This window comes from Arvicola amphibius, chromosome 12 (assembly GCF_903992535.2).
Source record: "Arvicola amphibius chromosome 12, mArvAmp1.2, whole genome shotgun sequence".
Lineage (NCBI taxonomy): Eukaryota > Metazoa > Chordata > Mammalia > Rodentia > Cricetidae > Arvicola > Arvicola amphibius.
Window position 1 is genome coordinate 33,821,292 of NC_052058.2, and position 70,797 is coordinate 33,892,088.

General features: G+C 47.6%; 2 protein-coding genes across 2 annotated transcripts; both read left to right on the plus strand.

Annotated features, from left to right (window-relative positions):
• Nucleotides 1-4,178: 4,178 nt before the first annotated feature.
• On the plus strand, nucleotides 4,179-30,163 carry LOC119827090 (anthrax toxin receptor-like). Its single transcript, XM_042054013.1, has 18 exons — nucleotides 4,179-4,432; nucleotides 8,408-8,479; nucleotides 9,905-9,976; nucleotides 12,053-12,134; nucleotides 12,236-12,269; nucleotides 13,596-13,675; nucleotides 13,758-13,826; nucleotides 14,184-14,264; nucleotides 14,352-14,412; nucleotides 19,521-19,619; nucleotides 21,066-21,135; nucleotides 21,684-21,774; nucleotides 22,108-22,317; nucleotides 22,954-23,139; nucleotides 24,308-24,343; nucleotides 25,363-25,497; nucleotides 26,938-27,012; nucleotides 29,762-30,163. The coding sequence occupies exons 1-18, from the start codon at nucleotides 4,179-4,181 to the stop codon at nucleotides 30,161-30,163; spliced, it is 2,109 nt and encodes a 702-aa protein (XP_041909947.1).
• Nucleotides 30,164-40,775: 10,612 nt separating this feature from the next.
• LOC119827525 (annexin A8) lies at nucleotides 40,776-56,054 on the plus strand. Its single transcript, XM_038349279.1, has 12 exons — nucleotides 40,776-40,897; nucleotides 44,897-44,987; nucleotides 46,011-46,105; nucleotides 47,297-47,410; nucleotides 48,014-48,104; nucleotides 48,828-48,907; nucleotides 49,307-49,366; nucleotides 49,848-49,941; nucleotides 50,752-50,847; nucleotides 52,390-52,448; nucleotides 53,659-53,781; nucleotides 55,391-56,054. The coding sequence occupies exons 1-12, from the start codon at nucleotides 40,877-40,879 to the stop codon at nucleotides 55,448-55,450; spliced, it is 984 nt and encodes a 327-aa protein (XP_038205207.1). The 5' UTR covers nucleotides 40,776-40,876; the 3' UTR covers nucleotides 55,451-56,054.
• Nucleotides 56,055-70,797: the final 14,743 nt, after the last annotated feature.

Consider the following 70,797-nt stretch of genomic DNA (forward strand, 5'->3'; position numbering starts at 1 on the left):
TGGCAGGCCTAGCAATACCACTTTTTGGTATATACCCAAAGGATGCTCAATCATACCACAAGGACATGTGCTCAACTATGTTCATAGCAGCATTGTTTGTCATAGCCAGAACCTGGAAACAACCTAAATGTCCCTCGACCAAAGAATGGGGAAAGAAAGTTTAGTACATTACACAATGGAGTACTATAAAGCAGAAAAAAATAACAACATCTTGAATTTTGAGGGCAAATGTATGGATCTAGAAAACCTCATATTGAGTGAAGTAACCCAGACCTAGAAAGACAAATGTCATATGTTCTCACTCATAAATGGTTTTTAAACATAAAGCAAAGAAAACCAGCCTACAAATCACAACCCCAGAGAACCTAGACAACAATGAGGACCCTAAGAGAGACACACATGGATCTAATCTACATGGGAAGTAGAAAAAGACAAGATCTCCTGAGTAAATTGGGAGCATGGGGACCACGGGAGAGTGTTGAAGGGGAGGGGAGAGGGAGGAAGGAGAGCAGAGAAAAATGTAGAGCTCAATAAAAATCAATTAAAAAAAGAGTAGGGTACTTGTCTAGTTCTGTCACTGCTGCTAAAGGTTACCTCCTACCCTAGCCACTCACCACCCAAATCTACCCGTGCACTCCACCCCTCCACCCAACCCCTCCCCACCCCAACATCCGTGGCCCTCACACTCATACCGCCACCTCCTCCGCTAGCGCCACTCTGACCTCTGCTTTCGTAGGTTCCTGCCTTTTCTACAACAAACTCCTTGAAATCCTCCAGCATCCCCAAGGTCTTCATGGATGGATTCAGTCCAGCAGCCACCAGAGCTGGGTCTTCCAGGGCCTCCAAACTCTTCCTGGGTATTTGATGAAGCTTGCCACGGCCTCTTTGCCCCTCTGATCGTCTCCACACCGCTTCCCACTGCCTCCACGCCCCATGTGTAGAAAGACAGCCCTGTACCAGGCTAGGACACGTTCTGTGACACTGGAGAATCTGAAGGTGTTCAGGGACACAACTGCCTTGGGAGTAGTAAAAGGTGGAAAGCAGGAGTTAATCTGCGTGTTAGTCAGCTTTGAGATGCCATAGCAAAACACCTGAAGCAATTAACTATTTTAAAAGATGGGCTTATTTTTAGAACATATTTGTTCGGCTATAAAAAATAGTATATAACAATAGCACCTACTTCTATAATAGCAGCCAATTAAATCACATTTTAAATATTAGATTTCTAAAACTAAGCATAAAAAATTTAAACTGTAAGATTTTTTTTTCTCTTTGTAAACCACAGAGTCTAATTAGAACTGCAGGCGTGCATGGGTACAGGGCCAGCACAGAGTTTGGGCAGCACCCATCCAGAAACATTCTGTCCCCCAGCAATCACAGCTGCCAAGAGCTCCCAACTAGGAGAGGGGTTTTAGCAGCATCTCCTCCATCCAGGTTTCTGTTCACAGTTCTAAAAACTCCAAAATTAGGTGGTCTTATTTGATTGGGACTTTTTAGGAAGGTAGAACTTCCAGTCAGCATCTGGTGGGCTGGCATACCTCACAAGCCAGGAAAAGAAATGGAAGAGATTGCGGGCTCATCGCCCCTTAAAGGATGCCCCAGTAAGGAAAAAATTTTCATTAGGACACAGGTTGTTACCTTGGAAACCAGAATCTTTCATCTAACGCATAGCAATCTGCATCAAAACTAAGAAGTTGCGCATTGTTCTTTCAAAATTAACTGAAAAACAAGCCATGCGCTGGAAGAAGATATTGCCACACTTGACAAAGATCCTGGTGTGCAGAATACACAACATAAATGGGTGAAAGGAGAAGCACCCGAGATGGAGAAAGAACACATACAGGCTCTTCTGTAGCACAAATTCCAGCCAGCCAATAGAGAGACCTTTTACCTCTACCAGTGCTCAGACAGAAGGGACGATCTTGCCAGCAGACTGTCTCCTTGACTACATCCTCAGACTGCCTGTTTAGACTGCACTGAGCTCCTGTCTCCTCCCGCCTCATGTTCTTCTCTCCGGCCAACCATATCACTCCTGTCTCCACCTCCCTAGTGCTGGGATTAAAGGCATGGGATCCCAAGTGCTGGGGTCACCTTTGTTTGAGCTCTTTCTCTCTTAGACTGAAGTAAAGTCGTGTAGCCCAGGGTAGCCTTGAACTAACAAAGACACCTCTGCCTCTGTCTTCTCTGGAGTCCTGGGATTAAGGGCGTGTGCCTCCATTCCCTGGCCTGTAGTGGTTTAACACTACACTCTGATCTTCAGGCTTTATTTGTTAAAACACAAACAAAATATCACCACACTCTTCAAAGTATATAAGTGCCCAGGTCATGTGAACAGATGGGCTAGTCCACTTAGGAATGGATAAAAGGCAGATTAAGGTCACAGTCTAAGAGATACATATCCCATGAGAAAAACTATAAAACTATAACAAAAAGAATTGTCATGGAAGATGTGACGAGAACTCCAATGTGATAAAGCAAGTATCCTAAATTCGATAAATTTCCACATGTTACTTATTTGAGGTAGTCGCTAAAGACAACAACAAAAGAAAACACAAGATTTCTTTATGTTGTATGTATTGAAATCTATTTTAGAATTAGTTAGAGGAAAGGTTTCAATTCTTACTGTCTTTCATAAGCATACCGTCCTATAAAGAAAAGTGAGCATGGTATTTCGAAATGTGATTTCCCTCATGCTCTGGCTGGTTCTGAATTTCTTATGAAGGCAGTTGTCTGGTGCTGGCACCATCTCTCCACACCATGCCCCCTCTGCCACTCCAGCTACTTTAATACAGACGGGTTAAGAAGAGGGTGAGCCCACCCACACTCCTCTCTCAACCTGGGCAGGCTGGTGAAGCTCTGACCAGAAGACAGCATAAAATGGCACTGTGCTTGAGTGATGTCATAAAGGGCCCCACATCTCAAACTGCTCATGGCAGACACTGTCCCCTCAAGCTCTTGAGCCTCCATGAAGCAAGTTCATACCCACTGATGCTGTAAAGAGGCCCAAGTCACAAGAAAAGACCACAGGCTAAGGCTTCATGACAATCCCAATTGAGTCCCACCCTGGAATTCCTCAACCCTGGTGCCACAGGGGACAATGAGGAAGCTTCCAGACAATTCCAGTCTCTGCTAGTGCTTGGCACTTCCCAGGTTTCTTTTACTAGGGGCCTCCTACTCTACCTTTCCTGAGGGTCTGACCCACTTAACCCGAGATCACGATATAATGATTCTGTTAAGTCATCAGTTGGGCCGCTTGTCACATGGCAGTGGATGAGGGAACTCTCCCCACTCACAGGGGACACGGGCAGCAGTCCACAATCTCCATCTCTTGCCTGCTGATTTCAGGACCCACAACTAGCTCCCATTTTCCACACCCTATGAGATTATGGGGTCAATTACATTCAAACTACCACAAGGACCAAATGAAGTCCAGCTAGGAGACTTTGAAAACTATAAAGCACCCCAAGAAATTTGGATGAAGCCTGGGTGCATGGCACAGCAGACAGACATATTTCGTTCATGTCACCAAGCGCCCTCACGGGCATGTTATTCTCTGATTTGTTTATTCTAATGCTGGGCATCAAATCCAGGGCTTTGCACTTGCATACACAAGCACTGTATTTGTGAGTTACCTCTCTAGTTTCATAAGCACTTTAGTAGCCCAGATTGGCCATTGCTGTCTTGATCGCTTTATCCACGGTAACTAGTGAGCTCAGCCACCTTTTCAATTAACAAAACACCTGGGTTCCTTGAGGTATCCCCCTAAGGATGCCCTGTGAGGGGCTAGGGTTGGAGACAAGGAGCCCTCATCTGAGACTCCTGCAAAGGACCTATGACTGCTACTTGTCACTGTCAGCATAAAGGCTAAGAGGAGGGGCAGGTCACAAAGTAACCATGTCAACCTTTATGTCCATCACAATCCTAGGGTGTTTTTCTCCTGGTAGGGGAAGGGCTCTGCAGGTAGTTGGGGTAGGGATACCCCAGAGCAACTACCTTCTAGCCCGTGTCCTGAGTTTATCAGGTGCAGTGCTACTATTGGTGATAGAATACAAGCTGTGATCCTCGATCCCTGGCTTCAAGCAGAGGTGGTGGAGACAAAGGCCAAGAGTAGCTGTCATCCAGCTACTTGTGACCTTCCACAGCATCTCTAGAGCTAGAAAGGCCACGGGACAGACAGCATGGGTATTCATGGTCTCCACATGTCTTGCTTGGCATTCTTTCTGTTACTGTTCCTATTACCTCCTCCCATTTCTAAGGCTAAGAGCCTCCACTACCGTGGCCCTGGCTGGAAACTCTTCCGCTACCTGAGCGAGGGCTCCAAAAGTTCTCAGCAACGCCAGGTTCAACAGATGAGGCAAAACTGGAGCCAGGACAAGCGCCAAGTGTCGGGGGACTGCCTCGGTATTTTCGACCTCTACCTCATCCTGGACAAGTGAGTTGCCCTCCTGCACTGTCCCTAGAGAGTCCTTGGGAATCCACAGTAGGTCTGACTCTGTAGGACAGGCAAGATCATTGTGGGCAGACCCCGGGATGTAGACTGTCACTGACTTCCTGAATGCAAGGAGGCCAACACAGACCTTCTGGATGGCTCTGTCCCCAGCATCTTGACCCTGATCTGGTTACCATGCCCCTCAGGCCCAGAGGCTACTAGGAGCTACCCACAGAGGGACCTTGGAGATTGCCGTGGGCACTGTGGGCACTCTCTCAGCTTTGCTGCTCCAAGTAGCCTTTATTTTAGTGCCCTAAAGGTTCACCGTTTTTCTCCCAACACAAGAGCCAGGGACAGTTCCTACCCTGGGAAAAGCCTGTTTTTTTCTCAGTGTGGTAGGGAAGTTGGGCTGATCTTTAGAGCCCTCCTGGCTGCGAAGGGAGGGAATGGAGATGGGGTCAGAGACCCAGAGAGGCTCAGGGCTTCTCTGGTGGTGCCCCATCCAACTATCCAATTTCTTGGATTACAGAAATTTGCAGTGTGCGCTTAACTTCTAGATAATGGGAAATCTTAGCCGGGCAGTGGTGGCGCACGCCTTTAATCCCAGCACTCGGGAGGCAGAGGCAGGCGGATCTCTGTGAGTTCGAGGCCAGCCTGGTCTACAAGAGCTAGTTCCAGGACAGGCTCCAAAGCCACAGAAAAACTCTGTCTCGAAAAACCAAAAAAAAAAAAAGAAAATGGGAAATCTTGCTTACACTTCTATCTCTCGAGCTTAGTCATTTGACGTGTCTGTATTTTTCTCTTATTTTCATACATGTATGAAACGTATTTTACCATTTCATTGCCATTTACCTGCTCTCCTCCTTTCCCTGTTAATCCTTTGCTCTCTCTCTCCCTGTCTACTCTCGTGTTTGTTTTTTGATGACCCAGCGAGTTTCATTAGGTTGTTTACAGGTCCATCCTTTCCCAGTTTTTCCTTTTTTCCTTTTTTTAACCCAATCTTGGGTGATAGTCCCCTGACCTCAGAGGGTATGATATAAATGTCTCATTTTTACTTGAGTTTCAAGTCATTCAGCGTGGAAGGAATTACTTACTCTTTAGCCAGTTATGAGCCTCTGTGATTGCTGCTGCTCATGGCAAAATACAAACAAACAAAGTCGATGTTGGTTGTAATCACAGTTGTTTAGAAAGTTTAATGGGTACATTGTATGCTGTTAGCAAAACAATAGCACCAGCTTCCCCACTAAAGCCTATGATCTCGCTACAGGCTTTTGACTATGTTTTATAAGACCAGATAAGGAGACCCTTTTGTGGAGTAGGACTCAAATTAAACCAGAAAGCAACTGGTTATCAATAACAGATCTGCTTCAATTGCACCGGTGGGCACAAGGCTTGCTTGGACTCTTTCTCAATTCTTAGGATATGTGCACACTCCAACATAAATAGCACACATAAAAATTAGAAACTAGGATTCACATACCTCACTTGAAATCGTTCTTTCCCGTTCCATATATTTTCCTGCAAATATGAAAGGACAGGGGGAGGTCCTGGGAGCATCAAGTTTAAGCAGAAGTGGGCAAGGTGGGTAAAGGGAATGGAGCAGTAAGTGGGTTCGCCAAAGCTGAGGATATAGGGAAGCCTTATGAAGCCTGACTACTTTGTACACTAACTTAAAATATTTTAAAAGAAGTTGGAACACAGTACCCCACATTGGTGAACAATGCTGCTCACAAAAGGCATGGGTTATTACGTGAAAATCTCAGTGTGAGACACGGATACTTCTCCATACATTATTGGTTTGGGGATCCCCAGAGGTACCCAAAACAGCACACGTTATTGCCATTTCTCTTGGCTGTCCACCATAATTAGATGATAAGACCCGATTGCTTGATGTTTTTATATAGGACACAGAGAAATAAATCTTGAACTGACCAAGACTCACTCTCTCTCTCTCTCTCTCTCTCTCTCTCTCTCTCTCTCTCTCTCTCTCTCTCTCTCTCTCTCTCTCTCTGATGTATAGCTTTCATGGTCCTAGAAGGCCTAGAAGGTGCTATTTAGACTGTTGAGGGGGGAGAAATTAGTGGTCTTTATCTAGCACTGGGCACTACATGTCACGATACTGACCTGCCAGGCAAGATGTATTCACGGGTGCTATAGCAGCATGACTGTTTATGGGGCTAACATAATTTCATTCTTCTTTATGGTGGAGGAAAACATCATTGTATATATGTACCATGTTTTCATGGACTCCTTTTCTCTGCTGTTGAACAACAATAAACAAGGATAAGCAGGCATCTCTGTGGTAGGGTATAGAGTCCTTTGAGTGTATGCCCACAAGCATTTTTCTGGACTGCATAGTAGTTTTTGCTTTAGTCTTTGTTATTGTTGTTATTTTCTTCAGAAATATCCATGCTAATATCCATAACACTTACACCAGTTTGTACTCTCACCAACAGTGAATAAGGACTCCTTTCTCTACACCTGTGCGGGCACTTACTGTTGTTGGTTTTCTGGTCATAGCTATTCTGATAGGTTTGAGATCGATTCACAGAGTGATTTTAATTGCTATTTCCCTGACAACTAAAGGTGTTGAGCACTTTAAAAATGTATTAGTCATTTGATGTTGACAGAGTTTTCTGCTTCATTTCCTAATGTATGATCACTTTTAGAGAAGTTCCACAGGCTGCTGAGAAGAGCGTACATTCTGTAATGTTTGGGTGGAATGTTCTAAAACTGTCTGCTGGGTTCATTTGAACTACGAGATCATTTAACATTAATGTTTCTGGTTTTTTGTCAGGAAGACCAATTTATTGCTGACAATGGATGCTAAAGTCACCTTCTCTTACTGTGTTTGGGTTTAGTTGTGGTGTTATGTTTAGTAGTGTTGTTGTTGTTTGTTTTAGTTTGTTTAGGTTTTGTTTTCTCGAGACAGGGTTTTTTGTGTGGCCCTGGCTGCCCTAGAACACAGTCAGTAGACCAGGTTGGATTCAGTCTCACAGAGGTCCACCTGCCTCTGCCTCCTGAGGGCTGTGATGAAAGGCGTGTGCCGCCACCATTCCGCTTTAGTAGCGTTTTTTTTTAAATGAAACAAGGCGTGCCCATGCTCAGTGTGTATGTGTTTACAATTGCAATGTCCTCTTGATGGAGTCACCGTAATCAGAAGAAAGTGAGTTTCTTTATCTCCAGGTTAGTTTTGACTTGAAGTCCTTTCTGTCAGACCCTCAATGGTGTGACTCTTGGAACAGACAAGCAGGAAACAATGGAGAGCTTTGTTCTGGTTCATGAATGGCTCAGTGGACTAGGCTATCCTGGTAGGCAAGACATGACAGCTACAGCTGGTATGATTTGGGGGCCAACAAAGAGCTGGGAAGACCTAAAAATCCTCAGGACCCAACCTATGCCCCAAATGTTCCACAAGCTCCAGAGTAATCTCACCTGAGAAGGAGCTTTGATACTTAATAACCCAAGAGTTTAATAAGGGAGTTCAAAGCCAAGCCTGGGTCACCTTCTAGGCCTTTCCTAGTGTTCAAAAGCCTTCTGATAACAATAGTGCCAGTAGCCCTGACCCACACATTCATGGACAAGACTGAGAATTGGTAAGTTAAAAGTCAATAGAGTGGAAAGCCTCACACATTAAAACATAGGTAGATCTTCCAATCAAGACATCTTCCTTCATCATGAGACAACACAACCCTCACCTAGCATAATCAGGCACTGTGGTGAGCAGCTAAAGGCCATTTTGGGGACCTCACAGTCTCTATAGATGAAGCTGTTTGGCTACCTTCTGTTCACTACTGACCCTGAAGAAAATAACCTCTCGTGATGATCCACCATGGTCAGCACTGACACAGCAAAATGTTGCTAAAATAAAAATAAACAAACCAACAAATAAATAAAAACAATGAACACCTGGGAAGGCTGAAACTGCCCTTCCCTAAAACTTGCCCATACCTTGACATATGTCTCCTTTGTCTTCAGGTCAGGCAGTGTGGGCGTAAATTGGATCCATGTTTATTCATTTGCGGAGGATTTGGTGAAGAAATTTCAGAAGTATGGCTTCTTCTGGCTATAATTTCCTCTGTGCTTCAAGGGAGTAGTCCTCTTGTCTCTCAGATTTGATGAGCATGAGATTCCCTCATAGAGGGAGCATAGGCCCAGGCTGGTGTGCTAACATGGGGGACAGCATCTAGTTGGGGTACAGCAACACTGGCTGATCCTCCTTGGGGATTCGGTATAGTACAGTGACAGAGTCCACCCTCCAGGAACCCTCAGAGTGGGAAGGACATCACGATAGGTGGTAACCTATATTGAGCATAGAATGTTCAGGACCAGAGGAGTGAGCTGGGGAGCTTGTCATGGAAAGACAAAGGAAAAGGCAGCAGAGAAAAGTCTCAGGGTCCTAGAGAAACTGGAAACGTGAACTGAGTCCTCAAGGCAGGAGGACGAGCAGGGTCAAAGGGTGACATTACTGCAGCCACAGTGCTTATCAGGCACAACTTAAGAGAGGTATCTGTGGCTCACAGGTTCTGAGGGGTTCAGTCCCTCCCTCACAGGCATGGCAAGAGGAGTGTGTAGCCAAGGCTGTTCACACCCTGTAGACCATCAAGAAGAAAGTTAATGGCAGGGACAGACTCTAACTGTTGATGGTCTGACTTGATAATCTGCCTCAACCAGCTAGATACCACCTGAAGATTCTACAGCCCCCTGAAATAGTGTCACCAGATGGGAAACGAGTGCTCACAACCTGGGTTATAATGGATGGTTTCCAACTCAAACTATAACAGTGACCCCCCAGTAAGAGGGTAGCCCCTAAGACTAGGGGAGTGAAGGTTGCTCAGGAAAGGCTGGGAGAAGAGGAGGACCTCAGGTAGTTTGGGGACAAAGCCATAGTAGAGGTCATGCTAAGTCAAGGGAATCTGATTTCCTGCTGAGTTATAGGGAGAGAGGAGAGGGAGGCATGCATGTGAAGGGTTTCCCAGACAGAGAGTGACCTCCTTGAGTTGGAGGCAGGGAGGGTGAAGAAAGGTGGTTAGAGATGCAAAGAATCTGATAGCCGGGACCAGGGGTGATGATGTCCCTGTGGGGGAGTGTGAGAGCCTCTCTGCCTGTTCAGAATGGTTGACCTGAGTGTGTGCACATATGAAAGAGGAAAGGGTAGAAGGCAAAGGGAGAGAAAAGAGTGAGGGGAGACGGGAAGAGAGGGAGACTGAGGGAAAGAGAGACTGAGGGAGAGAAGAGAAGAGAGGCGAAGCATGGGATGGAGCAGGGGTTGTCCTGACACGTTCTCTCTCTTCCCCGGAGCTACATATCTCTGTGGGCTTCAGAATCCTTTGCCAATTTCACCTTAACCCCTCACCTCTGAATGTCCCCAGTGCATAGGAGCTGGGGTGGGAGCAGGGATTTTGTGAATGTCTGCTCCTTGACAGATTGATGATCTAGTGCCTTGGCTTCTCAGTACTTGTGCTTTGTCCCCAGCCCTAAAATGCGGATTTCCATCATTACCTTCTCAACAGAGGCTGACATTATCATACCACTCACCTCAGACAGGTAGGTATTGCCCAATGGCTGGGACACTGGCACCTCAAGGAGACTGAAGGCTTGTAGAGACTTCTGCATCTCCAGCATTGCCCATCCATAGGGGACCTATGGACCCAACTTGACCCTGAACCCCAGTTTACTAGCATCCTTGGGCCTGTACTTAAGCAGAACTCATAGGCTTAATACTTCTAGAAGTTCTCCACCCCTGAATCTTACCTAGGCTCTGCCTATGACAACATATGGGAACTGGTGAGGTACACATGTCAGTATCCTTAACACCCATAATATCAGGGAGTTGGTGAGACATGCATGTTCTCTGAGAATCCTGGCCTGTGTTGCTCTCTGCTTGGGTAAGTGAAATAGGGAGACATCTGGGAAAGCCCGAGGAGAGCCCTGGAGGATGGGGAGCATAGGTCCCCTGTGGTCATCAATCAATAAGGAAGCGTCAAGATGAGGTCATGGGTCACCTGTACTGAGTGCCACAGGAAGATATGGGGAACAGGTAGCCACAAAGTGGGGTGGGCCAACATCCCAGAGGTAAGAAGTTGGGGGTTTCTGACCGACGAGGAGGAAGATAAACTTTACATGCTCTTCCAAAGACTCCGTACAAAGTTAGAAAGCCAGAAAGAGGTGTGGGGACATGAAGGATTGAGCTGTTTGGAGGTGTGAAAGTCTCTGTCCTGTATCCTAGGGGAAAAGGCAGGAACAAGAGTGAAGGGACAACCTCAGGGAAGGGACAAGAGTCTCTGAGTCTATGGACATGGCACCCAAGGTCCATCTGGGAGGTGGGGCAGGAATGGGCTGACTCCCAAAAGTCCAGGCCAGGCCTGGTGCAGTGTACCCTAGTGGCTTGGTTTTGGGGAAACTTGATTAAATTTGAGTGGCAGAGAGAATTCCTGAGGGTGATTCTGACAAGGAGTGCAGAGAAGCCACGGGGCATAGGAGAAATAGAAGAAGGTGCTGGATGTCTCAGGGGTTATCCTGGGCTGAGTGGAGAGTAGAAATAGAAAAAGGATAGTGGGCTAGCTCAGGCAGAAAGATAGACTCTAAGGCCAGATAGAGGGGTAAGTGATGGGATGGCCGAAGGCTGGGGGTTGGCATAGAGTGGAGCTAAGCTGGCCAAAGGGGAGAGAACTGGATTGGGCTGCGCTGGCAAAGGGATGAGGGCAGAACTGTGGCTGGAACTCCCCAGCTTGGGCCCTGACCATCCCATCTTCTAGTAGGACGTATCTGGGCCAGGCATAGGGCTCTCAGAGCTCAGTCCCTGGTAAAGCCTCTCCTTTCCCCAGTAGAAAGCCACCTCAGAGTCTATTGCAGATCACATTTTTATGCCTGCTTAGCCTTGGCACATTAGATTACCCTGAACTACTCATACCCCTTTTCTTGTCCTAGAACAACCTTCAGACCCAGCCCTGTTTGCCTCCATGTGTTCTATCTGTTTTAACAGCACCTGACAGGCCATGTAGTTTCTAGCCCAGGGATCAATACAGATGCCCTGCGGACAGCCAGCCCTCAAGGCCTGAGTCCCAGGTTCAGGCTTCTCTGGTGGGAGCTACTGGAGTCCACAGTCAGGCTCATATCTAAGTAGACGGACTGCTGCCTTTAGCAGGCTGGAGGGAAGGGAGTCAGGCCAGGGTGCTGTGAGTCAGCAGGGTGGCATGGCCCCCTTTAGCCCTACACAGTGGATAATAGACCATTCAGAAGGAGGGTGACCGTGGCATTAGGTTATCCATTCAGAATGCAGAGACCCACTGTGAATTCCTAGTTTAAATCCCAGGATGTTCTCCAAGGACTTAAAGGGCAAGGACTCTGTCCAAATCTCCAAGGCCCTGGATGCCTAAAAATGTAAACAAACTCAAAGAAAACCAGACCTTCCTGTGAGGCCCAGTGAATTCCCTGCCTTATCCTGCCTTCATGCTCATGGATCAGAGGAAGACCTGGCTCAGAAGGGAGAGACAGTGTCCCTTGTCCAGTACCCTCTCTCAGCCGGGCGACCTGCAGGGTGGACAAGGCCATAGGACTGCTTAGAGATGTTTTGCCACTGCCAATATCTTTCATGCCACTTTTCTGTTTTATCCCTTTCAGAGAAGAAATCCACAAGGGCCTTCTCACTCTCCTCGAAGAGGTGCCTGAAGGATTCACACACATGCAGAAAGGATTTCACAAGGTACAGATGGCTGTAGCCCCCTCTGGGCACAGCTGCACTGGCTCGGCGTAGAGGGCCACATCTCCGCATCTTACCATTCCTTTTTCTTCTTTCCCTGGCAGGCCATAGAGCAGATCAAAAAGGCCAACTTGGAAGGTGAGTGGCCTGTGCCTTCAGTGGGGCGGGACCCACAGAGCTGGGCTCCCTACAGGGTCTGTGTGTAGATCCTGAGCCTCTTCAAGTCCAACTCTTGAAGCCTGTCACCCCCCACCCCCCACACACACGCATCTGGCCCCTCTGGAGCACAGCACCCCACTCAGGAGGCTCTGGAGAGGACCGGAAGCTGCACATGGTCACGTGTAGGCTTTGTTCTCACTAGGGTTCTTGGCATACCGATGGACTTGGAAATAGAAGAAAACACGGGGCCTGGGCTGACTGAGGACCCTGTGCTGGAAGTCAGGGTTTGGTTTCATCTCGGGTTGCTAAGTCTTCTCCTACCTCTTGCTTTGTTTGGTCAGCTTCTTAAGCCCATGAGTCAATCATGTTCAGCCAAGACCTGTGTCCCTCTGGACTATGGGCCTTGTGGAATCTAGTGGGTACATTTGATGAGGGGCCATTGGGTTCCCTGCCTAAGACCTTCTGACTTGGAGCCGTGAGGCCAGCAAGAAGGTAGTTAGTGTAACAAACGCTATATTTTATTATGCTGAGGGTCATCACAGAAGGTTCATGCTCTAAATCCCTAACTCCAGTCCTAAGTCTAGCTCCCCAAGGCTGCTCTCCTGTGCGTATCTTAGCTGTAGGTCAGGCCCAGCCTCTAACAGAAGTCTCCAGCCCCAAGGCAGATCAAGGTGGTGTCTCTCCCGATACACAGAGCAGAGCATTGCTCTTGGTCTCCGATGTATAAGTATATGATTTTAGAGTGTCCAGTGGTTGTCGAGGGGTTCTAGGACTGTGTCCCGTTATCTTTTGTGAGTGATGTCACTGGGTTCTGGTTATCAAGTGCAGCCTTGGGTGTAGTGGGGCTCCTGACTAAGCTATTTTTACATCTCTAAAAGGCATTTTTCACTATGCTCATCGCAGGTCTTGACTCACTGGGTCTACTGTTCCCAGTAAGATGTCCTTAACATAGTGCCTGAGGCTGACCCCAGGCTCCACCTGCCTCACTCTGGGCATCTTCATCAAGGAAGAATGTTTCCCCTCCTGTTTCCCCACCAGCCCAGGGAGAGGCTGGGCTTGTGGCACAACCCTTAGTTAAAGGAGAGTTTCCACAGCCAGGGAATAAGAAGCCAGGACTGCTGGGAGGGTATCAAGCCCCTCTGGCTCCTAATCTGTAGAACAAGAAGTACCCAAGTCTTTTCATTCTGTGAGACCAAGGACTTAGAAACAAAGAACCAACTTTATTGACCTGGATGGTGCTGGATCTGCCGCCTCACCCAGTAAGCCACGCCCACTAAGCCCACCCACTTCTTGCTTCTTCCGCAGGCAGCAATGTCAACAGTGTGATTATTGCTCTGACTGATGGGACACTGGTGGATAGGTCATTTCAGCAGACCATAGATGAGGTGAGTCCAGTCCACAAACATCAGTACTTTGCCTCTGATATTTAGGGCTGTATTTTTTTTTTAAGCAAATTCTTTCTTTTAGGCCACAAAAGCTCGAGAACTCGGAGCCATCATTTTCACCGTGGGTGTGCATATGTATGACAGAGTACAGGTACTTCAGACCGGGTGACCAAGTGTCCCTGTGTAACCTATCAGAGCAAGATTGTAAAGGCATCTTCACAGTGCCAAGAGAGTGGAGCTCTCACCTACCCAAAGTGCCCTGTCTAGAATTAGCCACTGCAAAAGGGTAGCTCACATAGTTGAGTAAGCCAACCCCCTCCATAGAGTGGGCAGGAGAGCTTCCCATTCCTGAAGTTAGGGCTTTGAATGAAAGTCAGGGTGTCCCTGACACCCTCCTGTCACCACAGCCTCAGGGCAACAGTAACTGCCCCCGGTCTGGGAACCTGTTGCATCACGCTTTTGGTTTCTGGCTCTGAGGTTCTAACCAGTGACTTTTCTCCTATCATAGATGGCGGAGATTGCAGACAGCCCAAGTCACAGTCTCGGGGTCCAAAAAGGGTTCGCTGCTCTGCAGAGCGTCGTTGACCAAGTGAGCAACTGGGATGTGGGACACTGGGGAACCCCGTCTGTATTCCCTAAGGCTTACTATCCTGCCCATTTCTCTCTCTCTCCTCAGATTGCTGCCAAGACATGTATTGAGGTGTTATCCGTGAAGCCTTCCCACGTGTGTATAAAAGGTAAGAGCTGAGAGGTCACAGACAAGGGCCAATGGTATAACTCAAGAGGGTGTGTGCATTTGCACAGGCACATGTGATGTATGTATTGTGGTAGTATTGATAGTGATCATCACCTTGAGATGATCTGGAATTACCTAGAAAACAAGCCCCTTAGCGTGACTGCAAGGGAGTTTCTCGACTGGGTTAACTGAAGTGGGAGACAGCATTCTAGACACAGGCAGCAGCATCCAAGGGCCTGCGGTCCCAAGCTGAGGAGTTAGAGAAGAATAGAATGAGCTGAGCACTGGCGTTTACGTTCTTCATGACTGTGAATACAATATGACCAAATGCCTCACGTTCCTGCCACCATGAACTTCCTCCCATACATGCTGGATTGTTTTCTTGAACTGTGAACTAAAACTGTAAACTTAAGCTTATTTGGTCTCGCATTTTGCTGTCACTGATACAGAAAACTGGTATCAGGAGTGATATTGTTGCTAAATTCTGACTGTGTACTTCTTAAGCCTTTGAAAACAGCTTGTAGGAGAAAATTGTCTGAAAGTTTGGAAAATTGACACAGAAAAACACAAGAATTCTCTAAGAAAAGCTTGGTGGATCATTCTGTTTGTTTTGTTTTGTTTTGTTTTGTTTTGTGTTTTGTTTTTCAAGACAGGGTTTCTGTGTGTAACAGCCTTAGCTGTCCTGGAACTAGCTCTTGTAGACCAGGCTGGCCTCAAACTCACAGAGATCCGCCTGCCTCTGCCTCCAGAGTGCTGGGATTAAAGGCGTGCGCCACCACTGTACAGCACAGTGGGTCTTTCTAATGGGAGTTTAAAAGACCAGTATGCCAAGAAAAACACAGACAGTGGAGGCCCTTAAAGACTCTGTTGGGAACCTGGATAGAGGCCATTCACGTCATAGTCTGGCTAGAAATTCGGCTGTTTTGTGTTTGTGTCCTAGAACTTGAGTGAAGCTGAATTCAAATTAAAGGGATTTTCATTTGACAGAAGAGATCTCAAAACATAATAACACTCAGGGTATGTCATGGTTACTGCTCATTGCTAGCCAGGTCTACAGTGAAGAGAGCCACAGAAGGAAAAAGATATGAAAAAATATGCTATTTGACTGGAGAAAAGGAGTGAATTTTAAGCTTGCAAACAAGGCTGGAACTGAGAAAGCACCGGTAGTTACTTAGCAGTCCTTAGCAGCATTCACGAGAAATCTGCTCAGAACAAGGACAGTCAGAAAAGTCCCTGAGGGCAAGACTCATACTTAGAAACTGGTCCATCCTAGGAAAATGCAAATTTATTTGAAAAGAAAGAGCCTGAACTCAGAAGGGATTTCCAGTTCAAAAGTAACATTCTAGGAAAGTGGTTTCTCAGAGTCAGAAACCAACACATATAATTACCACTATGGCTTTTTCGTACAGGGGACCCAGCGCCATCCCAAGCTAACAGCAGAACTTGGCAGTGTCATTCATGTGGTACTGATTTTGTGGACACACAAGATACAATACTGAGGGGGTAAAGGAGTCTTGAGAGAGCTCTTAGGGCCACCCAAAGTGTAGCAGAGTCAGAGAGAGCTCCTTAGAGACCTTTGCTTAAAGCTGGGGAATTGACGCCTATGTTGCAGTGGAGACCCCAGCGTGTTAGGGATTCTAGAACTATGGAGCATCCACTAAAAAAAAATTGCAGGCATGTTGTGGGGCTGGCCAAAGAGAGGCTATGTGTGCTGAAGGAATCAGAGCCAGAAGGGCAGGGCTACACAAGCCCTTTGAATCCAGTGGTTCCAATACAAGTTCCAACATGCTGGACTTCCAAGGGCTGTGCTCTTGAACTGTCAGTGAAAATAAGCCCTTCTTTCTTAAGTTGCTTTAATGAGACATTTTGCTACAATGAATAAAAAAGGTAATTAACTTGTGTACGGGTATGGTTTGTGCACATGTGTTCCTATGTAGAAATGTGTGTAGATAGGAAATTTGGTTTGTGTGTGTATGTGATATGGTTATGACATGTGGCATGCATGTGGGTGTATATGGTGGATTAATGTGTAGGTGTCATATTTTGTGTAGTATAAGTATGGAAAACTGAGCTGGAGTTTTTTGTATAAATTATATGTTCTATGTATGATTTGTATGTTTTGTAGGTAAGGCTTGTATGTATGTATGTATGTATGTATGTATGTATGTATGTATGAGTATATCTTGTCTCCTCTACATTGTGAAAATTTAGGAGAATGTTATGGGAAGGAGGGTACGTGTGTGGTTTGATATTTGGGGAAGTGAATATATATGGTATTTTTGTGGTATAGGTAGTGTCTGTAGTCTGTCTTGTAGAGATGTCTTGTGTGTGGTAAGTGCTTTTGATGGATGTGTATGAGCAGTGTGTATGTGTATGGCATTATGATATGGGTTGTAGAAGGGCTGTGGAGTGAGTGACTCAAATAGGCAGGGGTGGAGAAAGTGATAATTGTGCTATGTATGTTGGGATGTTCTGTGTTGTGATGCATTGTGGTGTGGAAGGGTGTATAATGTGTATGTACCACATGGTGTGGTTTTATGACATGTACTACATGTCTGAGTTTTATGTGGCATATGGTGTCTAGTATATATTTACGGGATCTATGGCATGCATTTATGTTGTCTGCTATATGAGAATAGTATATATGATATCTGTGGTGCATGTTTACAACTGTGAGTGTAGAATAAATCATGTGTGCTGTTTTATGTAGGACATGGAGCATGTCCATTTATGAGTATATGTGTGGTATTAAAGAGCTTGAAGTGTGTGTGTGTGTGTGTGTGTGTGTGTGTGTGTGTGGTATGATATTGGTGATTAAATATGTAGTATTTTGAAAGGCACATGATATTTGTGTGCTTGTGTTTTATGGCTGTAAATGCCATAGGAAGTATGCATGTGTATGCAGTATGTAATAATACATATTATAGTTAGTATGTGTGTTACCCAGTGTATAAAATAAGAGCATATGGTGTTTGTGTGCCTCTGAAGGCACTATGTGTATTGCAGTATATGTGGGGATGAACACGCATGAGGTGACTATGCTTTTGGTATAGTATGATCTACATTTGGAAGGTACATTCTGTGATTTGTACATACATCACATTACATTGTGATGTATGTGCGAATACTGCTTATTTATCTCAAAACAGAAAGTGTTATAAGGCTAAGAAGAAGGCATTTTTGAAATTCTCAAGGAAACCCTAGGAAGTGGGACAGAACCACCAACACATTCAGAACACTTTGGCTTTGCTAGAAAGACCATGAGCAGCCAAAGCAGAAATCCGTGTGCAGTTTTCCGTTTTTGCAAGATGGAGTCAGTAACAAGGTGATTGTATCGATGGGTGAACAAACCACTGGGCACAGTGGGCATCTACATTGCTCCTGGAAACGAGGAAACACGCAGTGCCTGGCAAAGACACCCACAAAGACAGGAATGCTTACCACACTCCGGCACCGCACTCCGGCACCGTCATGGCCAACACCTGACCTCCAGGACTAGAACTGACAAAGATGACCTCTGTCCATCCCCAGGTCCCTGCATCCGTGTACCAAGGACACACATGTGTTTGTTTCTGGAGGAAGGATGCCTTTCTTTGTCAGTACATGCATGCAGACTTGGCCCCATAGAGCTGGATCTTATGCCCTGCAGAAGAGAGAGAGGCAGGGAGCCCCAAGTCTCCTTTTACCACTGTGGGCAGCTCAGTTCTTCCTATGCCTTCTAGTTCAGGCAGCTGAGTCCTGACCTCCATATTCTTCAATGGGAGTCCAAGACTCCAGGCCTAAGAAAACAAGACTAAGCTTGCTTGGGGGCTGTGCCACCCTCAACACCAATGTAAGCCAGAGGGCCATGTATGTGGGCACTCCAGTACACAGAACTACGTTGTGAGATGTAGAGACAATGGAAGGTGTGAGGACAGGCAGCATCTGAAGGCTCATCGGTGTTAAAGACAGAAGCTGGCCCTGATGTTTCCATCCTAGTCACTGGCTCCGGGCTGTCCCTGCCCCTCCCCGTATTATGGAAAAGTGAAGAGTCTGCTATGCCATAAGATGAAGGGAGAAAAGACCTCTGCTTCTGGGATTGAAAATAAAAAGGCTTGCAGTATAGCCTGCCTCTGACTGTCCTGGAGCCCACAGGCCTTGGTGTCTGGAAAACTGTGACGATCCCCATGAAAGCATGAGTTTGTCATTCTTTCCTGCCTGAAGCTGAATAGCGGCAACAGGTGCTTCCAGATATTCATCCGCTCAGTCACCGATCTGCTAAAGTGTTGGCTATTTTGTGTCAAGCTCTCACATGAGAATACCCATTAATTTCAGGGAAACCCGAGGCAGAAGCCAGGACCCCGAATGCAACAGAATTGGTTATTTGCTTGAGGTGGTACTGGGTTATCCTGTGTGTTATGGAGCCTGAGGAGAGTCCTTGTAGAGGAAGGTCCTCGATCAACCACCCTGAGGCATCTGAAATACAGAGGACGTAGGCATGAGCTGGCCCTGGGCCCCAAAGCAGTTATGCAGGCAAATGAGGAAAAGTTAGAGGAATCCAGTCTGAGGAATCATCCAACCAGCCATCCTCACTGATGTTAGGAAGACCTTGCTAAAACCTCAGAGTGATTGGCAGGATGAGTGAAGATAAAGAAGGATGTGTTGGCCTCGGGACTTGTATCTGAGAGGTGCCACCTCCTATAAGGGACTCTCTTGGGTGTGTCAGGGACTGGACCCATTCCTTATGACCCAGCCCTTATTCTTGGGGTCTCTATTCATATACCATAAACATAGGGAAGAACTGATATTCTTCATGCTCAGTGGTACCTGAGTTAGCCTAGCTTGGAACAGGGCTGGGACTAACGCATGAACTTTGAATTTGTTGGTTGGGGATCCCAGAAAGACTCCTAATTTGGCAAGGCCCCTCCCTGTTACATTAGCATGGATGCTCAGTGACATCCAGATAAGGATTTGCCCTACAAGTCCCACAGATGACGGTTCAGACACTGTTCTCATTTTACAAGGGCTCCTGAGAATTCCCTCTTTGGGGTAGCCCTTCATGAAAGGTGAGACCAGAGAGAACGTGGCACCCAACTCCTCCACTCCAATGCTTAAATGTTCTTCTTGCAGGTGCCTACCAAGTAAACATTAGCGGACGTGGGTTTAATAATGCGAAAGACATGAGCCAAGTTATTTGTAGATTCACGTTCAGTGATTCCAGAATCGTTGGTAAGTAGTCCCTTGGCATCCCTGAGGTATACGTTACCATACAGAATCATTTCTCTAAGTCAGTCTTGCCTTCTGTTCTTGCTGACCATGTGCAATGGATACTGGAGAGCAGGAAACAATGGAAAAAGGACCAACTGGCATGCCTAGGCCCGTCTGCCTTCATACAAACGTAGGGAGAGAATAACCCCCCAGCTCCCAAAGGCGTCTGGAGGCTGGCACGACACTGGCCCATCCCCGACTACCACATCCGGTTAGCCTGTCTTCTGTTCCCCTTCCCGAAAGTCGAACACCAGAAGCTGGTGTCTACAGTTGGGATAGAACAGCAGCCTCCAGACTGACCCTGGAAGATGTCCAGGAAGTCTTTTTGGAAAACCATTCATTACAACACACAGAGGGGGAAACTAAGGATTGGGAAATTGGAAGCGTAGCCAGTGGGAATACAGCTCAGCCCTTGACTTTTGCCCCAGCTCAGTGGACCGGGAAAGGAATGTGTGTTAAAGATCAGTGGCTTCTGTCACAGTTACAGAATTCTTCTCAGGCTCACAAAGGAGGAAAAGAAGAATCTCTATTCCCTTATGAGCCTTCTCCAGTTCCGTAAACAGTACAACTATCCACCTACCTCCTGGGTCTAAGCCTGGTTGCCATTCTTGGTCCTTTTTTTCCTATCTCTGTACCAAGTCCACCAACACTTCATCTTGCCTTTATCCGGAGCCTCCACAGTCCCTGGCGGACCCATCTCCCTAGCAGTAAAGTCCAGACTTCTTCCCAGAGCCCACACTTCCAGCAACCTAGTAGTAGGTGCCTTACCATGTGCCTCTCACTTAGCCCAGAGCCCTCAGCCCTAAGATCATTTCCTGACTGCTCCTAGCTCAGACATCAGCAGTTCCCACAGAATCAGTGTCAGTGCATATGGTGCACCAAACACAAACATACCAAGAATTATTGTCCATGGTCTTGACACACCCATGGCCTACGCTCAGTAACGCACACCCCACCCAGTGCAGCTGCCTGACGGTCTCACCACTGGCTATCTTTAGCCAATCCCAGGCAAGGCATCATTGCATGTGTGTATGCTCATTTAAAAAAAAAAGAAATCATCTCTCTAAAAGAAGGAACACGTCGCCAGTGACTGAGCATCTGTCTTCTCCCCAGTGTGCCCCACCCATCTCTCTACCCACCCATGGTACAGCACGCTGCACTCTGTCTTTTGCGTCGTCCTGTGTGTGTGTCTTTTCTCTCTTCTGGGGTGTAGGAGCCCTTGGCTGTGTGTGCCTGCTGGGTATCAGAAGGTGGTTCATTAGTGGGCAGAGCTGGGACTCAGTGGGTGCCCTTGAACAAAGAGAGGCAGGGGAATGTAGGCAGTCATCAAGCAGTGTGAGCCTCAGACAGAGGGTGACAGTGGAGGAAGGACAGCCCTATTGATAATCTTGTGTCGTTCTCTTTTAGACGAAAGCCCCACTGATATGGATGACAAAAGCATATCCTGTCCTGGACCAAGGATACAGAGTGCTGGAGAGTAAGTGTCCCTTGCTGGAGGTCCAGGAGTTTGTGTTCATCAGAGTAAGTGCCCCTTGCCAGAGGCTTAGTCCAGAGTGCAGTGGTTGGTGTTTACCAGTTCGTGGGGAATCTGGTGTGTACCCTCTGCTGTGAATCACTTATCTGCTTATATGTGGGTTCCATTTCCCTTCCACAGGCCCCTGTTAGTGCCCCTGGTAGTATTCAGGAATACACAGTGACCAGGCACTGCTGAGGGCAGGATGGAGGAGGTGATGGGTCCGAGGGTTCAAACCCGTGTTTCAATACCTCCCTGATCCCTTAGCTCATGGCCAGTAAGTCCATCTGGCATAAAGTCTCTTCTGACCTCACCTGCAGCCTTCACCATCTCTGAAGAGGTTGACTTGTTATGCTTTGGGGATTAAAGTTCTCTACGTACCTACTCACTATCAGGGAACTCTACGCTAGAGTGTCAGCAACGTTACACTGAGGGTTGATGTGTGTGACCATTTCAGCAAACCAAGGCTCCAGGGCTCTTGCCATTATCTAACTCTCTTTTCTGTGCACTAGGGAAGTCTCTCTTCAGGTCAGTCTGAACAATGGCATCTCCTTCGTTGGGAACAAACTCATCATAACCGGTACCTACTGTGGGAGTACCAAGGTAAGAGCCCAGGGGTGTTACAGCTTCACCTAGAGGTCAAAAGATTAGTCACAAAAGGTCTGGAGGTGCACACAAGTCCCTTAGGTAGTCTGTGGCAGTTCCTCAAAGAGCCACCTGGGACAGGTACAAAGCTTTGTCAGACACTGTCTAAGACATGCAGGGCACACAACAGCACCACATGGATGTGCCAGGCTCAGGAATCCAGAGTTTCTGCCAGCAGCAGTCAAAGATGTGTGCCAGTGAATCAGAGTCCCAGTAGCTAATGTGGACCCAAACCTACTCAGGTCTCACCCACCAAGCACCTGCTGGCTTGGTGACTCCTGTCATTTACAGGGTCCTCAGTCGCCCCTCTCTTCTCCATCCTTAGCTGCCCCTCTGCAGGCTTACTATCACCTGCAGGGCATCCTCTCCCACCATGGTGGGGGAACTGTCTGGTCTGTGGACCCCACAGCTCATTCAGGGCCCCTGAGGGGAAAAGAGCTGCTCCTCAAGGACTGCCTTCCCAACTCCACATCTGTCTTCCAAGCACCTGAGACCAGTGCAGTGTGACTGAGGGGTATGCCCAAGAAAAAGAGCTTTGTGTCCACCTGTGACAACTCCTGAGTTTCTCTCAATACTCAGAGGAAGGAGGAGGGGTGAGCTTCTCAGACAGAACTGAGAAACACAGAGAGCAGCCAGGGAAGGGAGACTCACATCTCCCAGCCCTACACCTCTTTAGTGGTCCAGCAACCCAACCCTCTCCTTGAGATCTGATCACTGGTAGCCTAGTGCACTGTCCGCCAAGGCCCAGTAGTCCCATATGCAGGGTAATGCCTATCAGAACTGGTGTCCTCAGACCCTGGAAGATACTGAATCATCCTTTTCTGGGTTCAAGACTGGGAAAGATTGACTGCCTTCTGAGGACCAGCCTGGGCCACTAACTCAGCTGTAGCCCCTTTGAGTCTAGGCAAGCTGGGTGGGTGGAGAGAGAATGTACACAAATAAGAAGCAAGGGGTGGGCACATGGGAAGAAGCCACTGTTGTTATCAATCACAGGGGATTGCAGTAGGCAGCAGCAGTGACAGAAGCAGCCGCAGCAGCAGCGGCAGCAGCAGCGGCAGCAGCGGCAGCAGCGGCAGCAGAGGCAGCAGGAGCAGCAGCAGCAGCAGCAGCAGTGACCATAAACCCAACAAGTTACAGGAAGAAGAACCAGCTCCAGACCCAGACCCAGACCCAGTGGACACAACACAAGGCAAAGTCACCACTGTTCCCAGAAACCCACTAAGAGACAACCCTCTCGTTCACTGGAAATTTCTTATCTTCATACCAGTCTTGCTGGTGCCCCTCCTGTTCCTGTGCTGCTGTTGGAGGTTGTGCTGCAAAAAGGTTAAGTCCACTGCCCACCCCTCCCCCTTGCCCTGGCTCCCACACACATGTCCCTTCTCCAAGGAACAATGTCATAGTGCCGTATTATAAACCAGCCGGCTGGCAATTTCCCATCTGTTCCAAGATCCTCCTGTCAACCAGGAGAGACACAGACTCTTAAGTTTAAAGCCCCAAGCCCTAGAGCAGCCTGGGTTCTGAGAACTCTCCAGCCTTGCTGATGCAGGAGTTCCATTTGAGATGCCTGGGCTATGGGCTGAGGCTGGCCCTGGAGAGAGGCCACCCCAGCACCCTTAGACCCTAACCATCTTGTATTAGCTACACATCTACAGGCCTCATGTGGCCAAACCTCATAGGTGCCCTGTATGTCAGGACAGGATCCCTCATGTAGTCCCAGTGGTCCCATATGCAGGGTAATGCCTATCAGACACGATTAGGTAGGGCAGAGCTACCCTTGATACCAACTCCTTTCCGGATCCCGGTATAGCATATAGCCCCATACTGGGCTGCAGAAGTACAAAGAAGAAGCAGAGCCACCCTCCCCCACCGGGGACTGCACTTACTGTTCAGCTTCAGGGGGAGATGCACCCATTCAGAGACGTAAGCAGAACCAGATGCAAAGATGGCACTGGCATCCTGGGACAGGGTGTGAGAAGACAGAAGAGCTGGGGAGCTAGGACGGAAGGAACCCTCCAGAGAGCTGAAGAAAGAGGAGGAAGTAGCAGCCCTGGGGGACAGCATGCAACACAGCTGCCAAGGCCCACCTCCTCTTAAGGGCACAACGAACAGAGAAATCTGGGCACTAAACTCGAGAGTGAGGAGACCGCAGGATGAAAGGGGGTGGGGGGGCTGAAGGACAGTGAGCTTCTGCCAAGGGGAAGTGTGGGCTCCACTACAGTTGGGATGGGGCTGATGTGGGCCTCCAGGTGCGGGCCTCTCCAGGGACCAGAACCTTGATTCATGTGGCCTCCCCCTCTACCAGAGAGGAAGGAGGTCTGCCTTAAGCCAGGTAGAGCCTGCTGGACACAGCACCGCAGGGAGTGAACAACTACATCGGCACCCAGAGGCCTTGTTGTCTCCCTGTTCCAAGTCAGGGTCCCCACTGGCTGTAGGGCCAAGGCAAAGCCCACCCTTCCCACTCTAGCCCACATCTGTCTGTTTTACATTCCAGCGTAAGGAACAGCCGCCACCATCAGAACCAGAGAAGGTGAGTTGGGTATGGGAAGAGGGTGACACTGTCACATGACATCATGAAGTCTTCATGAGGCATCATGAAGTCTGAGCCCAGAATTGCTCACTACTTTGGCAGTGAATGGGTGGAATGCAGATCAATGGGAAAGTCACGGGACTCAAAACAATGTCACCCAGACAACACCATTACCAGACTCCCTGTATTTTACAATTATTAGGGATTTGGCGACCTGCTCCACTGTGTGCAGCTATCCATTGATGAATTAGTACCTTTCAGTGGATCCCATAGGATTCCCTATAGAATGCCAAGGACACAAACAAGTTCTTAGTATAGAAGCTGCACACGTCAGACCCAGGTCTCCATCTCCAGGCTCAGAGCCTTTGGGCTTCTCTACTCCTTGTCCATCACCTGCTGAAAGGGCTTCACTGAGGTCCGCCTAGGACGTCCAGAACTGGGGAAAACAGAGGATATCCTATTTGACCATGAGATATGAGAGATGTTCCCAGCTGAGGAGAGGGACCAGATGGGGAAGCAACTGTGCCTTCTTTGGGGGTGGGAACCAGAAGAGGTAACGAAAGGCCAGAGCAAGCAGAACCTGGGCCTGGGCCTGGGCCTGGGCCTGGGCTTGGGCCGGAGTTAGAGGGGCTTTCTTATCCATGTGGGACAGTGCTGGCTGAAGAGTTGCCCTGGGAGCTTGCCCCTGTAAAGGCCAGTATCTAATGGAGGAGAATGCCACCTGGCATTGCCCACCCTCTACACAGCCTCCAGTCTAAGCTTCTGCCAGCAAGAGTGGCCCCAGGAAAACCAAGAGCACAGCAATGGGCTCTTTGCATTTGAGGAAGCTCAATATCTGCAAACCAGAGGGGCTTTCTTGGCTGTTCTTCTCATGAATGACCTCCCTGGGTGTGGGTTACAGTCTTCCATTGGCTCCACAACACTAGCTGACTGACTCCCCAGTGCAGGGGTATGCAAGGCACAGTGTGCTCCTTCCTGTTCAAGAAGGCAAGACACACACCAACCCTTTTCACTTCCAGAATCCAGAAGAGAACCTGTCCCCTCCTCCTACATCACCACCGGCTCCTCCCATCCCTCCTTCAACTCCATCACCTGTCAACCCAAGCCCTACTGTGATTGTTGCCTGCTGTGGCTGTGGAAGCAGAGGCATCCAGGTGCCTGGGGGATGGGCATGCTGTGACCCTAGGCTCAGCTCAGGGGGGATGGGCACAGCCAATCATCACTACAGAGGTCTGACTGTGGACAGGATGCAGGACATGTAACACTTTACATCTGAGGACACCGGGCTCCCCGTCTTTCTCCCAAGGCTAGAGGGGAGCAGCACACAGGAGGGTCTTCCAAGTGCTTGCATCCCTATTTTTGCAGGTTCCCTGGACATGGCCACTGTGTCCTGTCTTGCCAGTCTCTGGTTCCCATGTCATTGTCTCTGCCCCAACAATGTCTTTGCTGTCCCCTTAGTTTGTGGACGGAAGAATCAAGATATATTGGGTATATCTTGCAAAGTCTGATACAGTAAAAACAAAAAAAAGACCAGTCATGAGTTACCGTCTGTCCACCAAGAACTGGCCAAACGCCAGTGGCCCTGGCCAGCCAGGATGAAGGCTCTTCCTGTACGAGCAGAAGAGCTGATTGAGTGGTGTTAACGGCCACTGAGGTGGACAAAGAGAGACAAGATGGAGGTAGATGACATGGAGTTCTGAAGGGGCATCACAGGCTTCCTGTGTGGAACTGAGCTCCAGGAGGCAAACAGCCTTTCATCTGAAGCCCCTCCTTCCAGGAGGTCCAGGCCACCTCAGGAAAGGGGGAAGACAGACAGCAGCCCCAGGTCCCAATATGGAGACCCTACAAGAATAGTGCTAAGGAACAAAAAGCCCCAGTCCCCTTGTGGCTTTGTAGTCTTCCTCCCTGCCCTGCCTCTATCTGTGGTGGGCCCATTGCTCCCTCCAGAGAGCTTCGAAGTCTTCGGCCATCGCCAAGGACATCTGAGAGCCATGCCAGCCCATTCCCTGCCTGTGAGCTCCAATGAAACCAACACAGGTCTCCTAAGAGGAAAACGGCCACTGCCAGTGGCCTGGCCTTCCTGGCTCGGCCCCACCCACTCCATAGGACCCAAGGACTCTGAGCTATAGGGCTGAGACCATGAGGTTCTCCACAGTTAGGCCCGGGGTTCCTCCAGCCTCCCCACCTTCCTTTACCTGGGCCCATCCATGGGCCAGCAGACCCTGATTGAGACCTGGACCTCTTGCCAGCCTGACCTATGTGGCCCAAGTTCTGGCTTTTTCCCTCTTCCCAGGCCTTCTACCCAGACACTTCACAAAACCCATAGTTCTCCTGGAGGCCTCTGCTTGCCACCACATACCCCTCAAGCCAACTTCTCCAAAGTACCTTTTGTTCCAGATTGTTCCAACTTCTATGTCCTCCAGTGCCCACTTCAGACACCCAAGTCTTTAGACTGGTCCCTCTTAGGAGAGGATAGGATTTGATTTCTTGCGCCCATGTTGACAGAGTTCTAGTGACTGTGGAACCCATTGTCTTTGGGGGGGGGGGCAGCTCCCATGAGCTTCTGCTTGCTCATGGTCCTGGATGCTTTTCAGGGAAACCTGGATCCATGCTGCAGCTGCTTTCACCCAGGTTACCACCAGATGCCGTTGATGTGGTGTCATCCCAAGGTGAGCCAGACAAAGGAAAACTCCAGGGCACAGAACGGCCATTGCTTTTGTATTTTGAACTTGCAGTATTCTGGATCCACGGTTTCACGTGAGCCTTGCACTGAAAAGTGTGGGTTTTAGCTGAGATGGCTTCCTTCAGGGTTTACTGTGAATAAGTGGCCGGAGGGGCCTGAAGTCCCCTGCAAGGTACAAAGTTAAGTGAGTGTCAACCAGCACCTGTTGCTCCCTTCGAGGCACAAAGTCAGATGCCCACTGCTGTGCCCTCTGCAGGGACAAATAAAGGGATAAATAAAGCTGGGAACTGTCTAGGGAAGGGATTCAGTAGGGGTTGATCTGAATCCTAATGCCTCTTGCAGGACAGTCAGCTTGCAGCACTGGGCTAAGTAGAAGCAAACACTAATGCAGCTCACTTGGCAAGTTCAGACAGGTTCCTGCATGAAGGCATTCTGGGATGCTCCACCAGGCTGGTCTTCTGCCTGAGCAAGGAAGTACTGTCTAAATGAGACCCACTTAAGAACATTATGGAGGCTTTAACCCTAGTCTAGCAGCAGGGAGCGGAGGTTTTGGTCAGGGACCCTGATCACACACCATCTCCCACTATAGGCCACTTGAGTGTCCCACGCCACCCTTCCCGAAGGCGCCTTCAGGCACAGCCTCACCTAGACAAAAGCAACAGGAATAAGATCCTGGTGGGACTGGGTGTGCCTCTCCTCCTGCTCTGTGTCACCCAGTGGGAAGGCTGTCCCTAAGCTCCCGATCCTGGGTGGGAGTGGCACGCAAGCTTGAGGACTTGAAAGGTGTCTGCTTGTTCCAGTCACCTCATAAGCTTTCGTGTCTCAGCTAATCACAACCCAGGGAATTCCTTACAAGGTTCAGTTTACCGCAAACCTGGGCATTTAAGGTAGAAGTAAGTGGCTTTTCTGCCTTGAACTTTGACAGAATAAATGTCTGCCCCAGACATTCCGGAAGGAATTTGTCTAGTTGGTGCCATCTCCTTCGTAAATACGCACAAAACGCAGTTGAGTTTGTGAGTCACATCCGCTGAGGTCTGGGTTCTCTTTAGTTCATGCTTTATCTCTCTGCCTGTTAAACTGATGGAAATCTGGCTCGGTATATATGTAAAACTGCGAAACCTCCCCCTGCCCTGAACAGAGTATCTACCATAATGATGGGGCATTCCCAACCCCACTCATCTTTCTATGCCTACCCACTCTACCCAGGAGCTGCTTGGAGCCTGGAAACTCATTCCTTTCTCACGACTGCCTCAGAGAAACTGTAACTTCCATGTAGAGAGCCATGGTCTAAGGACTTCCCATAAGCTAATGATGAACCAAACCAATAACTCTCTTGTTGGGAGGAAACTAGAAACCTTGCAAAGTCAAGAAACTTTTCATCAGTCATGGTCAGGAGCCAACCAGACCAGCACACCCCAGGCATTGTGTGTGTGCTTCCTTCTCTGTCCTGCTGTCTTCACAGCTGTGGAAACTGAGGCACTGGCATTTAGTTTGGGGCTCATCATGGTGAGGCTGTTGAGTGGTACAAGCAGGTTGTGAACTGACCCTTTCATCCAGGCTTTGTCCCAGGAGTCAGGGTATCAGGGTGACCAAGAGAAACATGTGGACCACACATCTTCTAATATAAAGTGTGATGTACGAAGTGTTTATGAATATTCCTATCTCATGGGTCTTAAAGTGACTATTTAATGCCCAGCATCCAGAATGTTCCTTTTTGTTCTTGAAGTTTACAAATAAACAAGATAGAAAAGAGCAGAGTTATTTACAGACACACATAAACAAACTAACATGGAGATAAGAATTTCCACAGCATCTTAACTGTGCAGAGGAAGCAAAATTATTAGAACCATAAAGCCAAGCATGAATTCACCAAAAACAATCATGAGGTCCTTTGAAGTCTTTGCAGACATATTTTACATTCACAGAAACCAGATCTAGAAACAGTTTGTAGAAAACTACTCACAGTCCTGAGGTAGAGGCCAGATTCTTGAAGGCAGCTTACTTAAAACAGCCGAGGAAGAGGGGACTTTTCTGATACCAGCCTAATCAACAGTCAGAGAAATTCTCCAAAAATAATGATTTACTTGGGAAATGTAATATGGCATTGCGAGATGCTTCCACATTCCAGAGTGGGCCGTACGCATATAAAGAATAAAGGGAAACTTTAAAGGCCAAATTGGAAGGTTCACACAAGTTACTCTGAGCCAATAACCTTTAGTCACAAGGAATCGTAAAAGAACAATAAAGGATCAAGAACAAAGGGGGCAATGGCACCAGTCCTCACCTTTGAACTGGTCACTCATGGGCAGAGTTCCTTGAAGACTATGTTTGTGTGCAAGGGATTTAAAAGGCAACGTATCTCTAGGCATATGGGCCACAGGTTGCTATGGAGTTACTGTGTGTATACAGCCATTGATGTGAAAACTTTATAAAGATCTTTGGGCAGCGTGGTCCTAGCAGTGTTTTGTGACAGTTTTTCTATATGAATGAAATTTCCTCCTTCATAAATAATCAATCAGCTTTCCCTATTTTAATTTCTGTTTCTATTAGGACTTGACACACGTGACTCCATGTTGATTATGATTTGTTTTGATTCAAAGGAGCATTGACAAGGCCAGCACTGCCAGCCGAATCCTGATAAGTCCTCACCCTACCACCTTAAGTTAGGCAACTTCAGCTTTCTGCCTCAATTCCAGCAACCTCTCTGTGACCTTCTGTTTTTGTCCTTCCTCCAGGGGAGATGCGCCAACTTTACTGTCGTGAATCCCAGCTGCACACACGCCTCCTGCAGCCCAAAGCTTTGCCTTCCTTCCAATAGAGACTATCTCCATCTCACGAAACCATACACCTCAAGGATTGTTCTTCAACCCAACGGGGAGTGCTTTGGCATCTCACAGGCATCCTGCAGCCCCAAGATCTGCCTTAAGGCAGGCCAAGAATGCCTCCCTGTGGCTCCGACCCTGTGCTCAAAGGTGTGCTCACCGAATCAGAAGTGCTACGCTCTCGATTGCTCACAGTCCTCATACCCAAACAGGTGTACCCCATCTCCCTCCAGGATGCTGCCTCTGCTCCCTCCGCGTACCCGCCAATCTGTAGAATCCCTTAGTCGTCCCTGCTCTAAAGAACCAAAATTCTAAGTATAAGAGGCGTTTGTTTCTTATATTGGACACAAGTGCCAGGTTTTAGATTGTAGCGAGAAAGCTACAATTGGCTGCGGATTCGCAGGCTCCGTATCTAGGGAGATGCTCACCGTCTGAGGTGAGATTATGCTGCATGTACCAGGCAATGCCCTCTTGTCTCACTTCCTATAAGTCTATCTTCATCTGTCTGCAAAAGCTGGGAAAATGGGATCTTCCTCGAAGGTCTCTGTGAAACTGCTCCTCCCAGTCTTTAAATACTCTTCTGAGTTTCCTTTCCCTCAGTTTTTTTTTTTTTTTTTTTTTTTTTTTTTTTTTTTTTTTTTTTTTTTGCAAAGAGACGTACTTGAATTTTTCAACCTGATTGCATGTTCCTGGTTTCCATTTTCTTTTTTTTTTCATGGTTTATTTTTTTATATTTAAAAATTTCCATCTCCTCCCCTTCTCCTCCCCCTTCCCTCCCCTCCTTCTCCCCCTTCCCTCCCCTCCCCTCCACCCATACCTCCCCTCCCTCCCTCTCAAGGCCAAGGAGCCATCAGGGTTCCCTACTCTATGCTAAGACCAAGGTCCTCCCAACTCCCCCAAGGTCCAGGAAGGTGATCGACCAAGCTGAGAAGGCTCCCACAGAGCCCGTCCATGCAGAAGAATCAGAGCCCAGCGCCATTGTCCTTTGCTTCTCAGTCAGCCCCCACTGTTGGCCACATTCAGAGAGACGGGTTTGGTCGCATGATCCATCAGTCCCATTCCAACTGGAGTTGGTGATCTCCCATTAGTTCTGTCCCACCGTCTCCATGAGTGAACGCACCCCTCACGTTCCTGACTTTCTTTCTCATGTTCTCTCTCCTTCTGCTCCTCATCAGGACCTTGGGAGCTCAGTCCAGTGCTCCAATGTGGGGCTCAGTCATTTTCTTCATCTATCGCCAGGTGGAGGTTCTATGGTGATATGCAAGAAATTCATCAGTATGGCTATAGGAACTGGCCTTTTGAGGCTCCCTCTCCTCAGCTGCCCAAGGAACTAACTGGGGGGCGTCTCCCTGGAAACCTGGGAACTCCTCTAGGGTCAAGTCTCTTGACAACCCTCAGAATGGGGGGAGCTCGGAGGAATGGGATGCTTGGGATACAGGAATGGTTTCCATTTTCTAAATCCTTGAATTTTGAATGTATCCTAGGAGGAAAGAAAGCCCCTCCTGAAAGCAAGACTTCTTTTTCTAGATATGCCATATACTCCCAACACCCAAGAGAGCCTCCCAACTGCCACATTAGGCAAACTTCACCTAAGTGTCCTTAGAATCAGGCTTCAATGGGGCTGAGTGTTCCAGTTTTCAGCCACCCAGCCTGTGCCCCGTGCCTATGTGATCCAGCAGGGACCAGATACATCAGCATGAGGACCCAACAAGGGGCCCCAGGGTCCTCTGGAGACTCCCCAGGAAGGCCATGACACAGGCTATTCAGTAGTCCCAAATCTTGATCACGAAGTGGCCACTTCTACCCTCTCCATTTCCCTGAAGGTTATACTCAGGCATTGTGCTTGAATTTCTCTAATGCGAATCCAGGTGGAAATATGCCACACCTTGGCTTGTAACTGGTTTCGACTGAGTCGGTGGCGAACACTGGTTCTACCATTCTCCATGTTTCCACAATGACAGCCATGCTGGAATGCCTTATGTTGTGTGAAGGGATTTTTGTGGGCTTTTTCTCTCCATTGCATAGTGTTGACCTCCAAAGCACTCATTCAAGGGATTCCTGTTACTGCCCCAACTTCCCTGTTTGGTACTACCCTTGATGTCATCACAACTTGGGCTGCGTACTTGAGTCCTGTCTTTTACCTGGATAGGACCTGAGCTTCTCCCATCCTTCCAGTCCTCTCCGGCTTCTGTCAATCAAACATCTCCTCTGGGAGAAGAATGGGCAAATTGAAACAGAGGTTGCTGGTGACAAAGTGCGAGCTCAGATACCCATGATTCTCTCCTATTGCCAAAGACCTGTGATGCATCAAGACTGTGACAGGCACAGGTGGATCACAGCAGACTGAGTTGGGCCTCAGGGGGCAGGCCTACTGTCTTGGTAGCCCAGGGTTCTGTCACTACCCAGCAGGCCCTGCCCTTAGCAGTCAGAGGCTGTCACTTTTATCAAAGTGGTACAGCTAGAACCTCCAGAGTGCAGATGTGGTCTTGGTTTGTAGGATGCCCTTTCTCAACTCTTGACCCTCGGCCTGGAAGCTAGGAGATGTCATAGCAGGGCCTAGGGGTATCTGCCCACCTAACTTTGTGCTTAGTCTGCCTATGTGGCTAAGGCACCACCAGAGTCATGGTGTCCCCACCAGTGTTCTGTGAGGCTGGTGGTTGCCTCCCTCTCCGCAGAGGAAAGGATGCTCTGCTCTGAGCATTTATGAGTGCTTTCCTGAGGTCTCACAGTCTTTCAGTGGAGGGACCAGGGTCAGTGCAAAGAAGCTGCCCCTAAGTGCATCCTGGGGACTTTGCCCTTATAGCCAAGGTAGAGGATTCTTCCTGGCTATAATGCTCTGGACTCCTCGCTGCTTTGCATAATCTCTCATCCTGGACTCCCGTTTGGGCTTTTTGAAGCCAGGAGTGTCCGTCACACCCTTAACAGTGACAGTGCAGTGTCCCTCTACAAGCACATGGCACAAGCCTACCTTCACACTCAACAGGAACTCATGTTCCCACAAAGCTAAGGTCTCAGTGCTATGACTCCATCCCTTTGTTTCTGTACCACGATTGGCCCAGCATGTAGACGTCTGGATAGCAGAAGAGAACTCACAAGGTATTTATTAAAAGACCCCCCTATCTTCCTCCTCCCATTCTCCTCCCTCTTCTTCCTCCTCTCCTCTCTCTCCCTCTCTCCCCCTCCTCCCCTCCCTATCTCTCTCCCTCTCCTTCTGCTTCCTTCCCTCCTTTTTTTCCTCCTTCCATTTAATCCCATAACTTCTTCTTTTTCTACCCTTTCATTCTGTTCTCAACTTCACCTTCCCAGCAGGCAAGTAGTGAGGGGTTTGTCATGTTTATTGGTCAGGATTCTCCAGAGCAGCAGAAGTAATGGATCAGCATGGGGTATGGAAAGCAGGTAACAACACTATGTCCACTGGCTCATGAAGTTACAGAGAAAGAGAAGTCCTGTGTCTGCCCTGGGGAGGAGAGAGGGAGCAGAAAGTCCAGCCAACTTACAGTGAGACCACAATGTGTCCTATCCTCCTGAAATACCTGCGTGGAAACCCCTACCCTCCCAGCATGACGTGAGGCCATAGAGGGTGACTAAGTCACGAGAGCAGAATCCCCTCAGCGGGATCCATCTGTCCTATGAGAACACAGCCAGTGTCCCCACAAAGAGCTACAAGACTGACTGGCCAGGCACGAGTCTCCTCAGCCTTAGACTACACCCTCCTGAGCGGTGAGCAGTAAATTCCTATGGAAGCCACACCATTTATGGTAGTTTATCACAGCTGCCAGAATGATCAGACCCAGGGGAAACCGATGGGCTTGGGGACCTTCTGCCATCTTTCAGGACAGAAGCTTCTAAAAGGTGGCAGAGTCTCTGAATAGTGAGGTGGTACAGAGAGTAGGGGGGCAGAAGTCAAGGGTCACAGAGAGGTCATCTTCATTGTCACAATACCATAGGGTGGCTAAGTAGTGACCAGGCCCAGAGACCTAGCCCCACCTGACCTGTCTGGCTGAAGCTGAACTGAAATATCCATGAAGGCTGGGCACTTGGTGACATGAGGGTAGCCATGACAGCTGGTTGGTGCCTTCTGGTCATAAGACTTTTGTCCAACACCAGAGGAAGAAGGTCCCCAGATAAAATGTATCTCCAATTATAAAAGAACTCTTTCTTGAATCTCTTAGATATAACAGGAAGCTTGCTAAAACGCCACAGGGCACTTCAAAATGCCCCCCCCCCCAGATTGCAAGTGTATATCTCCTTTGTCAGCTGAACGCCCTTGGGAATAGGGGTTGACTTTAAGGACGTGGCCACAGACTGAGCAGGTGTCTCCAAAATGATCTTCAAGGCATTGAGGAACCTGGCCCACAGTCTCCCCATGTGTGAGCCTGCTGCTCCCCCTCCCACCTTTCTCAAGATCTCCAGGAAGCAGAGAGCTGTGTGGGCAGAGAAGAGTCCATCAGCCTGCACCCACCCAAGGAGGGCCTCTCTTGCCAGAGAGAACCCCAGTCATGCCTGCCCCCTCCATCCTACAAACTGGCTTACGTGGACAACGCATGGCCCAGGCAGTGGGGAGCCTGAGAGTCCCACCAACTGTGTTCAAGAATCAGGGGCTGTGTGTGAGCTCATCTCACAGACGCTGTAGCAGAATGAGCAAGACTGGTACAAGTTCCAGCCAGACAGAGTCCAGCACTGGAAGGGGGAATGGACACAGACTCCCACCTCTGACTAAGATGATATCTGTAACCGATACCCACTGACAAAGGGAAAAATCATTCTTCTCCAACGGGGTGTCACTATGTGAATTAACACACTTTGAGTCAGGCCACGCTCCCAGGAGTAACTGGGCAAACACAAACATGCTCAAACATGTACCTGGTATGCGTATGGTATCATTTTGTTTCGTTTGGCATATTTTTCACCTTATCGGTCTTTTGCTTGTTTATTTTTATTTCCGTTTTTGTGGGTGGGGGTATGGGTTTCTTGGGTTTTTGTTTTGTTTGTTTGAGGAAAGATGGAAAAAGAAACATGAGGTTGAGTGTATAAGGGAATGAGGAGGATCTGGTAAGAACTGGAAAGGAGAAAACACAGTAAAAATACATTGTGTGAAAAACTTCAGTTAAGAAAAAGGAAAAGAAACATGGGTGTGTGGTGTCAACAGCATCATTGCTGCATTGGTTTTCCTGAGGTGCCTTGACCAAGCACCTAGACTAGGACCAAGACAGCAGATCTTTCTCTGGAGGCCGGATAGCTGCTCAAGCTGCACCCACCAGCTTCCTGTCACATGTCAAACATATGTCCTCACGGTGACTTGGGACCCAGCCGCTCAGGCCAGGCTGCAAGGTTGTGAAGGAAGGCACATCATCCCTTGGACAGATGAAGGAGAGGTGACCCCGCACTCACCATCCCTGTGACAGTTTGGGGAGGTCAAGGACACCAAGGCTAGAAGGTCAAGGTTCAGCTTAGGAGCCTGGAATTAACTCAGGAGTCTCAAACTCAGAGGTGTAATTCCTGTGACTAAAATTCCTGCAACTTTTTTCCCTGTTTATTGTGGTCTGAAGGTCTCAGGAAAGGGAACCCAGAGAGCCATGGGCCTGGTGGGACTCTCCAGGCAAGGAGGAGGCCAGGGCTCAGTTAGGAGGCCGATGCAGGCTACATTTGTGGCAGCTGTGTCCTGAGGATAGAGAGGTCTGAGAATAAACACACTCCTGCCTAGGCAACCTCACATCTTCTTCATTCTGTGCCCAGAAATCCCAGGCGTCATTCTGAAATCTGGGGAATGAGGGCGAGGGAGCCGGTGTTAATGCTATTACTCCAGAAGGTGGCGCTCAGAGCTTACGTTTGCCCAGTAAACCGCTCTCCAAATTCCACAAACCAACTACCACGCAGACTTTTGTTCCATCTTTTAGCTGGCTTTGTGCTACATTTCTAATTGTTGGAACTACTTTGCCCTTTCTAGAGATATCTCTTGAAAGAGTTGAGAGTCTGGAGGCACCTGGAGCGGCACACGGGGCATCCCCAAAGCCACACATTTCCCAACCAAACACACAGAACCGCAACTAGGGCCCATCAGCCCCGAGCCAGTCAGTCAGCTGATAAATTGGAGGTCTGTACCCTACACAAGTGCCCATCAAAGAGCCCTGCCCCTCCCAAAATCTTCCATCTTTCTGTTCTGGGAAACTTGGGCACTTGGCTCACAAACCTTGCATCCCGATGCCAAGCGGCATTCAGGGCACCTCAACACCATCTGGTGTGGTGGTCTGGAACCATTCCTTATGTTATCATCCTCCCCCACTCTCAGCTAGTTCTTGAACCTGGCCATCTGCTAAACACACAGCTCAGATATGCTCTTATCAGCTCCATGGAACCTTCCAGTGTGTACATTCTTTAGATACATACTCCCATGCCATAATTAAAGTTTATTTTAGCCCTCAACCACACCTGCATTTTCTCTCCAGTGCCACCCCTGAGTCAAGCTCATAGCCCACTCTTACTACAACATGCTACGTATGTGTCCCTGATTCCCCCCTCCACCAACTTCCCCTTCTTCATCTTCTTTTAAAACAATCTCATTCTATAGCCTAGGCTGACCTGGAACTCACTACATAGGCCAGGCTACCTCAGTCCCATGAGAACCCTCCGGTTTCCACTTTCTCAGAGTTGAGTTTATAGGACTGAGCCACCGCACCTGTCTCTGACTTTTCTCTCTGTGTCCTGTTCAGGTTAGCACTCTGAATCCTGGTGGACGGAAGCACCTGTTTGCCCTCTCTGTGCCTGTGCTGGGCCACCGAGGGCTACTAGCAGAAAACAAACACCAGACATGTTTGCCTACCAACCCCTCACATAGGCTCATGCTCACCAACTTAGCCAAGGCCTCTGTGCTGAGCACAACTCACCAATGCAAAATTTAGCTAAAAGGAAGAGATAAGAAAATTTGTAAGGAATGTCATAATGAAAAAAAGAAGCCAAATTATTGAATGATTGTTTAAGGAAATAAGGACAAGCTACGTGTTGTGGCACACACCTTTAATCCTAGCACCCAGGAAGCAGAGGCAGGCAGATCTCTCTGAGTTTCAGGCCATCCTTGTCTACATAGTGAGTTCCAGGACAGGGCTATGTAGAGAGACCCTGACTCAAAAAATAAAAATAGAAAGGTCAGGGCTTCTGCCTAAAGGGTTAAAATGCTTCTTGCAAGACTTTAGAGTTGGAATCTGCACCCTTACAAGCCAAAGTTAGGGAGGGATTATGCTATCCCAATCCCAGCTTCCTAAAACAGAACCAAAAACCTCATCCCCTGCCCAGACATAGCTCAGAGGCCTCCTGCCATGGACTTCGCGGGAGATCAGTGCTCCAAGTCTGCAGAGAAAAATGAACATTACAGCCCATCACTGCTGAAAGAGTTTGATGGGTTTCAGATAATTCCCCCTGGAGAAACCTTGCCCACCCAGCATACTAGGGCTTTCTGGGAAAATCTTCAAGGAGCAGGGGAGTCCTCTGCATCCAAATAAGGAGAGTCAAGAAACAAAATACAAGAAGCCAAGAGGTTAAAATCTAGTGCCAGTCATGTGTTAGTTTCGTGTTCAGATTTTTTCCTGCCTATAGCTATACATGCAGATTACAGAATTGCCAGCTCCAGTGAACAGATTTTAAAATGTTTTAAAAAGTGATGAGAACCATGAGGAAAAAAAAAAAAAAAAGTGATGAGAAGCCGGGCGGTGGTGGCGCACGCCTTTAATCCCAGCACTCGGGAGGCAGAGGCAGGCGGATCTCTGTAAGTTCGACGCCAGCCTGGTCTACAAGAGCTAGTTCCAGGCCATGCTCTAAAAAAGCTGCAGAGAAACCCTGTCTCGAAAAACCAAAAAAGAAAAAAAAAAAAGAAAAAGAAAGTGATGAGATGAGAAGCCACGAAAAGAGCGAACAGAAAAGCCTGGAAAAGGCGGGTTTTGAAAAGAATAAAAAGCAACGTTTTGAAAGCAAATTCACTTAGAAACTTAACATGGCTAGACGGAGCCGGGAAGGGGATTGGTTGACTGCCATGGTGAAGCCCTGGAAACTGGAGGAATGTGGCCTCTGAGGAGCCGATGAGAGACTTGGGTGTGTGGCAGCTCTCCACTCTCAGTGGTCAAAGGTGACAGGGAGATGCCTGAGCAGAACACACAAACCCACAAGCTGGGTGTGCTGCCTTGCCGAGCAAACAGTGGAAAACTCCATAAAGGGGTCTGCTATGATGAGGGGATGCAGGAGGTTCAGATCGCAGAAGACCTGAGATGGGCGGATGCTAAAAGACAGACTGAGCAGAGGTGGAAACCTGCCCTGTTCACACGGCAAACGCCATTGCTGGGCTTTTATATGGGTCTATGTTCTGGGACCACCACATAGGTGTTTCCTCAAATCTGATAGACTGGATCACTCATCTCTAACCAACACCAGGGCTGGGCAGCTTCGCTTACACCACATGACTATTCTAATCTCTGCCATTTAACCCTCTTTCTTCCTTATCTCATTTAAACCACAGTCATACTGAGTTTGGCAAGCCATCTAAGCACCCTGAGCCAGGCCCTCCCAGAAGAACACATTGTATCATGCACTTCCCACCAGTAGGGTGGGGCCCTTGCTGCACCTTACTGTGTTCACAGCGTCTCAGATAGCCTTGCTCAGTTTGTGAGCCTCAGCCGGTCCCAAACTCCACCTGCTCATTTCTTCGGCACGGCTCATTATCAACTGCAGCAGGCCACGCCCTTCCAAACTACAAGCTCGTGCATGCCTCTGCCTGACGTTTCTGTGATGACAGTGAGCTCCGAGGCACAAGCCACATCTCTACGCCCACACATGCTCTGGCCCCCTGCACGCATGCTCCATCCGTACACAAGCTCTATGCTCAGGCCTCCTTTGACCCCCTCCAAACAGCTAGCCCCGATGACACTGATGACCCAGTGGAAAATCTTTTTTTTTTTTTTCTGAACCGTCTTTCCCAACACTTCAGGGCCCAGGCTAAACAGACTTCCTGCCCTGCGCTCAAGCTAAATCCTATGCTTTCCGCTATGTCAGCGGTTCTTGACCCGTGGCTCACGATCTCTTTGGCAAACCTCTATCTCCAGAAATATTTACATTATGATTCATAGCAGCAGCAAAATTATAGTTAGGATGTAGCAACACAATTAATTTTATGGCCAGGGGTCACAGCAATATGAAGAACTGTATTAAAAGGTCACAGCACTAGGAAGGTTGAGAACCATGGCTCTGTGCTTTCGCCCCTAATGTGTGGGGCTACTTAAATGCTCCTTCCAGGGCTAGAGGTGCACAAGCCGGTACCATGTACTCAGGTCAGTGTCTAGGATGCAACCAAAAGCCTCATTCTGAACTTTGAGACATGGATAGCACACAGAGTAGAATCTGGGGGCCCAGAGCACTCAGTGGGATTAGGTCTGGGTGCTGAGCACCCCAAATCCCAGGCAAGTTTCTCCCATTGTTTTCTTGTGTGGTCCTCCCAGAAGGAGGAGACAGAGGGAACAGTGAATTCCTCTGTGAGGACCCTTTCTAGTGCACTTAATCTCTCAGGTTCTGTATGACTCTGATGCTCAGTGAGGGAAGAATGTGGGTACACGTTGGGTAGATAAGGGGGTGCTGTATCACCCCAGAGGCACATGGTGACATGAAGCTTAATAGGTGGTGCGTAGATGGGATGGTTGAGCCCAGATGTCCCTAAAGAGGCTGGCATTTAATCCAAGGACGCTCTACCTATCTCAGTCACCTGTCCTGCCAGACTTTGGCCAGACCCTCTGGTTCCAGAAACTCACGTGAATGTACCTGGATAGAAGCATCTCAATGCACACAAGCATGAGTATACATCAACCCTAAAAATGCAGGGGAGTCCAAGCTTCCAAGGCCTGGAATGCATCCTTCTTCCGTTGGAGGCATTTCACAGCATGGTTGCTCAGTGGCTCTCTGGTTTTCCCGGTAGCTGCCTTCTCAGGGCATAGCTGCCCCCTCCCCTTTGCTTGCCAGCCCGGGTCTACCCTTACCCACCACAGCCCATGCCGCAAGAAGGAGCAGGCTGAAGACTCTGTGTGTAGAGCAAAGAGCACTGGAGTCGGGGTGGGGACCTTGATCGTTTCATGCGGGGGTCATTCTTAAAAGGCCATTCTGCAAGGTTTTCTTAGATTTGAAAAGTCACCATGGAACTGGAACTAGGTGATGCTCCCAGAGGCAGCGACTTCACGCAGACAGGTAGGTAGGAGTTAGCTAAGTTAAGGGGTGGTGTAGGGACAGCTGTGCTGAGGAACGTTCTAAGAAGAGTAGACAAATCCCCCAGATGAGCATTTTGTGGAAGTAGCCCTTCTCCTTGGCAACTAGCATATCCTAGGCCCCCAGTGGGAGGCAACAGCCTCCTAGTCTATGAGGGCTGGCAGACAGTGACTCTGCTCTCATGGGACTTGTCATTTGAGCAAATTATCTAGGTGCTTGAGATGCTTCCCCCTCTAGCACCTCATATCTGCTTCCTAGGACTGTGACGATGTTTTGAGGGGACAGCACTACAGGGGGGTTGGAGAGCGATTTAGGCACAGTGCACCCCAGTGAATGGGGAGGTGACTGTCTTCTTGTCCTTTGCTGAGCTCATTGCAGTTAATTATATAGAGATGGCAACAATCCGAAGGGCTGCGTGTGGGATTCCATTCTTCTGTGACTGAGGTCTACCCAACCTAGAAGAAGAAGAAGCTTGTTTTGTTTTGTTTACCAAGTTGCCTTTCAAAGGCTACCTCAGAGTTTCCGAGCTGTGTGAGGGCCACAACCCAAACATTTGCAGCAAATGATGTGATCCTCAGGGCAGGCCTGGGCAGTGCCTGGGTGGGGCCTGGGAGCCACAGGAGGGGCCCAGAGCCAAACCAAGCCTGAGGTGGCAGGGAGGGAGTGCTGGGTGGGGCCTGGGCCTGTGTGCACAACCACACCTACTAGCCCGGGAGTAGCTGTGTCCAGTCACTGAGTAGAGCCCAACTGGTGAATCTTCATCTCCCTGGGAAACGTGGCTGTGAGGCGAACAGGATGGCCTGGTGGAAAGCCTGGGTGAGTAGGGATAACCTGGGGAGGTGGGTCCTTGTTCCGTGTTGGGTGATGAACACTCAGTGAGGACAGAAAGAGTTAAGGTTGAACCTGCTAGGCCACGTCCTGGTGAGGAAGCTGGAAAAAAATGCCCATGCTTAGAAAAATTACTACAGGAATGCAAAAAGTAAGACAGTTTAAAATAAAACAAAACAAAATTTTTTTAAAAAAAATCTTGAAATGTAAGAGGAAGCTGAAGGATAAGAGAGTCTAGAGGGAAGCTTCTGAGGACAAAGGCCACTTAAGAGAAGGGCTTCTGTGGATGTGTGCAGGGCGTGCATTTGTGCGTGGAGAGACTCCGGGGGTGGGGGTGGGGGGTGGCGGCTGCACCTTGCAGAGGTAGCAGCATGTGAAGCTCTGGAGAAAAATCGCCCTCTGTGGTTTGAATGTCCTGGGTAGGTTGGATCTAAATCTGGAGAAGCAGCCAGGATGGAGCATCAAGGGCCTTGAATAACAGGCTAAGGTGCTGGAACTCAACTTTTGAACAACAGGGTACACTTTAAGCTAGAGAACGCTCTGGGCGAACACATTGCCGTTGAAGGAAACCATTGGTGCCCACAGCTCAAGGTCCCAAAGGGAATAGACTCATACCAAAGAGTACTCATGTTTATGTGTCAAAGCCAGGAGAAGGGGGAGTTGGCAGTGGGAGCTTATGGGAGCCATGTACGCCTGGAATACTGCATGGACAGGCACAAGGCTGTGTATGGTACACACCTTCCCCATCTCATCTAGGGTACTTTCAGGGGAAAGCAGAGGCCCTGGGACATCAGGCAGCTGGCTCAGGTCCCTTGGACAGGAAGCTTAGACCAGAGAAAGCCCAGGTCTCTGCAACATCCCTCAGGCTCTATGTAGCAGAAAAGTCAAGCTTTTCCAGCTCCAGGGAAATCTCTGTGACTGGGTCACCACCCAGAAAGAGCTTTAGGTGTAGATGCCCTGGACGGATAGGACAGACTAGAAGGCAGGGTGAAAGGTGTGGTCATCCTGACCCTCAGGGGAAGCAGCCGGCAGCCAGGACAGTGGCTGTCTGTGGTTTCACGGTGGCTGCAGGGAACACTCCTGCAGGTGCAGACAGCAGGGAGATCTCAGTGGTGAGCAGTTCCTAAGAGTGGGTGCTGGCCCCAGTGGCCTGATGCTTAGGGCAGGGCTAGGGGCCAACCTCCTGGGGACCTGTTTAGATGATGATGCTGGCACTCTCAGAACCTTCTGCATGGGGACCCTCCTCCAGGCACCTCTCATTCAGAGCCCTTAGAGCCTCACAGCAAGTCTGTAAGGCCGGTACTGACGGCTTCAAACACAAGTGAGAGAACTGAGCCTCAGGTGCACTAGACAGGCGCTGAAGTTGCCACACTAGTAAGTGTTTAGGTCTGTGCAGCCTGAGTCCACACACAGACTCAGTCATCCAGGGCTGTTGACGCTTGGGAGAGCCGACTCGGGACAACAAGGCCTCTGTGTCTGGCCGGGCAGCCAGTGAGAACCAAATGTCCTCTGAGCACGAATCTGGATCAGAGCAGGACTGAAGGGAGGGGAAGAGTGGCTAGAGAAGCCCATCTTCAGAACAGATTCCACCTGGGGCTCCCTTAAGGAGGCAGCCTGTGATAGATCAGGCAAAAATCTGGCAGCTCCTGTGTGCCCATGACAGAAGGTGTTCTAGACACAGCATCCAGTACTGCCTGAATTACCTTTTGTCTGGTAACTTATCTGTCTGAACCCACCAGCCTCAGGGTAGCCCCTCAGGAGCCTGAGACCAACCTACAGGGGCTGGGATAGATGCCTCCACATCCCCACTCCAGCAGGATCCACCTGATCTTTGGCCCCCAGAACACAGCCCTCTTCCAAAAAAAAAAAAAAAAAAAAAAAAAAAAAAAACAAAAACAAAAAACCCTTAGCGAGGGAAGTGAAACCGACTTCTCAATGTGGTGATACCCCAGCCAGCCCTGAAGCTGCTGACAAATACTGGTCCCTGAATGACATGGAGACACCCCTTAATCAATAGGTCCCTGAGAGCAAGGAGCAAAACTAGGAAGTGAGAACTTAGAGGCTCCCCACCCCCACACTCCCAGAAGACTGGCATGCCTATGGGTGAGGCTCTCTCCAGCGAAACACTTCAAGAAAACCAGTGTCTGGGGAAGAGTGAATCATCTGTAGAGTGGGGGAGGCAGACAGAGCTCGGATTCTGAGTCAGGCTGTGGGTGAAAGGCCAGCAGCGCCATTTACTAGCTATGCGACCAAGCCCAGCCTGTAACATGGAGCACTAACACCTAATATGACTCCTTGGGGGGAGGGGTGGGCTGAGCATCATGTCCAGTGCACTTTGCAGAGGTGATGCCCACCTGGTCTTCTAGTAGCAGTACGTGACTTCACAGCAAGGACTATGCATTTGTGGGCAGTGGGGCAGCATCTGAAAGACCACCCAGAGCCTGGCTCACCCCAGGAATTATTCCTAACAGTTCCTGTTATAAAACATGGTCCAGTAGATGGGACATGAAGATCTATTTCTGGGCCTGTGAAAAATCAAGCAAAGGACACAGAAAGATGTCTTGCTTCTTATTCAAAAGAAGGACCCTTCAGGTTATACCATCTGTGGGGACCTGTTCTGCATTTTCAGGATCTAACGTGAGACTTGGGTGGAAGGTTGGATAAATGAACCAATGCAGTGCATGAAGGGACGATAGGTGGAGGATGCTTGAAAAGAAACAAAAAGAAAAAAGAAAGGAAATGGGGAGAGGAAGAAAAGAAGAGAGGAGTGGAAAGAAAGAGGAAGAGGAAGGGCAGGCAGACGGCGTAAGGGTTGTCTAGCTGGGGTAGAGAATTAGTGAACCGCTGGGGGGATGCGTGAGTAGAAACGCAGATGGGTGGGTGGGGACAATGAGCCCGAGAGCAAATGACTAAACTTCTCTCCATTTGAAGGACCTGGGTCTCCCTCATTCAATTCCTTCCATTCTTTCCACCCCTTCCCCTCAAACACACACTTTTAGAAGAGTCATCCATAGTAAGCCTCTGATTAGTTATGCAGAACATACAGAGAAGTGGCCCTAGTACATGCCCTGGATTGGAGGTTTGTAAGACAAGGCTCTGCATACTTTGGTTTTCACGTCTATGCCACAATCTAAGGACATCCTGTATTTCCAAAGGACATCCTGGAGTTCTTTCCGAACATGACGCTCTGCCCCATATGATGCTGTGGCCTTGCAAGCAAGCTGAGCCTGGGAGAGATGCTCAGCTTGGCTCCTGGCCTTCTGAAATACCCACACCTCATCACAGGAAAGGCCAAGACAGGCTTAGACCCTTCTCTGCAAAGCGAGACCTGTGTCCAGCTCCCCATTCCCTAGGCAGCTACTTGGCTTTTAGAAGTCATTCCTTATGAATTCATTTCCTCCCATCCTACCGTATACGGTACTGGAAAGAAGTATGTGTGACCAGTCTGCTACCTTCTCTCAGTCAACAGTGCTTTTTGCTTTGTTTTAGATTTATAGATGTGTGTGTGTGTGTGTGTGTAGATAGATTGATAGATAGATAGATAGATAGATGATAGATAGATGATAGATAGATAGATAGATAGATAGATAGATAGATAGATAGCTGATAATTTATTTTTATTTTGTGTTCATTGGTGCTTTGCTTTGTACATGTCTATATGAGAATATCAGAGACCCTGAAACTGGACTTATAGACAGTTTCAAGGCTGCCATGTGGGTGCTGGGAATTCAATCAGGGTTCTCTGGAAGAACAGCCAATGTTCTTAACCCCTGAGCCACCTCTGCAGCCCCGAGGCGGTTTCTTTTACGAGCTCTGGTCTTAGCCACACCCACCTGTTAGCTAAGGGGCTGGAGAGGTCAATCACTATGCTACAAGGCTCCATTGGTCTCAGTGCCCAGGGGAGATCCTTAGCCTAATGGGGTGCACAACGAGGCCTCCATGCCATTCCTGTACTTCTCATAATGAGCATCCCTGGCTGTCTTGCAGGTTGAACAGGAGGGTGTCACCGTGAAGGGCAGTTCTCACTTCAACCCAGACCCTGATGCAGAGACCCTCTACAAAGCCATGAAGGGGATTGGTGAGTACCAGCAATGGCCTGGTGACTGGGGCCCCATATGCTCACATCCCCAGGAAGGAGATACCAGGGACAGTCAGGTTTCAAAGGTGTACCCATTTTATTCTGAGTGACTACATTTCCTAGGGAATCACACCAGCTGAGGTGGGTGACTGTTCATTCCCAAGGGACAATGACAGGGAGACTGTCACTCTGAGATTTCTCACTTGGAAAATGGCTGCAAGAACTCTAGGCCCACTGTGTCACTGTGGACTCAGAAGATGGATTGACATAGGGCCTGCTTTAGGCATGGGGATGGGAGTTTAGATGCTGCACCAGCGGTAGCAGCCATGTGGATTCTGCAGCTTGTTCCCTGCCCCATGTTGGTTGACCAGATGGCAGCCTGCTTCTGCCCCATGTTGACTGACCAGATGGTCAACTGCTTCTGGTACCACCCTCGCATGACTGAGTGGAAAAGACTGGCTTAAGATAGGACTTGGTCTCACTCCAGATGGGAGTCACCTGTTGGCTGGTTCCGCCTAGTGAGCTGGGACACTATAGAGAACAACCATTCCCAGAGATGCCTATACCGAATTCTCCCACCTACTGCTACCTATAAGATCTTCATTGTTATCCCTGCTCCCCACCTGAGCAAGTGGAGGCTCCAGGAGATGAGCCTACTTGTCCATGATCTACAGGACAGGCTCTCAGACACAGTGGTCTGGACCTTCCTCTAATGTGACCACCACAAGGAAAGAGATTGAGAATATCTCACTTAGCCACACTTCAAAGGTCCAAGCCCTTAGTCCTTGGGTTCTATACTATAAAGTCAAGCCTGAGCCACACCCCAACACTGTGTAACTTGGAGGTGTGGAACCAAGAAATGAGATAGCTGGCTGTCTTGTTTACACCATGGAAATTGAGCATTTGTGGCATTCAGGTAGTATGGTCCAATTGCCCAGCCAGCAAGCATGTCCCCTCTCCCTCTCCAGTCATCTCTGATGTCCCCAGAGGTAGAGGGGATTCTCATACTGTACACCCCTGCAGGAACCAATGAGCAGGCCATCATAGATGTGCTCACCAAGAGAAGCAATGTGCAGAGGCAGCAGATTGCCAAGTCCTTCAAGGCTCAGTTTGGCAAGGTAAGCAGGGTGCATACTGAAGACCGGGCAGCTCCTCCAGAGATGGGCACATACGCATAGGGAGCAATGCAGTAAAATGATCCTTCCATCCATCTGTAGTCATTTCCCTGGCCATTCTGTTGTGTCTGGTAGACTCATTTATAACTTCAGTCACGGTCTGGCATTGGCCTTGCATGGTGGGACCTCATTTCTTCCCCGTTCTCTCTCGCTGCAATCCTCAGTTGTCCCTCAGGATCCAGCCTCAGCTCTCTTCAGCTTTGTCCCCACCACCTGAACCTCTTCCGTGCTCCCTGGCAGTGCATGCCTGGCCCTCCTCCATCCACAGCACAGACACATGCTTCTCATGATCACTTGGTGTCCCTCATCTCTCCTGCCACCGGGGGATCTAGCAGCTCTTAGCACAGAGCCAGGATTTGAAGGTTCACACTGAATGCCACAAGTCAGTGCCTAGACATGGGTGCCTGGAGAACCTCCCTCTGCTCACAGATTTAACACAAAAACACCCGTGATGAGGTGCAAGCCTCCCCAGGGGAAACTACATATTTGCAACTTCTTCTCCTTATTGTTTCAAGCTTGTCCTCTGTGTTCAACCTCAGAGAGGCAGAGTAACTTCCAAAGTTACTTCCAGACCCTGTAAGCGATAATGTCAAGGACCAGGGGCGTGGCACCTGGTGGCTTCTTGTGGACACATGTGTCCTTAGAAAGAGACAGGCATGAGATGGAATCTTGGAATCTTCTCCTCTCCCTTCCTCCCTCTTTCTCTCATTGTTTTTCTCCTTCCCTCGTTGAATCATTTAATGATGTTAAGCATGGTGCTGCCACACCCAGGTCTTGCCTTTTGAAAGCGATGGCAATTCTATTTTCTGGAGTTTAGAATGTGCCCAGAATTGGACTGTTCCCAGAGCTGTCACACATGCCCGTCACCCCATAAGCAATGGTATGAAGCACAAATTCCGTTGTCTGTATTTAACAGGCACTAAGCAATGGTTTGAAGAACAAGTTCTGTTGTCCCTGTTCAACAGGCACAGACGCTGTTGCTTAGAGAGGCTCAGGACCTGGCCCAAGAGATCACAACAGCATGACAACTCTGTCATGTGGAGAGGAAGAGTCTCCAGACCAGGTCCCACCTGCCGCCTGACTCCAGTGGGCTTGGAGGACATGTCATCTCACCTTTCCTTTTGCCTGCCCTAGGACCTCACTGAGACCTTAAAGTCGGAGCTGAGTGGCAAATTTGAGAGACTCATCGTGGCCCTCATGTACCCGCCATACAGATACGAGGCCAAGGAGCTGCATGATGCCATGAAGGTACTCCACTTTGCCATACGTTAGAATGGCCACCTGGTCCCCAACTTACCTCATGAGCTTGCAACCTGCTCAAACAGCCACCAAACAGTGCGGCTGGCCAGTCACAGTGAAGACCCAATCAGTACTTCTTAGAATAGGGACCAGAAGGAAGGCAGGGGACTCAGAAACCCATCTCTATGGTCCAAGCTCTGTCCCTTGGCCATCTTTCTCTCCTCACTATTCCTATTACTCTCATAGATGAGGTGGCATTGGAGATCCAGAAACCACAATCCTTCGCACTGGAAGGATACCTATGCCAGGCATTCTAGCTGTGTTCTCTAATCCCACCTTCTGGGTAGGGTTGGCTCATTATCCTCATTGACAGATGAGTATACATTGGGAAGGTGGAGCCACCTGTGTGAGACCACTTAGCTAAAGAAGGAGAGCCAAGATAGTCTGCCCCAATAGCTGTCACAAGAAAAAACGGTGGGGATTCAATACCACCTCTCTAACAGAGGTCCCGGTAGAGGAGGGCAGAGAGGTGGCCATGGCTTCTGAGAAGACAGTGCAGGCAGAGCAGGAGACCGGAAGCAGAACACTCCACATAGAGGCTTCTCTCCCCAGGGCTTAGGAACCAAAGAAGGGGTCATCATTGAGATTCTGGCTTCTCGGACCAAGAACCACCTGAAAGAGATAATGAAGGCCTATGAAGAAGGTAAGGGGGTGGCAAAGATGGCGGGGTGGAAACCTGGGAATGGCTGGAGTGTTAGCAGCCTGAGAGGGAATGAGAGTCGAGAAGCTCACAAGGGAACTATGCCAAATTGGAAAGGACCCTTTGGAGGTCTTTTCATGCCGGTCCCAGTACCTATATATGCCAAATCCTGTGCCCAACTGTGGTTGAGCATGGGAAGAGAGATGTATGCTGACTAAGCTCATGTCCCTTAATGCTGTAGATAGTATTGGGGAACAGAGGCAACAGTGGAAGGGAAAATGCTTACTGGATGCCCATGGGCTAAGCCAGAACACTGAAGAGGATTATCTGCTAGGGCCTCATTGTGCTAGGGGAGCCCCACTGGCCAACTCTCCCATATAGTACATAGTTTGCCAAACAAGCAAAGGCCAGCCAGCCCTCCATGTTGTACAACTGGCCAGGGCAGTCTGAAGGTTCTGGCTTCGCTGAACTTGGAACAGAATGGCCTCCATCTGCAGGTCTCTGGCCTGGTCTGTGTCTCCCTTTAGCTTGGTTGTTCATTTCTGTCACTTTGGGGTCTGGATGATTATCTAGATCGGTCTCTACCTCTAGTACATCTAACTGTTAGGCATACACCTTCTGTCCTCCCATGGGAAGATGAGGCGGGAAGCAGGTATGGAGGAGGAGGTATGCTGGCAGGCCCTGTGTCACTCACTGCCCATGCCTTCTGGTTCTCTTCTCCTGCAGACTACGGGACTAACCTGGAAGAAGACATCAAAGCAGACACAAGTGGCTATCTGGAGCGGATCCTAGTGTGCCTCCTTCAGGTATCACAACCAGGCTCCAGGAATCTGTGGCTTGGGCCCTAGCAGCAACTCTTGAGCAATGCCTTTGAGTGGCATCTGGGATATGGGGAACCTGAGTGGTCTGAGGACATTGCCTATGCCTCAGCATGATAAAAGGGTCCTAACTGCAGAGCCCTCTTCCCTCAACCTTTGTATGGCTCCGTGCCAAACTCTGCCTAGCTTAGCTCCCTGAATCCACCATTGCAATCTGCTCATATCAGACAAACGCCAAAAATGAGAGTTAGTGAGGACAGCTGGCTTGCAGGTCTCATGGTCTCTAGAAGCAGCAGCCCTTACCTACCTGCCCCTGAGCCCCACAGTCCCTCAGCCATGGGTTCTAATTGCTGACCTGCCTTACCGAGCCATTTCCTCTGATTCTAGGGCAGCAGAGATGACGTAAGCGGCTTCGTGGATCCAGGCCTGGCCCTCCAAGATGCACAGGTGATACTGTGCCCTGATCTTACCAGCTGAACTCTGAGTTTCGTAATCCCCTTCGCCAAGGGGAGCCTTCTTTAGTACAGACCCCACCCTACAGCCTCCACCTTGTGGTGACAAAGGAGGAAAGAGAGGTCTCTGGAAAGCTCAGAAGAAGAAAAAGCAGAGAACCTGGGGAAGGAGAGTACTAAGGCTCTCCTGGCGGAGATGGCCTCTCTCAGAGCCCAGAGCTCATTCATACACAGATCTCTGTTTATCTGTCTCTTAGTAGAGAGCTTGTTGCTCAGTGTTCCCAGAGCAACAGGGAAGGAGCATTTCCTAAAGTAGCTTCTGGCCCCAGATAGAGAAGAGCCTTGAGCCAATGTTGTTGGTGGAACAGGAGCCCAGGACAGTGAGCCACCATATTGGATTGTCCAAGTGAAATGGAGGCTGACTCCAGATCTGGGGCTCTGGAATCCTCTCTCATCTCCTTGTTTCCCAACCCTAGGATCTGTATGCAGCGGGTGAGAAGATCCACGGGACTGATGAGATGAAATTCATCACCATCCTGTGTACACGCAGTGCCACTCACCTGATGCGAGGTAGGGGGCAGAGGGGGGAAACGCGGGGTGCATGTTCAGGGGTAGGGGCACGTGGATTAGAAAAATTAGGTTGGAGGAACAAAGATGTGAAAGACACACAGAGACAGACATGGGATAGCACCAGGAGGGCAACTCAGTAAATACTGAAACTGAATCCTGAATCTTCCCACGTTTGTTTTCCATATGTTTTATTTTATATGCCCCAATCCTAAAGAGGGGAAGAAGACCAAAAACCACTTTAACGTGACACAAAGGACAACCAGAACAATTGCTTGCTTCAGTACTTGAGACTATTTCCTGAGTTAAGCATTAGATTTTTTTGGGCAGGCTATGCAGTGACTATACCCTAGAGCAAGTGTCCTGTAGGCAGCCACTCCCTGGGTCAAACCTCCTGTTTTAAAATGAAGGGGCAGGAATGGGCTTGAATTCTCTGAACTTTGGTCAAGGTAGAGCGGATTCACCTCTACGGGCCAAAACACCAAATAACCACACCCTAGGTCAGGATATCTCATTTGTAGCCACACCTGTTGTCAACAACTTTGAAAGAGCAAAAATAAACTCAAACTCTCTGCCCTTTAGTCAAGGTGGAACAGGACTCACGTCTGTGGGCTCTGGCAGTGCGTGGTGCCCTAGCCACACATCCTCTCCCTTTGTGGGAAGATTTAATGTATAGTCATACGTGGCTTAGACTTGGGAAGAGAGCCATGGAGATCTGAACTCTTTCCCCTGTGCCAAGAGGGAGGCAAAGATGGCACAAGGATGTGCAGCGTGTAATCTATGTGTTTCTTGAGTAAATTCTTCTCTCCACAGTGTTCGAGGAATATGAAAAAATTGCCAATAAGAGCATTGAGGATAGCATCAAGAGCGAGACCCATGGTTCACTGGAGGAGGCCATGCTCACTGTGGGTAAGAAGGGGCATGGCTCTTGGCACATATGCATCCACAGCCCATGAAGGTGAAAGCAAAAGATGGGACCTCTATAGTCAAAGGTTACACCTCACGCCCAATGCTTTTAACATATACCCTTTAGGTCAGGTCCCTGGGTTCACAGCACTCGGGAGTCTCAGTGTGACCTGGTGAGAACTATTATCTGTGCTATCTATACAGTGCCCCGTGTTGCATGAGTGTGTGTTGTGTGTGTGTGTTGTGGTGTGTGTGTGTGTGTGTATACACATGAGTGCTACCACAGTAACTCCAGGACCAGGGCCCAGGCCTGCCCACAGATACTACTTAGTGAGCATCCTACTTCTGTTCCTGTACCCTGCTCCTTTAAAGCCACTTTTCTGGGTCTAATTGAAGTTCCAAGTCACTACCTTAGTCACTAACTGGAGAAATGAGGGTGTGTGTGATTTGAGGCCCAGCCAAGAGAAACCCGGAAAACTTTGCCTGCCAGAGGACTGAGTCGGCTTACCGTAACCTGCCATAGCACATCTTGGGCCTAAAGCTGAAGTCATATGGAAAGAGTCACAGTAGAGCATAGCCCTGAGCCAGGCAGAGAACCACCCCCGTACCACCTCACATAATGGACCCGAGATGGGGATTCCCAGGCTAGGCTCTTTCCAGGACAGTGTTGATGACTGTCGTAAAGTGTATTTGCTTTATTCTATGTTGACAAGAGCTAGTCACACCCTCTGACATCACCTAGAATTCTACCCATGGACCCTACATAATAATGCCTCCTCAACAGCAATGGTGTGCAGGACCACACTGTGACGGGCAGTTCCTGCTTGTTTTTTTCTTAAAGCCTTAGTTAGTCAACCTCAGGTCACAAATGTGTCAGAAGGTTGAGTAACAAAGTCATACAGAATCAAGACAGAGTTTACGCACATTCCTCTCCCCCACACAACCTACACTCTCCCAGCCTTGGGTTAAAACACCATCTCCCAATAGAAGATGCCACGGTCCATGAAAGATATTTCTATGGAAAAGAAAAATTGAGGTCCATGTTCCAAGCCAAGGACTCATGGTGCCTTAGTCCTTAAAGCCAAGCTTCTTTTGTTACTTGAAAATTTAAACTGTGGAGTTCCCACTCACAAGGGACTCTGAGTCATGTAGCCACCATTCTGTGGCAACCTGTGTGGAGCCACGTCGTCAAGTTCTTAATGGAGAGGCTTTCTGAACGTGACAGCTTAGAGATGTCCTCCTGAAGACCCGAGCTGGTGACTCCAGACGAGCCCCACAGGTGCCCACTGCACTCACATATCCCCTTTGACCTGGCTGCTCTGGGCTCTTGGAGCTCTGCCCACTGCCCGAGGCTCTGCTCCTTGCTTCATTTTCTCTGCCCGACACAAAGTCTCCATCTTGAAGCTAGGTGACACACAAAGAAACACGTCAGCCTTTACACAACAGTAACCCTTAACACCCACAGGAACACACAAACAAATGCAAGTGTGTGCAACGCGGCCTGCAACCTCCTCTTGTTGCTAATACAGTTTTCCTGTTTGCCAGTGAAATGCACTCGGAACATCCACAGCTACTTTGCTGAGAGACTCCACTACACCATGAAGGTAACTGTCCTGGCTGCCGCCTCCTTCACAATGAGTCACCCAGACAAGATGCCAGATGCACAGCCAGGGGGCTCAGAGCCACTGCTGTCTGAACTCTGGGGTCCCTTTGTTCTAATCTCTCATATGTCAGAAAGGTTTGCATTCTCAGGGGGCAAACTAGGGAAGGGAAGCCACAGCTCCAGAAGGGACATTTGAGCAGGTGCATTGACAGATGTTTGTTGAAGGCTCACTGAACGTTGACACACAATTGCCACCTGAAATGTTGTGAAGCTAAGGCTGGATCACATGACTGCTGACTGGAAGAGTCGTGTGTCAGTCTTGAACCCATTGGGTTGGGCTTTTCATTGCACTATCCCTCCTTTTTGAGAACACATTTGTTGCTGCAGGCCGTTACACCCTTGACACAAACAGACTATAGGGACATTCCCATATCTGGTGTGTCAGTTTTCATCCCCGTGACCAGGCGCTAGCTTCAGCATTCCCATTGTTTATAAGGCTGCCCTGGCTACAGAAGTGAACATGTTGCTCTTTACAAGTAGAGTTGCTGGGATCCGGAACTAAACAGGAAGAGAGACATTTAAAGCAGTCATCAGTGACTAGCATCAGTGCCCAACCTCTCTAGTACATGACTCTGACACCACCTAAAGTGAGAGCCAAACCAGCACCCCAAGCCCTCCAGACACACTGTCCCATGAAGGAGAAAGTCTGCTATTTCCTTGCTCATGAAGCTCCATCTGACCCGAGACTAGTCAGGGGTGAGAGAGAGCCGGAAGGTCCTGCTTGTGAAATGGCCAGTTGAGTGACATTGGCAGTGATGCTGCTCAAACAGAAAACCTTCCTGGAGCCGTGAGGGTTTGTGGTATAGAACCCGATGTGGCAAAGCAAATGCACATGGCAACCCGAGGTATTGGGCTTCTACTAAGGAAAGGCGCAGCCCCTGAGTGAGGAAACTGAGAAAGAGGGGTCCATGTCATGGGCTGTAAAGGAGCCCAGAGCACTTGCCCATCATGCACAAGTCCTCAGGTTCTGTCCCTAACACCACCAAGGAAAAGAATTTGGGGAAAAAAACTGTATTAGCAAAGCCCCCCTCTTGGTGTTCTCCCCCCATGCAGTTCTAGCCCTTCACAAACCCCCACACAGGTCTGTCCATCATTACGGAGGTAGATAGGAAAGGTGAGACGTGATGGCTGATTGGCACTGTCTTCTCCAGGGAGCAGGGACACGTGATGGGACGCTGATAAGGAACATCGTCTCCAGGAGTGAGATTGATCTAAACCTTATCAAGGGTCAGTTCCAGAAGATGTATGGCAAGACTCTGAGCAGCATGATCATGGTAAGACACAGGCTCCTCCCTTCACCACCAGTCTGACACAAACATTCCTGGGACACACATGTCATAGGTGGCCATCCCTTCTAGCAGGCATCTCACGCTTGTACTGCTTACCATGTGGCCCATGTAGGGACCAGGAAGGAGGAAGTGTAACTATGGGGAGTGTGTGGAGCTCAGAGGGCTGCTCTTATCCCAGAGAGTGGCTGTGTGTCTGAGCTGCAGGATATGCCGAAGCCTTGAAAAGGAACCATTTCTGAAGGCGCAATGAGACTAAGAAGTTTCTTAGAAATGGGGATTCCCTCTCAATCCATATCTAAGAAGTTCTAGCAGGGAACTCAGGCTCCAGTAATTACCCACCTACATTCCAATTAGTGAAGGTTCCAGGGTGTTAAGTGCAGAGGGCTGTTACCTTGTTATGACTGAGGCCAACAGCCTGTCTGGAAACTGGTGTAAATTGAGACCAGAAGTCAAATCATGGCAAGCATATCCCCGAGTCTTCCTTAGCTACTCAGTCAAGTGCTAGTTCTCTTAGCAGGACAGATTGCTGACTACATTTGAGAAGCAACTCGTAGTTTATAATAAAAACTGACATTTGTTGGTTCAGACAACCAAGGACCGAAATCATTCAGGAAAAGACGCGTCTGTACTAAACACATACATACTTTGTTTTTCTTGTCATTATTTCCTGAACAATATGGTAATGACTATTTACATAGTATTCCCATTGCATTTGATATTATAAACAATCTAGAGATTGTTTAAAGTATAGAAAGATGTACTTAATTTATACCCAAGGCCAGTGGCATTCCCTACTAGGGATTTGGGCGTATACACTTTTGGTATCTGTGGAGTTCTGAAACTATTCTTCCATGGATACTGAGGGCAACTGAGGTTTCAGACAGGATGGCATCAGGGAGGCAGGCAGTCGTCAGACAGGAGAGTTGCAATTGTTATTTGCTGTGGTTTAGACTTCACAACCAACGTGTCAGGTGACAGGAGACTAAGAACAGGCCAGCCTGTGCTGATGCTAGGTCACCTACAAGGTGCACCTCATCCCAAATGGTGTTTTATAGATGAGAGGACAGGTACCACAGATGTGAAAGGAGAGTCTGTGTATGCTAACAGAACCATGGTCCAGGCCTATAGAAGCTAAACCCAAGCTTTCTCTGCCCCATGCTCTGCGTCCAGGTGTGACTCTGGACTCCCTGCTTTCAGCCATGACGGGTGTTGAATGCATAAGGATCATGTTGAATAAGTGAATAACTCTGTGCCTCTGGAACCCAAGAGAAACACGAGGAAGAATCCCAGGGCAGTTGACTGTATGAGGAAACTGCCCACAGGCCTTCCTTGTCCGAGAGCTTTGGAGCAGCTCTGCCTCTGTGACTCACTTTCCACAAGCACCCCCATTTAGCCAGACAGAGGATTAAAAGGAGAATCAGTGGAACAGTGTGAAATGAAGAAGAAAGAGGGATGGTGTCACATAGAACTGTGGCATAGAAACCCTTGAAGGGACAGGCTGCGCCCAAAGAGCCCAACTCTTAGTCATGGCAACAGAAGACCAAGGCCAACATCACAAACACTCCTTCTAACCCACATGTGCCTCTTCCTCCAGGATGACACCAGTGGTGACTACAAGAATGCCCTGCTGAACCTTGTGGGCAGTGACCCCTGAAGACATCAAAAGAGCAAGGGCAAGAAGAGTGAGCCGTAGGCCCAGCTGCTTCAGCCCTGACCCTGGGTGGCGTGAAGGGAACACCTCACCCAGCCTTTAGTCTCTGTCCCCCAGTTTCCAGTGTTTTTCACCCAATGTTCCTGACCCACAAGGTGAGCCCAGCCTGGGTTCGTCCTTCCACCTCTCCTCTGGGTCGTCTCTAGGTATTGCAAAGCCCACCCTAGCCTTACATCTGACCAAACAGAAACGTCAGCAGGAAGGAACCAGCAGGAGCCTGTGGGTCATTCCTTCCTCCTACAAAAGCTCCTGGGTGCAGGTTACATAGATGCCTGGGCTCTGATCCATCTGCTGAATCAGGGTCTTTGAGAAGCCAACAAACATGGATTTCCAGCAGGTGTCTCAGCAGCTGAGCTTCTTCATCAAGCAGCCAGTGGGAGTGCCGGAGAGTAACTTAGCCAGGGAAACTGAGAAAGACCCATGTCTCTGGCATTTGGGATGTCTGTAACACTTACGTACCAGAATTGTTAGGTTGTAGGTGGATGCAAATTCTTACACCATCCTAATAACAATAATTAGAATAGATAATAAACCAGTCCTGACCCAAGTCCACTGTGGCCTGAGAGACTTAGGCTTGTCCAGGTGTTGACCAAATCAGCCACTTGTTCCCTCCATGGCAAAGCTTACAGAGTAGGAAGACACCCAACCCTGAGCATGAACCCTATCCTCCTCCTGCGGTTCATAAGTCTGAAGAAGCTGAGAGAACTCTTCCTAATATTCATTAAGCTTTCAGAATCATAAATATTTGTACTTTCAAAAAGTCCATGGCTTTGTAGTGGGTTTCTGTGCATGCCCTAGGGTGAGGGTGTGCTTGTATCCTGGGGAGACCAGAGGTCAGCATCAAGATGTCTTCTTCAATTTCTTCTCCACCTTCATTTCTTATTGTTTCATTTCTTGAGACAGGGTTTTCTTGTGTAGTCTGGCTGTCCTAGAACTAGCTCTGCAGACCAGGCTGGCCTCAAACTCAGAGATTTGCCTGCTGGGATTAAAGGTGTGGGCCACCCTGCCTGGCTCTCCACCTCCTTTTTGAGACAGCAAACCTGGAGCTCACTATGCTTACTGACAGGTGGGCTCCTGAGATCTGCCTGTCCCCACTCCCAACGATGAGGGTACAAACACGGAAGCCATGCCCAGCTTTTATGTGCGTGTTGGGGATCCTAACTCAAGTCCTTGACCCATTGGCCCTGCTCATGGATGGATGCTTAGCAAGGATCAGAGTGAGAAGCAGAGCTTTAGGGGAGAACTTGTGGATGTTTCCCTAAGGGGATGCTTGGAATGACATGTGTCCAACGTTGCTCTGGGGACAGAACTTCTAAATGATCATAGTTTGCTTTCCCTTACTAGTTTGTGACCAAAACACCAATATCTCAGAGCTAGACACGGCATTAAAGTTAGCTGGTCCTATTACAACCTGAAGGTTTTTTTGTATTCTACAGCATTCACACATCCAGGATCATCCTTGCTGAACTTGGTATATACAGGGTATACTTGGTAGCTTCCAAAGATGGGAACTTACTTGTTTCTTGGGTGGCCCTGTCATTTTCCTGTTAGTACATCTGTAGATCCCTTCCCACCTAAGCCAAAGTCTGCCCCATCATGCTCACTGCTCACCATGTTCCAACAAGGTACAAAATGTTTATTCTTTCCCCAACAATGGTTTACCAGACGCAGGCTACATATTCCATTAAGAGGTATGCCCAAGCTAAATCTCTGTACACCTTCCAACTTTTCCTCCTGGATCCTGTTTTTAGCCATGGTCTCTGAACATGTTCTAGTTTGCAAACTCCGAAGAGTGGTTCCGGAGGTAAAGGCACTTCCAGGTGAGAGGTCAGGCTAGAAAAAGTACAGATGCAGCATGGGGGCTGGGATCTGCCTCTGCCATGCTGGCTCCATGACACTGACCTAGTCACTTTTGTGTGTGTTTATTTTCCTTACCTGTCAATGCAAGTAGCATCCTGTATGTCAAACAACCCTGGACCGGGGTGGAAACCATAATGTTCTGGTGCTCACAGATTGCGTAGGTCAGGAACTCAACCATGGAACAGTGACAACATCTTATGTCTACTCCAAAGTGTCTGACGACGTCACGGAGGAAAGCTAAAGGCTGGGGCAACTAGAGCAAAGACTAGAAACGTCTGTACCTGTGTCGGGCGCCTGGCGAGTCATGGAGGACTGCACTCCACTATGCCCCCAAGCTCTTACATACAGCTTTCCTCGCAAGGCAGCCTCAGGGTGGCAGAGTTCTTCTTTGGTAGCTTAAGTTGCCATAGCTACCAGTGGACAGGAAGAACCGTATTGTCCTCTGTGACTCACATGGCTACACTTTCCCCATGCGCTATTGATTAAAGACTTCACATGACACCCCACCTTCAAGGAAATGGGACACGGTCCTCATCTGTCAATGGGAAAATGGTCAAACAGTTGAGTGGTTGTACTTTAATTCACCCTTAGTGGTTCTCAGAATATGTCACAGTGTGCAGCACAGTCCACTCGTATGAAAGGCATTGTCACAGGGGTGGAGTAAGCTCCAGAAGCCTTGCAAGGATGCCAGGTTGTAGGGTTGCTACGGGACCCAAGGATGGCTTCAGAGTAGGAAGGGTGGAGGCTGTCTTAGTTAGGGTTTACTATTGCTGTGCAGAGACATGACCATGGTAACTCTTCTAAAGAACATTTTAATTGATGGGGCTTGTTTCCAGTTCAGAGGCTCAGTCCATCTTGGAGGGGAGCATGGTGGCATGCAGGCAGGCATGATGCTGGAGAAACAGCTGAGTGTCCTACATCTTGCAGGCGACAGAAAGTCAATTGGCTGTCACACTGAGTGAAGCCTGAGAAAATGACTTCAAACCCCACCCCTGTAGTGACACACTTCCTACTGAAGGTGTGGCCCAGATTAAAAGTGTGCCCTTCAGCCTCAAGGTCTGGATTAAAGGCCTGTGTCATTCAGTCTCCTCCAGCAAGACCACACTTCCTCTAACAAGGCCACACCTCCTGAGTGCCACTCCCTATGAGTTCATGGGAGGGGCTAATTATATTCACACTATCACAGACGCTATCTGCAACAGTTCCTAGTGCACTGGAGTCCCCATAACATCAGCTGTAGGTTCAGCTGTGAGCACTGTAGAGAACGTACACCTTTTCCTCACTGCTCGAGGGGCTTGAAAACCCAAGGGCAAGATGTGGTTCATTTAGTTCCTAGCGAGCTGTCTTCCCAGCTTGCAGATGGCTGCCTTCTCTCTATGTCCTTTGTGTTTACCCACAGAGGGAAAGAATGTTCTCTGCCTTTCTCTTCTACGTCACCAATACCACCTTGAGCAGAAACCTAAGACAAGAAAAAAAAGGCCCCATCTCCGATGCCATTCCACTAGGAGGGTAGGAGGACTTCAGCTACACTACATTGTTGAAGCATGGCCACTGTTAACGGCTGTGGCAGGCTATGTCACCTGGATACTGTCCCGGATGACAACACTTTCTTCCTTCTTGTTACTAGGTAAAGTCCTATGCCCATCTTCCATCCAGTGCTGAGTCACTGTCCGCCCAGGTGGTTTAGGAGGAATTAGAATGGCTCAGCTCTACAGTCTCATACTTACCAGGAGCTCACTGGGTGCAGAATCTGCTCAGAGTCCAACCCGAAACAGATTTAGTGTGGAGACCTCGCAGGAAATACCACGTCCAAGTTCACGCCTCACGGACTAATCTGCTTTCACATAATCACACGAAACAGAATACATGGCCATGTCTCATAGAAGAGGACACAGGGACAGTGTAGCGACAGGAGGTCTCTTTCTTCCCTCCACGCTCTCAGTACAAGAGCTTTGGGAACCTGGAGGGGTCATGTGATATCACTGCCAGGTGGTTGCATTGAGTATAACTGGGCGCCTGACCCTGATGGTGCTGGAGAAGAAAGGGGACCTGAACAGCAGCCTCCCCAGCCCTCCTGATCACTTTTGTTGGAACAACCTTTGGGCCAGATTGATCAATCCTATTCCAAAGACTGCAACCGTTCCATGGGACTCTTTAAAAACACACCCCGTTTAAAGACACTTTAGGGGCTGCTTAACGCAACTTCAGCAAAGGAGGAAAATGGAGTATTGACGAGGATTCTATGTTTGAACAAATCTCAGTCAGCCTCCTTCCTGTATCTTCTCTGAGGCCCATCCATGCCCTTCTCCAATTCCAGCTACAGTGGCAACCATCTCTCCCAGCATGACACTCTCCCTGGTGACATCCGAACACTCTGACCGGAGTTTAGCAAGAATCCTGTTTGGTGACTTTTGTCACAGTTTCTCTCTATCCCTATGTCTCCTCTGACCCTTAACCCTACTCCTTGATTCTAAGTCCCCTTTTACTTCTACTGTGCCTAGAAAAAATAGGATCCATGTGAGGTCTTTTTTCCCTTCATGCAAGCCCTGAATAGAATTCATTTTTACAACGTTAGCTGTTGCCTAGCTCTGGTTTACCTATGACAATGAGTCCTCTCTGCATGTGGTCTAGTCATGACTCCGTCCTGGTGTTCCTGCTTCTTAGCTCTCTCAGAGAGACAACATGTCCAGGGGTCCGCTCCAGCCTGCTGTCAAGGTGTGTGACTCCCTTGGAGATGGATTCATGTTCCTCCCTTGTGACATGAACTGACAAACGGTGGCTGAGCTGGTTCCAGGAAATTAGCCCCATATGTCCTATGACTGTGATTTAAAACATTTTCTTCCTGTAAGAGCTTCTGAGGACTTCCAATAACCTTTTAGGAATTCCTTTCTGCTTAAGCAAGCTGTGGTGGCCAGACCTGCTGGCAGCTCTGTTACACAGTGTTACGGTTTCAATCCCTTTTTTTCTCAGAAAAACCAAGTGCCATGAAGGTTAGAACTTTGCCCTGTTCGGTTTTGAGTATTCAGTGCCTGAATTAGTTCTTTTTCTAGTTGCTATAGCCAAATATGACATAAACAGCTTAAAATAAGAGAGACGTGTTTGGGCCCATGGTTCCAAAGGCTTAGTGTTATGGTAAAAATAAAATGGCACCATTCCCTGAGTGGCTGCAGTGGGCAGCGGGCCACAAGGAACTGCGGTTCCCCTAGTGGCCTGCGGGCCACAAGGGCCAGTGGGTCCCAGGCAGGTGAGAGTGAGAGACAGAGACGCACTATGCAGAGAAAGTGGGTATTTACTTAGTGGGTTATGGAAGGGAAAAGGAAAGGAGGTAAGTGGAGAAGGGAAAAGAACAGAGAGACAGAGAGAGAGAAAGAGAAGCAGAGTGAGGGGGAGAGGGGAGGAGCCACTGCAGCGGCTACCTCTTAGGGAGAGAGACAGAAAGGAAGGAGCTCAGGCTGGAAGCCAAAGGAAGATCTGCTTGCCTCAGCAGATGGAGGGGGAGGGGTGTATCTGTGCAGGGGGGTGGGGAGTGGGCAGGGCTTGTCTCTTAAAGGGACAGGACAGACCATTACACTTGGTCCACAGCTATTGGCTCTGCATTAACTGAACAGAGCATCATGGTGATAGGCGCATATGTCAGAGAAGATTATAGCATCGTAGCCAGCAGAGAGAATAATGGACCAAACATCACCAAAGACCCCCTATGACCTACTTCTTCCAGCTAGGTCCCACCTTGTAAGCTTTCAAGAACTTCCCAAATGCACACCAACTTAGGGCCAGGCATTTAATGCATGAGCCTTTGGGGACAGTTCAAATTCCAAACATCAACTGTGTACAACATACATCTGGCACTCAGTGTATGTTTCTTAATGAACAGCAATAAGGGTACAGAATTCAAGGACAAAACATCTCATGGGGGTTAAACAAGGTCAATCCTTTATGGTCTCCCTTTCTGAGGGGTCTCTGTAGGCCTTCGGCCAACCCTACTAAACAATAGTTCAGAGGCAGGTCTAAGGGAAGACGGTAGTTGCTCTCAACCCCTTTGACCCCAGACCCTATTTCTGAGCCTGCCACTGTTGGAACCCCTTGAGAAGGCTGTACCAGACAGCCGATCAAGGGAGGCATAAGGGCAGTGGCCAGAGTGAGCACTCAGAGTCTTGGAATCCTGCTGTGAGACTGCAAGCCTGGAATCTTGGGCTGGGCCTATCTAGTGTTTATTCTTGAGCCCCACACAGAAGGATTACCTTTCTGGAAGTTGAATATTTGGGTAATATCAGGATCCTGTTGGCAAGAAATAAAAAGGGAGAGTTACTTTGTGGTCAGCCATTCCTTGTTACCCAAACTATGCATTTTACGTGGTGCCAAGTTGAAGCTGAGCCAGGTAAAATGTCAAGGTAAAGCTTGCCCAACTGACTCAATACTTGTCAGGTAGACAGTGCAGGAAGGAACATTCCCTTCCAGGAAGAAGGAATGCAAACAGCGAAAAAGATGGCCTATCCCAGATGTGATAAAAGAGCAGTATATTCAAGCTCACAGAGATAGTAAAATGTTAAAGATAAAGACAGAAGTTTCGTGTTGGCAGAGGCTGCTTGTTCATTCCCAGCTGCCCAGAACCGAATAACCACTCAGAAACTATATTAATTGCAATACTGTTTGGCCAATAGCTTAAGCGTATTTCTGGCTGACTCTTATATCCTAAACTAACCCATCTCCATTAATCTGTGTATCGCCACATGGCTGTGGCTTACCAGATAAAGTTCCGTCTCCATGTCTGTCTCTGGCAGGGCTGCATGGCATCTCCCTGACTCTGCCTACCCTCTCTGTATATCTTTAAGCCTGGCTTTACTCTGTTAAGACATTGGCCAAAACAGATTTATTCATTAACCAATGAAACAACACATAGGCAGAAGGATTTCCCACACCAGTATCAGGCAAGGGAGTGAAGGCTCAAGCTGCTCTGGGCTGAGAAACTCAGAGGGTTCCCACAGATGGTGGGGTGCCCTGGCAGGGATAGGCAAGCAAGGGCTTTCACCTGGGCTTGAGAGAGATTCTGGCAACGGTGTGGCGACCCAGCAAGCAGAAGCCCAGGCCTAAAGCCATGTCTATACATGCAGCCCAACACTTTTGTCCTGAGTCAACTCCATAGGAGGCCGGTCTTCATCATCCTCAGATGATGGTACCCCAAGCCTGTGCACTCCTGCCCACTTAGTAAAGAGCAGGCCCTGGTAGCTATAGCTCCTACAGAACCTTAAGTACCTGGAATTCATCTGTGAGCCCCAAGTCTAAGCCTGAGACTCCAGGCACTGTTGTGACTCCTTCATAACATGATATCAAGGAGGGCCCTGCCTGTTGCCTGTTGCCTTAGTGGCCTGTGTTTTCCCTTATCCCTCTGCCCCACCATTCCTGGTTCTAGGCCTGGCCCTTGGGCTACCGTCTGATAGAACACCAAGACCACCTGCTTGGTAATTAGGGCTTGTCCATCTCTGTGTTGGGTTGTGAGGTAGATTTCTAACAGTGTCTGTCGACCCTGAATGCCCAGGGTGCCTAATACTCAGTATTGAGTAGATGCAGTCACTTGGTCAGTCTAGACTGTTTAGTAACACCCTAGGGTCCCAATTTGTAGCCACACCTTTCTCTCCAAAACTCAGTAATTTTTATGTTCCCAGAATGTCTTGCTGCTAAAGCATGTTTGGCCCTGGTGAATTGTCACCTCCCCACAGTTACCCCATCTATGCTGCCTCTGGCTCCTAGCCACTAAGCTTCTCATCCTGAACTTTTCCCTATCCCACATCGTAAGTTGGCACTAATGGAACAAGGACAGAGCCTCTTACATTTAATGAGGTCACCTCCCCCCGCCTCCCGGTGTAACTGTAATGACTCATAAAGCCTCCCTTTGTCCACAGCCAGGGAGGACAGCAAACTACATCCCTGGGTAAAGTGGCACCAAGCTTGCCTGGAAATCTGTTCTCACAGTGCCCTCTAGTGGCTTCCTTTGACCAGACGAAAGGCTAAATGGCATTAGCTGTCTCCTACCGGCCCATTCCAGAGGAACTGTGGCGGGAAACCCAGGCTCTCCTCAGCACTGGGTTGAGATAGGTGTGTTCTGTCATAGACCTCAGGTTCCTAGAGTGTTGTGTGTCCCTCATACTGAGAAATCCATATCTCCTGTAAGATTTTCAAAACCTCATGGGTCAGTGTTGACCTTCTTACCCACCCTGCTCCCCAAGAAATGGCCTATCCATATCACCTGGTTAAACAAAACCCAAAGCACTTCTACAATAAAACATAGACTATCTTTTTTTTGTGAAGGGAAGGGTACGTGTCAATATGGTTTCTCTGCCTTGACTGTCCTGGAACTCTCTCTGTTGACCAGGCAGGTCTTGAACTCACAGAGATCCGCCTGCCTCTGCCTCCTGAGTGCTGGAGTGTGCCACCATCTCCTGGCTAAAACAGATTATCTTTAAATTTGGACTAGAATAATTTTTCTTAGGCAAGACATATAAGTAATAACTACGATAGAAAAATAATGATAACTTAGACGTCATTAAAAATTTCAACTTTGTCATTAAGAAAATCAACGAATAAAAAGGTTAGAAAAATACAAGATATAAAACAATAGGGGCTTGTTTCCAGAGTATTTAGGAATTTCCATAGCTCCATAATAACAAGATATAATTTAAAGCATGAACTTCACAAAGAGATAAGTATGAATGGCAATCATATACATAAAAACACGTGTGCAATTTAAAGGCGTCAGTAAGACTCAGGTCTCATATTGCTAATAAGAATATAAAATGATGTACACATTTTCAAAAAGTGTTTGGTCATTTCTTATAACTTTTAAGCAAATACTTTTCTGTGGGATCCAACAATTCTACTCTTGAGTTTTTAATCTGGAAGAAATGAAAACTCTTATCTTTTTTTTAAAGAGGCTTATGAGGCAATGTTTAAAGAAGAATTCTTCATAAAAGATAAAAATCAGAAAGGATCCCAGTATCCACTTACGGGCGATGAATCAACAAGCTGGAGTATATTCCCACAGCGAAATGCTGACAGGTAATAAAAGATGAAATAAATTATTTCTACAGACTTTACCCAGGAGGAATTCAAGCACTCCTGGGCAGATGTCAGATATAAAGGAATATATGGTATTCAACTCCATTCATGCAAAAGTAATCTATGGTGAATGAACTGAGACTGGCTATTGCCTTGGGGACAGAGTGATACCACAGGAGTCAGCTGAGACAGAGACAAGCGCTCTCTCTAAAGTGCTAGAAGTGTTCCAAATCCTACAACCAGCGCGCAGCAGGAGTGTGGTGGAGGAAACTTCAGGTTTATGGATTTGGTCATATGCAGATTATCCAACAATAAAAATAAAGCTGCCATGAACATATGCGTGCAGATCATGCAGACTTTCGGGTGAATAAATGGCTGAGAAAGTAATTTCTGAGCAGTACTGTGTTTCTATACACATTTCTGAAGGTGTTCTTTTCATTGGGATTGCATTGAATTTGGGAAATACTGTCATCTTAACAGGAAGTGCTCCAAACCTTTGGCCACAAGGCATTTTTCCATTTACAAAAGTCTCCTTTAGTTTCCATCTGTGGATGTCTTTTGGGTTTCAGTGTTCAAGTCTTGAACTCTCTTTGAATAAATTTGTGCCTAGGTATGTTATTCTTTCTGATGTTGTAAATTTCTAGCTATACCTATAAATTTATATTTGAATTTAGAGTGTTCATTGCTATTTTATAGAGATACATCTGTTTTATTTTTAATTATTGTGTATATGTATTGCACATATTCTTGTGTGTGGAGCCCAGATGTTGACCTCAAGGACGTCCATAACCAGCCTCCACACTAATTTTTTATACTGAACCCAATGTTTGTCAATTCCGATAGACTGGATGCCCAGCCAGTCCCAGGGTTCTTTCTGCCTCTGCCTCCCAGCACTGAATCACAGAGGTGTTTTTGACACACAAGCCGCGGATTGAACTCAGACCCTTACATAGCAAGCTCTCTGCCAGCACTGCCGTCTCCTCGGCTGCAAGGTACAACCAATTTCTAATACAGATCTGTGTCTACAGATTGGCTGGGCTTATTCTTAGCATGTGAACGCCTGCTGTGATAACAGGCGTGTACTGCTACACCTGTGCTGCTTTCTTATGGCTGTTTGGGATAGCACATGGAAGCACATGAGAACATTTTAAGTTAGACAAGTAGTGTCCCTCTAACTTAATGTCAGGAACATAAGAAATGCTCCAATGTTGTTCTGCTCCCTTCCCCGTCCTTTGTCTTGATGTCATCAGCCTCTTTAGGAAGTGTAAGTTCATTAGGGTTTCTTATTTAGGAAGTTTTCTTCTAAATCAGACAGAGTAGAAAACGTTTTAAGAATATATTAGACTATACCGTCTTTACATTTAATTATATAATGGCATTTATGTGTTCTCTATTTCTCCACATGGATCAGAGTTACCATCTAATACCTCTCATTGCCTGTGTTTTTCTTCTCGTAGGTGTTTCGGTCAACTCATTATTATCTCCAGCTGATACTGGCACATCAGGTAGCTGCAGTGTTCTGTAAGTTCTATTGATTGGCTCATTTCAGCTTGAAGGACTGCTGTGATACCTGGGAAGGCTTGCCAGTGGTGAATTTACCCATATTTCACTGTCTAGACATTTCTCTTCTTTATCAAGGATGGTTTTCTGGCATAGAATTCTTGGGCAGCAGTCTCTTTCCTTTTCCCCTTTGACTATAAGGTCCCTTGGCTCTCTGTCCTCTGGGGTTTCCATCAGGAAGCCGTAGTCAATCATATTAAAGTGTGCTTGGACTTGTAGCTTATTTTTCTAATACCACTTTCAAGATTCTCTCTGGCTTTGACCATTTGGTTCTGCTGTAGGTTTGGGATTCTGTATCTTTTTAATCGACCAAATGTTTCCTGGTTTTCTTGAATATATAAATCCATGTTTTGTGTCAAACTTGGGGAATGGGGGGGGGGGCAATTGTTTCTTTAATTATCCTTCCAGCCACTTTCTCATCCTTTCTCCAATCTCTGAAGCTGTGCTCACTCTCCTTTCTGCTCCTCACACTGTCTTTAACTCACAAATCCTTTCCTGTGCATATTCTAAATGGCACTTCAGTTCTTAATTTTTACTTTCTAACTTGACTTTGATCCTCTCTTTAGCTTTACGTCCATCCCTGAGATCTGCTGTTTGCCGGGACAGCGTTACTTGCCCTGTGTTTTGATTCTGTAAGTGTGTCTTCCTTTCTTTCCTTTCCCATGCTTGTGGAGGTTGGTCTAAAGTCTTTGACAGCATTCCCCATGTCTAGGCTTCCTCAGGGACAGCGCATATGGCTCAGTTGTTATATACATATTTTTTCCCTCTGCAAATGGGCTATATTCTCCTGTGTATTTGCACATCTCATTTTTTTATTGTAAAGTGGATGCTTTAAGTAAAACAAAAGTGACATCTCTAAAAAAACCACATGATCCTTCCCTAGGATTTTAATTGTTGTTGTTGGTGGTGATTTTGTTTTGTTTTGTTACTTTTCTGAACCACTTAATACTTGCCTAACTAGCGAATGATGACTAATAATGACCTAATCTTTTGTTATATGCAGTCACAGAAATGGTTTCTTGACTTAATGGTCAGCTAACGGCTGCATGAAGGTATCTTTAGATCCCTTGGATTAATGGTCAGCTAATGATTGCACAGAGATATCTTTAGATCCCTTGCACCACTAAGTTCATTCTTTATGGAGAAAGTTTTTGTGTATTGGGTCACATATTCAATGCTCCAGCAAGTACCTTCCATTATCTGTAAGTTATCAAAGGTTAGTTCTTATTTGACCCTTTTCTGTTATCTGTGAGTTATTAAGGGTTAGCTCTTATTTGACCCTTCTACAGTGCCAGGAATCTGTTAGAGCTCTCCTAAGGCATGGGCAGGTCTCGTCCCCCCAATGTTCTCTCTCTCTCTCTCTCTCTCTCTCTCTCTCTCTCTCTCTCTCTCTCTCTCTCTCTCTCTCTCTCTCTCTCTCTCGTTACCCTTGAAGAATTTTTAAACCTTTTTAAAATTGATTTTTATTGAGCTCTACATTTTTCTCTGCTCCCCTCACTGCCTCTCCCCTAACATTCAACCCTCTCCCAAGGTCCTGTTGCTCCCCATTTACTCAGGAGATCTTGTCTTTTTCTACTTCCCATGTAGATTAGATCTATGTAAGTCTCTCTTAGGGTCCTCATTGTTGTCTAAATTCTCTGGGATTGTGATTTGTAAGCTGGTTTTCTTTTACTTATGTTTTAAAACCACTTATGAGTGAATACATATGATATTTGTCTTTCTGTGAGGGGTTACCTCACTCAAAATAATGTTTTCTAGCTCCATCCATTTGCCTGCAAAGTTCAAAATGTTGTGTTTTTTTTTCTGCTGTGTAGTACTCCATTGTGTAAATGTACCACATTTTCCTTATCCATTCTTCAGTAGAGGGGCATTTAGGTTGTTTCCAGGTTCTGGCTATGACAAACAATGCTATGAACATAGTTGAGCACATGTCCTTGTAACACGATTGAGCATCCTTTGGTTTTACTGGGTCTTGAGAAAGGTTGTTTTCTAATTTTCTGAGAAATGGTCACACTAACACCCAAAAGGGCTGTACCAGCTTGCATTCCCACCAGCAATGCAGGAGTGTTCCCTTTACCCCACAACCTCTCCAACATAAGTTGTCATTAGTGTTTTTGATCTTGGCTAGTCTTATAGATGAAAGATGGAATCTCAGAGTTGTTTTGATTTGTATTTCTCTGGTGACTAAGGATGTTAAACATTTCCTTAAGTGTCTTTCAGCCATTTTAGATCCCTCTGTTGAGAGTTCTGTTTAGGTCTGGACTCCATTTTTTTATTGGATTATTTGTTCTTTTGATGACTAATTTCTTGCGTTCTTTGTATATTTTGGAGACCAGACCTCTGTCTGATATGGCGTTGTTGAAGATCTCTTCCCCTCTGTCTTTGTTTCTATTTTGTTGATTTCAGCTCTCAATTTGATTATTTCCTTCCATGTAGTTCTCTTGGGTGAGTTTGCTTTTTTTGTTCTAAAGTTTTCAAATGTTCTGTTAATTCACTAGTGTGGGATTTTTCCAGCTTCTTTATGTAGACATTTAGTGCTATGAACTTTCCTCTTAACACTGCTTTCATTGTTTCCCATAAATTTGGGTGTGTTGCGTGGTCATTTTCATTGAATTTTAGGAAGTCTTTAATTTCTCCCTTTATTTCTTCTTTAACCCACTGATGATTCAGGTGAGCATTGTTTAACTTCCATGTGTTTGTGGGCTTTCTGGAATTAGTATTGCTGTTGAATTCTAGTTTTAAACCATGGTGATCTGATAAGATACATGGGGTTATTCCAATTTTTTTATTTGTTGAGGTTTGTTTGAGTATGTGATCAATTTTTGAGAAGGTTCCATGAGGTGCTTAGAAGAAGGTATATTCTTTTCTATTTGGATGGGATAGTCTATAGATGTCTGTTATGTCCATTTGAGTCATAACATCTGTTAGTTCCCTTATTTCTCTGTTAATTTTTTGTCTGACTGACCAGTCCAGTGGTGAGAGTGGAGTGTTGAAGTCTCCCACTATTAGTGTGTGGGGTTTAATGTATGATTTAAACTTTAAAAGTGTTTTTTTTTTTTTACATATGAGGGTGCCCTTGTATTTGGGGCATAGATGTTCAGTACTGAGATTTCCTCTTGATAATTTTTTCCATGACTAATATGAAATGTCCTTCTTAGTCTCTTTTGATTGACTTTAGTTTGAGATCTATTTTGTTAGATATTAGGATATCTATCCCCACTTGTTTCTTAGGTCCATTTGATTAGAATATTTTCCCCAACCCTTTACTCTGAGACAATGTCTGTCTTTGAGTTTGAGGTATGTTTTTTGTATGCAGAAGAAGAATGGATTCTGTTTTTATATCCAATCTGTTAGCCTGTACCTTTTTATAGGTGAGTTGAGTCCATTTATATTAAGGGATATTAATGACCAGTGATTGCTGTCTCCTGTTATTTAGTTTTCATTGTTGGTGATGTTTATTTGTGTGTTTTTACCTTCTTTGGGATTTGCTGCTATGAGACCATTAATCGTCTGTGTTTTTGTTGATGTAGCCAACTTCCTTGGGTTGGAGTTTTCCTTCTAGTACTTTGTGTAGGGCTGGTTTTGTGGCTAGGTATTAGTTAAATCTGATTTTGCCATGGAATATTTTGTTTTGTCCTTGTGGTGATTGAAAGTTTTGTTGGGTATAGTAGTCTGGGCTGGCATCCATGGTCCCTTAATGTCTGCATAACACTTGACCATGACCTTCTGGCTTTCGTTGTCTCCTATGAGAAGTCAAGTGTAATTTGTAATTCTGATAGGTCTACCTTTATATGTTACTTGGCCTTTTTCCTTTGCAGTTGTTAATATTCTTTCTTTATTCTATATGCTTAGTGTTTTGATTATTATGTGGAGAGGGGGCTTTTTTTCTATGATTTTGTTAAATATATTTTCTGTGCTTTTGAATTGAACTTCTCCTTCTTCTATATCTATTATTCTTAGGTTTGGTCTTTTCATGGTGTCTCATATTTCCTGGATATTTTGAGTTAACCTTTTGTTAGATTTAATGTTTTCATTGGCTGATGAGTCTATTTCCTCTATGTATCTTCGGCACTTGAGATTCTCACTTCCATCTCTTGTGTTCTGCTGTTCATGCTTGCGTTTGTGGTTCCTGATCATTTTCTCATGATTTCTGTTTCTATAATTCCCTTAGCTTGTGTTTTCATTATTGTTTCTATTTCAGTTTTCAAGTCTTGAATAGTTTCTTTCATATGTTTGATTGCTTTTTCTTGGTTATCTTTAAGGGATTTGCTGATGTCTTCCATTTTGTTTGTCTTTTTCTCTATTTCCTTCTTTGAGGGGATTTCTCATTTCTTCTTTAAGAGTTTCAAATATTCTCCTGAAGTTATTTTTTAGATCATTTTCTTCTGCTTCATCTATATTTGGTTGTTCAAGTCTTGCTGTTGTAGGGTCTTTAGGTTTTACTGGTGTTGTATTGCTCTTTGTGGTTTTGTGTGTTTTACCTTTTCTGCTCATCTTTTCCTCTAATAGGTATGGTTGGGGGTGTCTGTTATTCTGTTGATTAATCTTCTAGGTGCCAGTGAATCCAAGGCTCAGATGGTTGCTCCTCATAGTACAGTCAGTGCCACGGTTCTAGTTACCCCTTTGGTCACTCCGTGTTCCTGGAGATCACTCAGTGCTCCCAGGCTCTGCTCCACTCCCTTGCAGTTTGCTGTCACAGGCCTGCTCTAGCCTAGGTTGTTGGCTCAGACCTGTTTCTGTAAATGTTTCTGGCCTGGATCCATTCCTGCAGAGGCCCCTGGCTTTGAGTTGATTCTGTAAAGGACTCTGGCTCTGAT

Excerpts from the sequence above, each read along its gene's own strand:
- LOC119827090 (XM_042054013.1), top strand. The coding sequence starts at position 4,179 with ATGGGTATTCATGGTCTCCACATGTCTTGCTTGGCATTCTTTCTGTTA. Across the intron at positions 13,827-14,183 it reads ATATGTATGACAGAGTACAG|ATGGCGGAGATTGCAGACAG; the intron begins GTACTTCAGACC and ends CTCCTATCATAG. Across the intron at positions 24,344-25,362 it reads CACCATCAGAACCAGAGAAG|AATCCAGAAGAGAACCTGTC; the intron begins GTGAGTTGGGTA and ends TTTCACTTCCAG.
- LOC119827525 (XM_038349279.1), top strand. The coding sequence starts at position 40,877 with ATGGCCTGGTGGAAAGCCTGG. Across the intron at positions 47,411-48,013 it reads AGCTGCATGATGCCATGAAG|GGCTTAGGAACCAAAGAAGG; the intron begins GTACTCCACTTT and ends TTCTCTCCCCAG. Across the intron at positions 49,367-49,847 it reads TGGCCCTCCAAGATGCACAG|GATCTGTATGCAGCGGGTGA; the intron begins GTGATACTGTGC and ends TCCCAACCCTAG.